We start from the raw sequence: 72,089 nt of genomic DNA, 5'->3' as shown, positions 1-72,089 counted from the left end.
CATTTACAACCCTTCAACAACTATAAATAAGTGATCCATTTCAGAATTGGAGAGGTTGGAAAAGTTAGAAAAATTCGAGAATAAAGTTATTATGTTGAGTTTCTGATTCAGAAAAGAATCAGAAAGTTAGATTTCATTTCTGTAAACAAACTTGCTATACACAAGTTGTTATTAGATTAGTTATAAACACAGTATCAGTTTAGTTTCCAAGGTTGATCAGAGACAAGTTTTCATTCTGGTAGTGGACCTAGCAGTCTCTATTCCGAAGATCCAGCGAGAAGAATTGACGGCTGAAGCGCATGAGGTTTGACGCACCTACGGAGTTTGAGGGAAAGATTGTCAACCCGGATCTCAAAGTTTTCGTTACAATGCTATCCAAGTTTCTACTTCTCTGTTAACTTGTGAAAATTCACATTTCATTAATGATATACTTATTTATTCAATACATTCTTACTGTTGTTATTATGATATTGTTCTGACAAAATGATTTTCAAAATGATAAATTGGTGTTTTTATTAAAACGTTCTATTCCATCTTATTCATATAAGAACTTTGTTGAACACTTGACAGATTTAGTTTTTATGGATGACATGATCGCTGATCGCGGCTTATCAGACATAAAATACTAGTTTGATTAAGGTAGGAATCACCTCAACATCAGGGGGATTTCTACGGTTCAAAGCCATTTAATTGAATAAATCCTTATATTATTACATGTCTATAATCTTTACAAAGTTAAAGTTTTAGCAAAATAATAAAAGAAACGCTTCACAGAAAGCGAAACTGCGAAGTTTGTGAAGAGAAATATATACAACCTGAAAAAGGACGAGTTTGCTTCACAGCAAGCGAAACTGCAAATTCTGCAAAGAGAAATACAAGCTGAAAAGGGATGATTTTGCTTCACAGGCTTTGCATAATGTGAAGCAAAATCACTACACGAAGTTCTTTTTCTAGAGAAAATACTACTTCAAATGATGATTTTGCTTTGTAGGCTTCGCAAAATGTGAAGCAAACTTGTCATGAGAAGCCATTTTCTCGAAAGAGAGGAAGATGAAACAAGAGAAATACAAGGGATTATCTTTTGCCATTGAAATCGACAATAAACATATGATAAATGCGGAAGAACATCGAATAACGATGCCTTCGATTCACACAAGAAGAAAGAAACAAAGAGACGAAGAAGAAATATGAAGATGAAGAACCATGCCTTCGATTTGCAAAAGAACAGAGAGGCAAAGAGAGGAAGAAGAGACAGGATGATGAAAAAATGGATTTCATTTGCACAATATAAAGGAAGGGGAAGATGAAACGATGGAAAGGAACTGGAAAGATGAAAGCTTTGGGGTATTTTGGGAAAGTTACAAATAAAAAGTCTAGATATATAATGGCTTGGGTAATTGGTCTGAATATGTAAATGAGCCTCCCATTTGGCCCAATTTTATAATTTTTCCTTATATGTTTCTTAAAAAGGAAATTACATAACTAGCTCAAATTGGAGGTCCATTTACATATTTAGACCTATTACCCAATATATTACATATCTAGACTACTTATTCCTAACTTCCCCAAAATACCCTTCACATATATATAACAACTTAGAAATTTCTTACTCTTTCTTCTTTCTCTCTTCGTTTCTTTCTTTGTTTGCGAACTTGCCACTCTGTTTTTAATTATCGACCCATATATACATTAAATCTTCCATCTTGCAAACTTGGCACTCCATTTTTTAGTATTTTGTATGTTTTTCCCAGGATAATACTTTCCATATATTATTTTACTTCGCATTTTCTCAAACTTCGAACTGCAAAGAGAAATACTACTTCATAATGAGTTTTGCTTCTCAGTTTTCACAAACTGCAAAACAAATTCATGTACTGAAGTAGTATTTACCTTCACAGTTTTTGCTTAGGCTTCGCAGTTCGGGTAAAATACAAAGTAGTATATTTTGTTATTTGCCTAAAATATACAGAAGTAAACAACATGTATAGAAAAATGGCATAAAAAATAACATTATTAAAATTTACAACAAGATTGCTACAATAATTCAAACCCTAAACTCTAAACCCTAAACCCCAGCAATGGCATGAGCACCAGTGTACCACAATAAACTCTAATTGGAGTGCTTCGAGGCTTTATAGAAGCAAACAAAAATCAGTAGCGTCATACAGAATTAATGTCCTTTGGGAGGAAGTTCAGAAGCAAAAGGAACTAGAACATTTGGTCTTCATTTTCTTCATCACATCCCAATCACCCATCGTTGTGATTGATGCCTTTGTACTCAACCTAAACGGGCACTTAAAATTTGATGCCTTTGTATTCAACATTCACAAAAATCAAGTCATTTTAGGGAAATAATGAAAGAAACGCTTCACAAAAAGCAAAACTGCGACCAGAAAGACAACCTGTAAATGATGATTTTGCTTGGGATATTGCGAAGTCTGTGAAGTCATTTTCTGGAGAAAATAATACTTCAGATGATGATTTTGCGATGCAGGTTTCGCAAAATGTGAAGCAAACTCATTCTATGAAGTCATTTTCGCAAAAGAGAGCAAGATGAACGCAGAAATGCAGTAAATATTTACCTTCTTTTCGCCTTTTACCATTGAAATCGACAATAAACATATGATAAACATAGAATAACAAAGAAGAACAATGCCTTCGATTCAGACAAGAAGAAAAAAACAAAGAGAGGAAGAAGAAACATGAAGATAAAGAACCATGACTTCGATTTGCATAAAAACAGAGAACAAAGAGAGGAAGAAGAGACATGATGATAAAAAAATGGCTTCTGTTAGCACAATAAAAAGATAGGAAGATGAAAGGTTTGCGGTATTTTAGAAAAGTCACAAATAAATAGTATAGATATATAATGTGTTGGGTAATTGGTCTAAATATGTAAACGAGCCTCCAATTTGACTCAATTTTTTTTTAATTTTTCCTCTTAAAATGTCAACCACATTTTTCATCCTCTATTTTATAGCTTTGTAATGATTAAATTATGACTAATTATATCATAGAACCAATTGAATTAAAAAGTCAAACTAATGGTTAAGACGCAATTGTAAATGTTATATTAATCTCTAACCTTCTTTTGATGAAATTAAGAAATAAACCAACAATTTTTCAGATGCTAATGATGTTGGATCTCGGTTTATGGAAAGGTTACTATTTTCTCACATTCTTATGTTGGAATCTGTAGTTTTTCTAAAAATGATTGCATAATAAACTTTACATTACAAGTTTATAGAGGAACACTTTTTTTAAAATTAAAAGTGAGGAGGCGGTAGCGTAGAAGTAGGATATCCCAACGAGATTTTGATGAAGTGGAGCGGGCCTTAAACTATTTGGAGAAAACGGACCCGAAACTGAAATTTTGAAGATAAAACGGATTGTTGGAATTTAGCGATTTCGGACCCTAATTTTGTTGTGGTGGATCGTTTTTCTAAAATGGTACACTTTATTCCTTGTAAAAAAACAACTGATGCTGTTCAAGTAGCTCAATTATTCTTCCGAGAGGTTTACAAGCTGCACGGCTTGCCAGCATCCATTGTGTCTGACCGGGACACTCGATTTGTTAGTCACTTTTGGCGGAGTTTGTGGAAAATGGTCAATACGCAATTGAATTTTAGTAGTGCCTACCATCCTCAAACTGATGGGCAGACTGAAGTTGTGAATCGGTCCTTAGGCAATCTGTTGCGTTGTTTGATTGGTGACAAGGCTAAAACATGGGATGTAGTGTTGAGCAAAGCTGAGTTTGCACACAACCATGCTGTTAATCGCAGTACGGGTTTCAGCCCTTTTGCTGTGGTTTATTCTGTTGTTCCTCGAAGCCCACTGGATTTGGTGTCATTGCCAGATAAGACACGCGTGCATGGGAAGGCAGAAACTTTTGTGAACAGCTTGGTGGAAGTACATAAGCAAGTTCATAATAATCTTGTGACGGCAGCAAGCAATTACAAGAAACATGCGGATACGAAGTGCCGCCACGTAGAATTTGAAGTTGGAGATTTTGTTTGGGATGTTTTGACTAAGGAAAGATACTCCGTGGGAGATTATAACAAGCTGTCTGCTAAGAAGATAGGGCCTTTGGAGATTGTGGAGAAAATCAACCCAAATGCTTACCGGTTGAAATTGCCTAGTCATATTCGCACCGCAGATGTTTTTAATGTGAAGCACCTAATTCCGTTTTCGTGCGCGAGCAAGTGTTTAGAACGAAAGTCTGTTTATTTCTGCTGCATCAGATTTGCACCCCTACAAACCACAAACCTCGACCCAAATATTTCCCTTATTTAGTCTTTTTCGTATTTGTTTTGTGTTTGAAGCATGTAATGAGTTGAATTTGTGTTTGGGGGAATGTTTGCAATTTGCCACAGATTGTTTTTTAAAGAATGTTGACAAAGCCTAATTTGTGAAAGGCTGCAAATACGATAAAAACTAAGATTTTATTTAGATGAGGGTTGTGAAGGGTTTATTAGAGAGATATTAAGATTTAGATCAAAATTAATATTGGGCAAATTACACCATGGTCTTTGAACTTTACTCAATAACCACTAAATTTCAAAATGTGACATAAAAGTATTCAACTTTATAATTTCTAATATTATGACTACTAAACTTTAACTAATATCTCAAAATGATTGTTAACGATCTCAAAATGAAAATTTTGAAGAATTAAAGTTGTTTAGAATCACATTTACAATGAATCCACATTTTTATTTTGCCAAACTCATCATTTTTGGGGATTTTTCTCTCTAAAATTCATTTTCTCTTTTAACCAAACAACACTTACGTGGCTTTCAGATGAAAATTTTGAAGAATTAAAGTTGCTTAGAATATTATCAATTATTGGAATTTTCTATTTTGAGGTTGTGAATACTCATTTTGAGATGTTGATTGAAGTTTAGTGGTTATTTTATGACGTTAATTGAAGTTTAATGATAAAACATCTTAAGACCCTTCTTCAATCGAGTCTGCTAATTTATTTTGACCACATTAAGATCATACTTGTATTTATGAACATCTAATTTAAAAAACATTACCTATTTCATATAGGTCTAAAATTGTACTTTTTACAGTTCAATTGTTGCAGTTCGGATTAAGTTTTTAAAATGTCATAAGACCCTTCATCGTTCTAATTTTTTTGTGGGATTAAAAACCTAATCTTTTATTTCCACACATCAAACTCTATAATTTATTTTGACCATATTAAACTCATACTTAACATAATTAGTTATTAGTTAGGAACATCTAATTCAGTTAGAAAAAGTGCTACCCATTTCATTTGGATCAAAGATCGTGTATGTGCATTAATTTTGGTGGTTATTTAGGTCCAAACACTTTGTAAGGACTAAGAACTAAAATAATGAAACCAAAAAATACTGACGTTGATATACCTTCATTCGTATAAAATGATATTAATTTATGAAAAATTACTAGAAAGTTTAACTAAAACATTAGCACCATAAATTAACTTTATTCTTATATATGGATGATTACTGATGCGCGTTTTTGATGGGTTCATATTTGACCCTAATAACCATACTGTAATTCAATACAAAATGGGCTAATTAGGCTAATTAGATGTATAAATTGTGGGCTAAAAGCCTTATTTTGCAGATATTTAAAAGTCAAGAAGAAACAGTTGTCATGCAGCCTGTTTTGCAGGAGAAAATGTGAGGGAGACCCTTCGGACTGATGGGTAAAAAGCGGAAAGCGGAGGACAACAGAAAAGGGAGGCGGTAGAAGGGATGGTCAACAACATGATGAAAAGTTCCGGACCTTGAGTGTTCAAGTGTCCAAAGCCAACATTAATTTAAGAAGAATAGTGTACTTGTGTTAAGAACAATCTACTTTTGTAATAATTTTATTCTAGTTTATTCCTTCTCTCCTTATTATTAGCGGACAAGTAGAGAGAGAGGGGTGTACATTTTTGGATAATTTTCGGTTCCTAAACTTCATCTCTCTCGGGAGAAAGCTGATGGGATTTTTGACCTAACTCCATTGATGAGGAGTTACTGCTACGGGCTGGAGTTTTAAGGTTTTCTTATCTTATTTATGAATGAATGTGGTTTATTCTATGGTGTGTTTAATGATGCTATTCATGTATGTTTCATTAACTCCTATCTTAGCGTTTATGAATGATGGGAGACTGCTTTCATATTCACTTATCTATCATTGAACATGTAAAATCTGAAGTAGAAATATAATGGTTTTATATCAAGGGTTTTCTATGCATGAAATGCTGCTTATTGTCTAATGTAAGAGAGAAACACATTTGGGGACGCTTGAATGTGAAGTAAATCTTAGAATCTCAAAAACACACGAGAGTTGACTTGAGTGAGCTTAAAGCAGATACCTTGACCCACATCATATTACATTCATGAATAAAAAGGTAAAAGTCAACTGTAAGCTCCTTGTTCATGCTAGGCTTAGCTTGTTCTCCCTCTTTTATCGTGATCAATCATTATTTTCTGAACGCACTTTCTAAAAGATCAGCCACTTTTAGGTTATTCTAATCAAATCATATGAAACTCATTTCCAACTAAAAGAAAGAAGTTACTGTTACTTTGAACACCCTGTTCTATAAGGTTTTTCTGTTAGAATTTCTCATCAATCCTTGAGGAGAATGATATTATACTTATCAAGATATTACTTGTACCTAGTGCACTTACTAGAGTATATTCTGAGGACAACAGTTTTACATATACATGCATGTGAAGGCAAGTGTACCTTAGTCGTGTATCAAGTAATAAAGTGAAAGTAGAGTATCGTTCCCACGAGGATGGTGATTATAAATACTAATCTCTTTGCTTACTATCTATTATTTAAACAATCGAAAGGTAGAGTTTGTTGGACAACCAAGTTAAGACTTAAGCAAGAAATGAAATGAAAATTATACAAATTAGGTGCGAGATTACTTATATTAAAAGAAACTAAGGCTTCTAGCTTTACTTAACATCTTTGGTTGGTAATAACACTTAACCCCTTTTAAGTTGTTTTATCCTTTTTAAGATGGCGATTTTTCTTATCAACTAATAAATTCTCGAGATTGGCTCTAAACTCTCGATTAATTACTTTCCCTTGGTCCGACTCAAGTAATTAATCTAGAGAAGGATTAAGTTTTATTAATCTAAACCTTTTTAACCTACTTTACCTTGCTCTGACTAAAGTGATTACTTAAGATTCAAGAAAAACCGCTCGATTAATTAATTCTAAACTTTCGATTAATTACTTTCCCTTGGTCCGACTCAAGTAATTGATCCGAAGAAGCACTAAGTTTTCTTAGTTCCCATCCTTCGATTTATTACTTTCCCTTGGTCCGGCTCAAGTAATAAATCTAAGATTTGTAATAAGATTCATGAAAAACCTTGGAAAACCAATAAGCCACACTAAATGGTCATTAGGTCCAACTTATGAATTTAGATAGATAATGGAGTTCATAGTAATAAAAGAGATTGAAGTTTAGAAGAAACTGTAATAACGATTGCCGAACGAACTTCTTCGATAACTTAAAAATTACTTTTATTGGATTAACTTTTGCACAAACAACACTTTGAGAATCATAACAACAATTACAACAACAAAAACAACTGATTCTTAAAAAGAAGAATCGGCAAAATAACATTATAGAAGGAGGAATTTAGCCTAAGCTTGGTGTGTCTTCAAATGGCTCCCAAGGTCTCCTTTTATAGTAAAATGGCACAAATGCTTCCAAAGACCAACTCTCCTTATGTCCCATAACTCATTAATCTTCCATACTCAACTTTAAATAGGGTGGTGGAAGATGTTGGCAATTTAGGAGTTGAAATGAGTAAATGTGGGAAAGGAATCATAGGCTTCAACATGTTCATCAACTTGGACTTTCTAGACCTGTTACACTTAGAATTTGGAGATGATTATTATTAGTCATTTGTACATCTTTCTCTTAGCTTTCCAATGCATTTTGAATCGCCTCAATCTGAGTCCGTATGAGGGAGATACGATGAAATGCAAAAATGTGTCAAATCTGCCCTCAAAGTGAACAATGAGACTTTACAACTCACAGCTCCAAGATGCTGCCCATCGCGATAAGATGCATATGAGAAATCACTAAAAACTCATTTTTTACTCCATTTTACCCCCGAATTCTTGCCTTAAATCCCAACTTTGGTTATTTATGCTGAAAACCTTGTGAAAGTGCTGAAAAACATCCAAAGTGACTTAAATACATAAAATGAAGAAAATATACAAAAACCATTATTAAAATTTATTAAAATGGTACTAAATAACTAGTAATTAAATACTAAAAATGCTATAAATTAAGATGATAACAATTACATACTTATTAAGTCAATCGAACATCATTGAGAAGTTTAACTTTGATTTTGTTGAGAGCACTTAGAACATCTTTGCTACTAATCCTCTCCTCAGGTACATCTTCACAACACTTCAAGGCTAAGTTCATAATAGAAGATGTGCTATCTATCTTAGCCAAATTGTGTCGCTCATCGACCATAAGCAAATTGGGATCTACAAGTTCAGCGACTCCAGAAGGAAATGACTCTTTAACCCATTGCTTCATACTCATATCTTCGTTAAACATCTCATCTGTAGGCCTTCTTCTCGTGAAAGTTTCAATCAACATAATACCAAAACTGTATATATCGCCTTTTATGGAAACAAGTCCTCCAGATCCATACTCTATATTAGAATTTGATTACTCAGCCTCGTAAAAAACAATTACTATTTTAAGTATAATATATATGCAGAAAATCAAACATCACCTGGTGCCATGTATCCAACAGTTGCAAGAGTTATAGTTTGTATGAAAGATTGTTCTTCTCCGATGAGCTTTGCTATGCCAAAATCAGTTACATGAGCAATCATATCCTCATCTATAAGGATATTACTGGGTTTCAAATCACAATGAGCAATGGGATTCATAGAACCATGATGAATATATTCAACTGCTGATGCAACATCGATCATTATGTTCAATCTCTGAAAAATGTCTAAAAAGTAGTTGTGACAATACAACCATTTTTCCAAGCTCCAATTAGGCATGAACTCCATGACTAAAGCCTTAAATTCAGTTGTGCAACAACTCGTGATTATTTTCACAAGGTTTTTATGTCGAATCCCACGTAGTACTTCACACTCCACATCAAAACTCTTGAATGCTCCTTCTGACTCCAAATTGAAAACTTTAACTGCAACAGACAAGCCATTTGAAAGAGTCCCTCTATATACTGAACCAAAACTCCCACTGCCAAGCAAGTTGACCTCATCAAATTTATTTGTTGCCCGTTGAAGCTCGTGAATAGAAATTCTTTGCCATATTGGTAAAGATGGAAAATTCACTTGGTGAGTCAATAATTTTGTTTTCCTTTTCCAATACCAAATTAGGATGACAAAAACAATTCCAAGTGCTAAAGCTATTAATACAATTGCAACCAATTTTATCTTGGTTTTCTTTGAATGGTTCTGATTGCTAGTTCTGCACAGTTTGACTTGGAATTTAGGTGCGCCACAAAGTGCTTTATTTCCTAGAAATGATTGGGTTGATAAGTTCATAAATGGCCCTCCATTAGGAATTTCTCCTTCTAATTCATTGAATGACACATTAAAATCCTTGAGATATTTTAATTTCTCTAAGGATTTGGGCATTTCTCCTGAGAGATTATTGATTGACAAATCCATGAATTCCAAGCTTATAGCATCACCAAATGATTTAGGAATGGAACCCTCCAATCTATTATCAGAAAGAGAGATGACTTAGAGATTGGAGGTCTCCAAAGGTGGGTGGTATACTACCTGATAATTGATTTCTTGAAAAATCAAGTAACGTAACAACTTTTAAATTGCCAATATCTATTGGAAGATCACCTTTTAAGGAATTTGATGCTAGGTTGAGTTTAAGGACATCTTTAAGCCTCCACAAAGTTGACGGAATAGTAGAATTAAGTTTGTTGGATACCAAATAGAGATATCCTAGAGAAGTAAGATTACCCAAGCAAAAAGGAATATTTCCAGAGAGCTCATTTCTCCCAAAATCTATGGCAATCAATCTCTGTAAACCACATAATTCAGAAGGTATGGACCCTTGGATCATATTTGTCAGAAGAAGTAATCCTTGAAGTTTCCTCATTTTTCTAATTGTCTTAGGAATGAATCCTTTTAAATTGTTTTGTCCTAGATCCAATGAAATTAAGCTAGTTAAGTTACCAATTTCCTTAGGAATTGTTCCTGTTAGTCCAGAACCATACATTCTGAAATATTCAAGGGAAGAAGATAGGTTTCCTATGGAAATTGGTAGAGTAGCATTCAATGGATTTTCACCCAAGTCTAAACGTATCAAATTTTTGCAATTGACCAATGAGGAAAATAAAGTCAATAAAGACAGACTAGTGAGATGATTTAGCGGTAAATTGAGAGTTTGAAGGTTTCTTAAATTGCCAACAGAAAAAGGAATAGAGCCAGAGAACATGTTTAAACCGAAGTCTATGTCAACAAGTTTAGAGGCATTAGAGAGAGATGTGGGAATATGACCATGGAACTTATTGTTTGCAATATAAATTCCTTTAAGATTAGGAAGATGGAGGCCAAAGTTTGGAGGAAGACTGTCTGAGAGATTATTAAAAAGCAAGGACAACCCTATTAATGTTGAAATATTATAAATGCTGGAAGGAAGCATTCCATCAAGGTTGTTATATCCGAGATGTAGTTCCTTCAGGTAAATAATGTTACCAATTTCAAAAGGAATGCTACCTGCATTGACAATTCATTGAGAAATTATAAATTAAAATTGTGTTTATAAAAAAAATTCAACTAAAATTTTAAGGATAATATTTAAACCAAATAACAAAAGTGAAGATATTTTATGAATATTTCATATCATACTAATGATCTATAGGTGAACACAAATTTAACACCTCAGAGTCTTACAAATCTATACTTGTAATTTGTCAGAATGTTTTCTCCAAAGCCAAGAATCCTTAATCGAGTTAGATTAATAAAGGAACTTTATCATATATGGAGTTCCTTTTCACATATAACTCCCATTTTATAAGATTGCATATATGTTATTAGACCTGACAATTATCGTGTTCGAGTCGTGTTCGTGTCGTATCATTTCGAGTTCGTGTTAAAAAGGGTAAACCCAAACCCGGCCCAATAATTTTCGTATCACAGTCGGATTAACCTGTTCGGGTTAGTGTCATGTTTTCGGGTTACATGTAATTTTGTTGTGCATATATATTAATGATGATTTTTAAAAATATAAGAGGATACGGTACTATTTTTAACTATTTTATGTCATTTTTATATTAATATGTCAACACTAATCATTTAAAAGTCTGGTAATATCATGTTAGATGGTCATATAATGTGTTTATAATAATTTAGGAGGTTTGAATCATATTTGCAAGTAATAATTATAATTTTATTATCTTTATTAATAAATTAACATATCAAAACATGAGAGAATATAACAATAATTTTAAATATTCATGCAATAAATTAACATATCAATAATTTTAACATATCAACCCTAATCCAACCCAAAAATTCGCGTGTCAGTTTTGTATCAATCCAAAAAAGACACATTACCTACTAAGCTAAACACAAACACTAAAATTGCGTGTCGATTTCGTGTCGTATGTACTTTTACCACCTCTATATGTTATGATCAATTTATGTCTTCATTAATACAAATGCGATAAAGCAAAAAGCATTTGTCACTAAATATATAATTACTCAATTATTCATTCTTAGCCTCTATAATAGATTTTTTTTTGACTGATACAGTAGGATTTTTTTCTGCCAAAAAAGCCTCTATATCCGTTAAAAAATTCTAGGGTCGATAAAAATATTTATAATTTAATTAAATTAATAATTTTATTAGTATTATATAAGATATATCATTTTTTATTTTAAAACTGTCAAATATTTTTGAATTTCTATCATCTTTTAACATTCTCTAACCATTTCTAACCAATCATTTATTGATAACTTCCTAATTGACAAAATGCAAAATATGATTTGCTATAACTGTAAATTATTTTTTATAAAGGCTTTTCTGTGTAATTTCTCCAAAATTCTATTATATTCCCTTAGTCCACTTATTGAGCAAACTTGACCACTAAAATTTCTTTAGGCAAATAATTAAACATGAGAGAGAGATTGTATCTTATATTTTGAAGTTTAGATTGGAGTTTTATTGTAGGTTTAGAAAACATTAATTAGCATATAATAGTATTTTCTTATTTTTAATTGGGTATACGTCTAACATTTTGGATTAGGAACAATTTTACCCCTAAAGTTTAAAATGGTGCAATTTTACTCTAATGTTTGTAGCCAAAAGTCATTTTACCCCTAACGTTGATAATTTGGGTCAATTTCAGACACTATTATAAAACACAGATATTTTTGTTCCTTATTTTGCATCAATTGCTTACCAAATTGTTCTAAAAAAAATGATTTCATGTTTGTTATAATTTAATAATAGAATTGGAGATTAATATTTATAAATTCGGTGAATATTTTGAATTTTTTTGTCTAATTTGTACAAAAGACAGTATATTTTTTTTTCACATCCCAACATATGTTTGTGATTTATTGCTGATAAAATGACGTACGTGTGAAGGGTAGATACAAGATTCATGACCAATGAATTATTTCTCAAATTGACCCAATTTATCAAAGTTATGGGTAAAATTGCTCTTGGCTTCTAACGTTAGAAGTAAAATTGCACCAGATTAGACGTTAGGGATAAAATTACTCCTGATGCAAAATGTTAAAAGGTATTTTTGGACCTTAACCCTTTTTTGATTATGTATAACTGCTATCATATAACTGCTATTAAAAATTTAGTATATTTAAATCCAATACCAAAAGTGAACAAATTTTACGAACATGATATCATATAACTGGTATTAAAAATTTATCGTATTGGGATCTTACGAATATACCAATATGATAGAGTGTAATACCTGTCAACATGTTTTCTCCCAAGACAAGTTCCCTTAACTGAGTTAGATTTCCAATAGAGGTAGGAATCCTGCCACTTATAGAATTTCTTCTCACATCTAATGCCTCCAAAAATATAAGATTTCCGATGGAATTTGGAATTTCCCCTATCAAATAAATAATTGGTTAGTTCCGGTGACTATAAGTATGTAAATGCAAGTAGATGTCACCATTTAATATTTTGATACAAATTAAAATAGAAACCTAATAACCAACTAATATTTTTTAAATTTAGTTCTTAATATTTGCGCCTCAAATTATATTGTTTACAGTTTGAAATCAGATTTTTACAGTTTCTTTATAGCCGCATCACACATATAAAAAATTGCTTTTGAACTATTAAAAATTAAAATTTGAACATAATTGAATTGAATAACGTCATGTTAACCGAGTTTTATGTAAAGCTAACTCTTTTTTATAATTATCAAATGCTTAACATGACCGAAAATAAAAGATTGAGAACTTAACACACATCAATATGTAGATTAATTTAAACTAAAAATAAAAAATACTTTTGATTGTAATCAAAATCTAACAATGTAATTTCAAACATTTTGTATTTTTAAGAAAACATACCACATAGTTTTATTTGCAAACTTTTAGAGCATATGCCTTCATTTATAAATTGGGCAAACCATAGGTTTTTTTTTTAAAATTTACCCTTTATTGTTTAAAAGTTAAATTGTATCTTGTTTTCTGATGTTTGGATTAGATTTTTATTGTGTTTTCGGAAAAAAAAAATTATTTAGCATGTTGCAATTTGGTAGGATATTTGAATTTCCTTAATCTTGTTATAATAGTTGACTTCTGAAGTTTCTACCATGTCAATTGGTTATTGCTAACAAATTTAGCCCCGATGTATCAAAAAAATATAATTTCAAGTCTCATCAACGAAGATTGTTTTTTTTTTCATTAATAAAATATATGCAATTTCAAACCTTATAGAATGGCGAGGACCCTGGATGTTGTAGGATGGCCATAACATAAATTTATGCATTAAAGAAACTCACCTTCCATTAATGATCCTTGAAATTGAATCATCTCGTAAACATTAGGTTTACGATTTCACTCTATTACAAGGAGGCCAAATCTCTAAAGTTAGATTTAAGGTTGAAATGTTTTTAAAACATGAAAAAAATGTAGAGATAAGGGAAAAAAGAAATTTACCTCCAAAGTGATTAGAGTAGAGATCAAGATATTGAAGTTGGGATACAGATCCAATCCATGAGGGAATAATCCCATTGAAAAAATTGTATCCTAAGCTAAACAACTTCAATCGGTGTAAATTGACAAGTTGAACAGGCAAAGAGCCATAGAAAGAGTTATTGAATAAAGAGAATGTGACTAGGAATGAAAGGTTCCCAATTTGTGGAGGAATGGTCCCTGTTAATCCCATGTCATCAAGTATGATCTCTGTAACCCTGTGATGACCAGTTCCACAAGTAATACCAATCCAATTACAGATTGATGTATCCTTAGACCAGTTGAATGCTAACAGATTTCGAGGATCATTTGTGATATGAGCTTTCAAGATAAGCAATGCATCTTCATCGGTACTGATATTACTTGTGGCTCGGCTTTCTTGTAAACATTTCAACAAACATATGAAACATAATATAATTATCACGGACAAAGATTTCATTTTCTCTATGGATGACTCAATACTGAGAAAAGTTTTGAGGAATTGCGAATCAAATAAAACATTTGCAGTGAAATATATAGCCCTGTATTAGTTGAAAAGTCTATGAAAAAACAATTAAAAATATTTAATTTAATGTAATAATTATTATTAATGAATTGCAATCCAATTAATTAATGATGTGTTTATGGAATGTGAGATTAAGATATTATTTGATGTAATATAATTAATTAATTTGATGGACTTATTATTATTATTATTATTATTATTATTATTATTATTATGCAGGCATGGAATATTTCAAAAACTAAGTGCATGGGCAGATAATTCCACAAAATAGTAATTAAACAAAAAGGTACCCTTTGGTGGCATTCCTATGCATTTCCCAAACCCGACAAAATAAGTTCCTATTTTATTAGATATATTTTAATTAGATGGATAAAGTGTAAAAATACATTTAATGTTTATAGTCAGGAGTAGTTTTTATCCTTAACGTCTTAAAAAATGTAATTTTAACTTAATGTTGGCAGTAAAAAGTAATTTTACACATAATTTTATAAGTTTGGTTAATTTGAGAAATAATTTGATTTCTCGGTTATAATCTTGTGATCTTTACTTCACATGTGCGTCATTTTATCACTATTTAGCAACAGATCACAAACATATAATTAGACATGGAAAAAATACAATGTATACTATATTTTGTATGAGTTGATAAAAAAAATTAAAATATTTAGTAGAATTTATAAATATTAATTTTCAATTTTATTACTAAATTACAAAAAATAAAATATTTCTTAGAACCAACTGATATACGATTGGTGCAGAATAAGTAACAAAATATTTGTATTTATAATAATATAAGGGTAAAATTGCTCTTCACTGCCAATCGTATTGATAAAATTGTACTATTTTATAAGTTATAGGTAAAAAATTTCTTGACTATAAACGTTAGAGGTATTTTTCACCTTATCCCTTAATTAAAACATTACATTATCAATATTCATTATATATGTTTCATTAAAAAAAGATAAATAAATTTTATTTGAAAGCTACAAATACCATATAATAGAATAGATTTTTCTATCCACTTAATTGGATTGATTTTTTTGTTCCTATGAAAAAGATATTTGAGTACTAGAAAATTAATTTCTTTCTATGATAGAATAATAGCATAAACTGATAGAAATAAGGGAAGTGGTAGGGGTGTTCAAAATTCTAACCAATCCATGGATCCAATCCAATCCAACCCAATCCAATACCCAAATATCTAGTTTATTGGTTTATTTATTATATTGGATTGGTTGTAACCAAACCAATAGAAAAATTTCACATGAATAAAATAATTTAACTGGTTAATTAACCAATCCAAATTAAAAAAGCCCAACATTTTTAAAATGAAACCAAAACTTTTTTTCCTAACAATTACAGATCAAGGTAAGCCCAAACTAAAAGGACCAAAACAATACTACGTAAAGTCATGAAATTCAAAATAATTTTTTATTTTGTATTTATTTAGTTACTTGATGTTTAATGGGTAAATTACACCTACGGCCACTTTAGGAGTGTGTATTGGTATAAAACCGAACCGAACTGAACCGAAAATACCGAATACCGAAATAATCAAAATAATTCACACCGGCACCGAACCGAATAATAGGTAAAACAGAATTAAAATCGAACCGAAATATACAATTCGGTTCTGTTTAAACCGAACAAACCGGATTAAGTTAAAAATAAAAAATAAAAATCACTATATTTTCTCATTAAATTTACCTCAACAACAACAAAAGTTGAAATACTTTCAAAATATATATGTACTGGGTTCTTATCTCAACAAAAAAAAAATTAAACTTGTAAAATCAAATATATGCGTGTATATATATAAAAGAATGTAAAATATGTGTAATTCGGTGCGGTTCGGTTTTTTTTACACTTTTTGTCAAACCAAATCGAAACGAACCGAACCAAACCGAATACCAAAATAGATTTAAAATTAAAACCGATACCGAACCGAATTGTTAAAAAACCGAACCGAAAAACTGAATTCAATCGGTTCGGCTCGGTATGCGGTTTAAACCGCACCGATGCACACCCCTAGGCCACTTAACTTTGCTCATTTTCACAATGTGGCTCCTAAACTTTAAAACATAACATAAAAGTCACTCAACTTTATATTTTTTTTACATTATGACCATTAAACTTCAATCAATACCTCAAAATAAAAAATTCGAAGGATTGATAATAATCTAATAAAATATTTGATGTTTTTCGTATTTAATTAACAGGATATTTAATTTTATGGTAATTAATAGATTAATTAAATATCTTTTTTTTAACAGAAACATCTGATTAATTAAATATCTAATTTGATATTTAAACACAATTATTGATATTTAATTTATAAGAAAAAAAGTAAACATTCGAGGAGCAAAATTTACAACATTTGGAAGAAAAAAATACGAAAAATTAAATATAATAAAACGAAAATTGAAGACATTAAAAAATCAGATTTGATATTGATTGAAAAAAAATAAATTAAATTACTTAACCTAATTGAAATAATAGGTAATAGGTTTGGTGAAATTAATTTATGGATTGGTGGTTAATAACCAATCCAAACCAAAACCAATCCAATCCAATTTTATAGAGTTTTTATGGATTGGATTGGTTATTTACCACCAATCCATGAATTCATTCCTTAATTGGATTGGTTAGGTTTTTTTATCCAATAACTATTGGATTGATCCATGAACACCCCTAGGGAGTGGTTTTACACCATTTTATTCTACCTGTCATGTTGTAAAAAAAAAATTATTAAAAATGAATAAAATTAAAACATTATTATTTATTTCTCTATTTTTTTTATTAAAATAAAAATAAAAATTCTATTCTATTTCTAGTAAATTCTAAGGTAAATTTTAAAAACAACCCCTGTGGTTTCATGTTGTTCAAAAAAAACTCCTATGGTTTGTTTTTACAAAAAAAAGGACCGTGGTTTACGCCGTTACCCGAAAAACGGAAAACGGCTTAACAGTGTTAAAATAGAGGGGTAAAATTGGAAATTCCAGATTTTTTTATTATTTTTATTTTTCTTTACTTTTCTTCTTCTTCTCCTCCTCCTCCTCATCCTCCTCCTTCTTCTTCTTCTTCTTCTCCTCTCTTTTCCTTCTTCTTTTTTCTTCTTCTTACTCTCTCTCTCTTCTTCTTTTTTTCTTCATCTTTTTTTTCTTATTTTTTTTTAATTTCCAGAATTCTGAAAATTTTCCAGAATTTCTGAAAAATTCCAGAATTCTGGACGTCTGAAATCCAGACGTTCTTAAGAACGTCTGAATTTCAGACGTTCAATGTCTGAAACCCAGACGTTAACGTCTGGATTTCAGACGTTGAACGTCTGGATTTCAGACGTTCAACACGTCTGAAATCTAGATGTTGAACGTCTAAATTTCAGACGTAACGTCTAGATTTCAGAATTTTTTAAAAAAATAGAAGAAGAAGAGAGAGAGAGGAGAAGAAGAAGAAGAGAGAGAAGAAGAAGAAGAAGAAGAAGAAGAAGAAGAATGAGGAGGAGGAGGAGGAGGAGAAGAAGAAGAAAAAAGAAAAAAGAAAAAGAAAAAAATAATAATAAAAAAATTTCCAACTTTACCCCTTGCCACGTCAACAATTTTAACACCGTTAAGCCGTTTTCCGTTTTTCGGGTAACGACGTAAACCATGGTCCTTTTTTTGTAAAAAAAAACCACAAGAGTTTTTTTTGAACAACATGAAACCACATGGGTTGTTTTTGAAATTTACCCTAAATTCTATTAATATGTTAATATATTTCCATTAAAAAAATATTCAATTCGATTAACCTTTTTTTTCTTTTTTTATTCTTTTTAATTATGAATAACGAAAAAGAATAAAAAAAACTTTCATTTAAAGTTTTCTATTTTAATATTGTATTGAAATTGTATTGAATTTAATAATATTGAATTTCTTTTAGTTGTTGTTCTTTGTAGTTTCCGCAAGTATGTTTGAAAAATCTCCATTCTTATGAACAAGCGAGTTAAGGTCTTCGACCAGTCTTTTCCCAGAGAAAGGAAGCCTAATTCCCTTGATGAAAATCAGACAACTTGCGAATTGTGTCCGTGCGTTGCGCGGGTGGATTAGTTTTTTGTACTGAAATTTAACATTTTAATATTTTTTAAATTTTATTTATTTACATATAGTGATATTAAAATTTTATTTTAAAATAATTTAAATTTATAAATTGTAAATAAATTAACAAACATATATTTTTAATTGCTTGATAATATTTGGAAATTATTGAAGTCATATTTATTGTCCATGTTGACATGTTTGCAATAGTCATTCCTTTCTGTTATTGTATAATATTTTTTTATATAATCTTGCAATTTAAAATATTTGAAGTGTTATGTTTTTTCAAAGTCTGAATTCTTCCAATTCTTGAAAAAAATGTTATTAATACAGTTTATCAATGGAAATCGCTCCTAAATAAATCTGAATCACTTACTGAAATAAGAACAAAATTATAAGACTATATTATTATAAGATTAAAAACAAAACTAATACATAATCAAAATTAAAGGTCAATGAGGTCTTTGATTTTCTATTGCCAATGAATATAATGATGAAATACTATATATCATGCTTTATATATAGGTTTATTCGTGACTTTTGAATTTTCTTTGCTTTGTGGTTTTTCATCTTCCCGTAACTCTTACTTTATTTTATTACTTTAATTAATGGGCTATTAATTGATAATAAATAATGTGAGATAATTAAAACTCATTAACTGATTTATTCTTTTTGCTCCTGCGATGCCAACTAAGCAAAAAAGCCTCTAAAACAATTCTTGTAAATTCTCTCTGCTTCCGCTATTATATATAGTATAAATATAAGACTAGGGTTATGCTCTGCTTACTTTGTTTTTGACAAAGTAAGCATTACTTTGTTTTTTCCACCATTGGATGGTGATGAACTTTAACAAAGTAAACTCATCAAATGGTAGAAAAAATAAAGTAAAACTTACTTTGTAAAAATCAAAGTAAGCATAGAAGGCACCGACTAGACTATATTATTATAAGATTAAAAACAAAACTAATATATAATCAAAATTAAAGGTCAAGGAGGTCTTTGATTTTCGATGGCCAATGAATATAATGATGAAATACTATATATCATGCTTTATATATAGGTTTATTCATGACTTTTGAATTTTCTTTGATTTGTGGTTTTCCATCTTCCTGCAACTCTTACTTTATTTTATTACTTTAATTAATAGGCTATTAATTGACAATAAATAATGTGAGATAATTAAAACTCATTAACTGATTTATTCTTTTTGCTCCTGTGATGCCAACTAAGCAAAAAAGCCTCTAAAACAGTTCTTGTAAATTCTTTCTGCTTCCATCTATACTATATATAATTTTGGAAGCAGAGAGAAAATGAGAGAAGTGTTTTAAATGCTTATTTCATTAGTTGTCAAGCATTTAAAAATCTAGATTAAAAATGATTTTAATTAAGATTAAAAAGGATTTTAATTAATTAAAATAAAAAGGATTTTAATTAATTAAAATTTTATATTTAATAAAATAATATAATTAATTAGATATAGGAAATATGAAATTCGAGTTAGTGGATAAGTTATATAGTTAAGAATTTGTATAGTTATATGTTTATATTTAATAAAATAATATAATTAATTAGATATAGTATGGAATTCGAGTTAGTGCAGAATTTGTATAGTCATTACCAATTACAATAAAAATAATGATGCTCATTTAATTAATTAAGTAATAATTGAAAATTTAATCATATAACAATTCAGGATAGATGAAGAGATATTGTATTAATTAATTATATTTAATAAGTATTATTATTGCATCAATTATTACAATTTATTGTACTATATAATGTAAGGAGTTTGTGATTTTTTTATTCACAAATTTACATCCCCACAAACTTAAATCTTCAAGTACGGCTATGATGAATTTTGTTAGATTTATATGATTTATATTTTAATTGGTCAGGAGAAGACTTTCACAGTGGCTGCTACAATAAAAAGCATCAACGATAAATTCGGATGATACTATTTGGCATGTGAAATTTACCGAAAGAAAGTAAAGCCGAAAGATGATACATTTTGGTGCGAAGAATGTGAACGAAAACCAAGGACTACAATTCCAAGGTGAAATTTATTAGTAAAATTACAATAATCTTTCTTTGCATATTGAAAAAAATTATAAACATATATTATTTTTTCACAATTGTAGATACATAAGCTCGAGATAGAAGTTGAAGACTTAAGTGATTATATGACATTTTAAGTCGGCAATAAGCAAACTTAGCTTTTCAATGAAATTATTTTTGTGAGAAGCTTTAAGTTTCGTCTCAAATTAAGAGGATTTCAATTTCAATTTTTGTGTTTTTACAATTTAAGTTATTTGGTTTGGTTTCAGTTATCATTTACAATTACAATAATATAATTCATGTTTGGGAATTCGTAATTTAATTTTCAAACACAGTAAGAAATGACAAAATTATAATTTTATTTTCAATTTTTATTATCAGCAATTTTAGTGATACTTACAAAAATATTCCTCAATTTTAATGATACTTTTATAAAATATTCCTAATTAAAATAACGTACTTATATTTAAAATAGATAATTGTGACATTAAAGAGTTATTAAAAGAATGTAGATTGAATATTCTTCGTATAGATCAATAATAATGAAAAATAAGTCTATAACTCACATAACAAAATTTCAAGACAATTGAAAAATTGTGGGTCATTTAAAACCAACATTATATTAAGAGTTTATAAATATGTCAAATGTTTCCGGTTGTTTCCAAATAATAATTTTAAAATTCTTGAGGGTCCGTTTGACTACTTGCTGTTTGTTGTTCCTGTCTGATGGTTACTGTTCCTATTTGCTGTTTGCATTTGGAAAAAACTGTTTTTCCAAAAAGCATAGATTATCAGCTTTTGTAAAAAAATATTTTTCAGCTGTAAAAAGCAAACATGATGTGTCTAACCAAACACCTAAAATTCTTGTCTTTTAAAATGAAAAAGCAAACAGAAGGTGAAAAATGGATAAACAAACACCCCTTCAAGTTGAAGAGTTTCATTATGGTTGAATCATAATTAAAATATAATGTTAACTTTAAACTATAAACATTGAATATCAACATTGAAGTTATTTTTACACATTTTCGTATTTCAACAAATAAATATATAACTTCTTAAGTTTCATTCATTTACTTTTAATAAATACATTTGAAACCAATATAACTTAAATAAAATTATTACACATTTAGTTTTTATTATTACAATTTTAAGTTTTTTTTCTCATTTTTTAAGTATAGATTCTATATTATTATTATTATTATATATAATAGTGCAACAAAAGAGACATTGATGAGGTGAGATTTGGACGCTTTTTTCACAAGTTGTAAAAATAGTAGCAAAAAAAAAATTCTTACAAAACATCCTAACATGTATATTTTAAAAATAATATCAATATCATTATATATAAATGATATAAAATTAAAAAAATTAAACAATCTTAAATAATTGTACAAAAAATTTAGATACCCGCGCAACGCGCGGGCACAATACTAGTTATTATATATAGTATAGACATGTCAGGGCCGGTCCTGACATTTTAGCGGCCCTAGGAGAAATACGAGATAATGGGCTCTTAATAAAAAAATTATACTAAAAAATCTAAAAATAGAAATTTGGACCCATTTTAGACCTAAATTATCATATTATTTGGTCAATTTTTAGACCTAATGGATATTATAACTAAATTTATAACAAAAAAAAAAGTATATATTCAAAAAAAATTAAATTTTTTGGGCCCCTTTTAGCCTTGGGCCCTGGGCGGCCGTAGGCCTTTGGGCCGGCCCTGGACATGTTTAGGTAACTCAATATTTTTGCATTCCTTAATTTTTAGCCATTATTTTATAGTCATTTATTCTATTAAAAGTATAAAAATAAACAATGTCATTAAACCGATTTTCAAACATAGCCCCTTATTTTAAAAGTTGAAGTGTCAAATTTGACCCTAACATTTCTGGTGAAGTATAGATTTGGTTCTAAAGTACAAAATGGTCTAAATTTAACTCTAACATTTCCAAACAAGATCAATTTTAGCACTATGTTTTTAACGTTGTCAAGCAAGATTAATTTTAGCACTACGTTAGTGAAAATTTAAAAATGATATTTTGACTGTTATTTAACTGTCACATCGGAACTTCAAAATATAATTTATATCTAAGATATATAATATGTTACTAACAGCATTACAAAAAAATATATTAAAAAAATATATTAAAACGCTAATAACTAATAGTTGCTGCCAACAAACCGTAATAATATGCGGGGATTTGGGAAGTCGCTTGGGAATACCAAGTTTATTCAGAATTCCACATATAACCGATTTGACAATGAGAAGCATCTTTGATTGACTGCCAAATAAGGACACAATTTAATTCAGTCGTAAATTCCAGTCATTAACTCTTTATTTTCCTTGTAGTACTAGAGCCGTCTCCTTGTGAGAAATTAATATAAAAGTTATTCTTGACAATAGATCATTTTAGCAAAATATATATATGAAACATTCTCAAAGGCTCACTATGCCAAAACCCTCTTCAGACGACGGTTAAAAACCGTCATCCCACGAGATATAAATCTGTCACGGAGCTCACTGTCGTCTGTTGCACTTTCAGATAACGGTTAGGTTCTGTCATTTGAAGATACTATACATGACATCAGCCTAGTTGCGTACTGTCATATGAATCTTGTTATGATGCATATTTTTTATTATTAATGTCACCTTTAATGTCATCACATGACATACTAATAATTAAAAATGTCAAGTAGATATATGGGAAATTGGCATATTGGTATTCGCGGTGACAGTTTTTATAATAATTTATGTCGTTATAACTTGTATCAGATGGCATAGGTCTTAATCAATCATGTCGATATATTTATTTTAATGTCTTTTTATTGTTGTTTAGATGATATTTTTATAAACATAAATGTCACTCTTTGCCTTCTTCTTCGAATCTGGTAATGAACAATATGTTGAAACACCTTTCCACATGATTTTGATTTGACAAAATTATTTAAGTAATTGATAAAAAATATTCTAACACATTAAATTTAAATGCTTTGATTTATTTATATACTAATGTGTTTGTTCAATGTTGAGTTTATTTATCTATAAGACATTAAGATATAAAGTCTAAAAGCCCATTAGTGGAAGTCAAGCCCAAGTCAACATAATCAAGACCTCACGACCCAAGAAGACGAAACAAAGTCGTATCAAGCAAAACGACGACTCAGCATGAAGAAGGATCGAGAACCCTTCCAGCAAAAGCTTCAAGAGAAAGCTGCTGAGTTAAGAGACAAGCAGTCAGGACAGCGGCAGACAAGAACCAACTTCTAGACAAAGTATTTCTACTTTGGGTAAAGTTCAGAAGGCGCAGGAAGCTGTTTAGAAGACTTTGCCAAAAATGTCGAAACATTTTGTTTGCCAAACGAAAAACTACCGAGCACTGCCGTGGATAGAAGATGCAAGAATCTCATTGGCCAACGACACTGAGCGCGTACTGAGTGACAACAACAGAAAGCCATTTCCCTCCAACGGTTATTTCGAAATTCGAAATGACCGATGCCTCAAGTGTCACTATATAAAGGCCTCTCATTTGCTTTAATCGATGCAGATCTTCAATTAGCCGAAACGCTGTCCAAATTCATACTTGAAGTTCTGTGAGAAAAGCAAAGCAAAAACCTTACACCAATTTCCAAATTATTGTGTAAAAGTCTAGAGTGATTTTCAATCATCTAAAGTGTCTTAGCAATTGTTGTTTAGGACAAACACTTTATCATTTCTAGAAGAATAGAAAGGAGAGGCTGAGTACTCGGTTATAGTACTCAGCGGTAGATATAGGAGTGAGTAGAGGTATAGAGGAAGGTACTCTTGTATACTCAGCTTCTATTGTAAAAGGTTTCGTGCTCTACCTTTAAAGAGCTCAGTAGAGAATTAAAAAAGCTCGGACGAGTTCTGGGGACTGGACGTAGGCGGAGAGGTCGAACCAGGATATGTCTGCTGAGTAACATATTTCTAACCCTTAAACTCCTTTACATATTGCTTACTATAAAACTGACTAAGTAACAAACTCACACTGAGTTGAGTGCACTAAGAAGCTGAGTTCAGGAATAGACTCTAAGTGCTATCTCCTGACTCAACGAAAGAAACAGACTTAGTCACAAGTTGACTAAGCTTGTGTCTTAGAATTACTTAGCGCCGCTTGTAAACCTTTTCTTAAGAAAAGAAGTCAGCCTAAACGGACAAAATTTTCCTACCCCCCCCCCCCTTGGAATTAAACTTGTCACGTTATAAGGGACCAACAAGTGGTATCAGAGCCTAACAGCTCACTGAGCAAGATATAACTATCTTGAGCTGATCCCCACTATGGCTGAGAACAACACTCGTTTCCTCCCAGGAAATCCGACAAATCAGATTTTACCCGAGGGACTGTCCATTACTCGGCCTCCTATGTTCTTCGGGTCTAACTATACCTTTTGGAAGACCAGAATGAAAAATTTCATTCAGGCAACAAATATGAGTGCATGGCTTTCTATAGTCCAAGGCCCATTTGTTCTTGTTGAAACTATTGACGGCCAAACGGTTGTTAAAGCTGAGACTAAATGGACAGAGGATGATCTCAAGAAGCTACAAAATCATGCTTCGGCTATAAACATGCTTCATTGTGTGTTAGATGCTGCAGAGTACAACAAAATTTCAGGTTGTGAGTCAGCGCAGGAGATCTGGAAGAAGCTAGAGGTCACCTACGAAGGAACCAACAAAGTGAAGGAGTCCAAGGTGAACCAGCACATGAGGTTGTACGAGCTCTTTGAAATGAATGATGATGAAGGAATCTCTGAGATGAACGCAAGGTTCACAAATATTATCAACGAGCTCAAAAGACTTGGCAAGATCTTTACTGAGGAAGAGCAAGTCAAGAAGATACTGAGGAGTCTTCCTAAAAGCTGGCAAGCCAAGAAAACTGATGTTGAGGAAGCTCAAGACTTAACCACCTACAAGTATGATGAACTCATTGGCTCGTTGCTGACCCATGAGATCTCAATGAAGAATTTCGAGGTGAAGGAAAAGTCTGAAGACAAGAAGCAAAAGTCTCTTGTCATGAAAGCTGACTCCACTGATGGGAGCTCAACAGATGATGAAGAAATGGCAATGTTCACTAGAAAGATGAAAAGGCTGTTCAGAAAGAATGATAAATATTCCAAGAAGCCTTACAAGAAGTTTGATAAGTACAAAGTTGAGTCAAGCGACAACAAGTACAAGAAGGACAACTCAAAGCCCATTACATGCTTTGAATGTCATCAAACTGGCCATATCAAATCAAGCTATCCTACCTTGAAGAAGGAAAGGAAGAACGGTAAGAAGGCGATGGTGGCAACCTGGAGTGATAGTGATGAGTCATCATCATCAGGAGACGATGCCACTGAGTCAGCAAAGATCTGCTTCATGGCAGATGAGCTTGCTGAGCCTTGTGTTTCTGAGCATGCTGACCCCTCCATTGCATCTGACGATGAGGAACACTCAACTGAGGTAATATCACTACCCTTGCTCAGAAATGAAATGGTTAATGCCCCGAGTGACCTCTACACACTTGTCAAAAAGTGTAACAAAAAGGTTAGAGCACTCAACATGCGATGTGACGAGATTGAGGAGGTCAAGTTGAGTGACCTTCAATATCTTCTCCAAGACAACTCAACTTTGCATAGTAACATAGAAATTATGCAAAAGTTTGTCTCCGAGGTCCAATCAGATTCTAAGAAACTGAAAAAGGATGTCACATCTATTCAGAACCAACTCAAGGTTCCGAATAAAAGAAATATTCCTCTGAATAATCAGTACGGAAGTACTAGTCAGCAGAGATGGAATCCTTAGCGGAATGTCCAGTGTGACTTCTGTGGGACGAAAGGACACACCACAAAAGTGTGCTGGCACGCTCATCACTGGGGTGCTGACTAGTCAGTGAGATATCCTAAACGGAAGGTCAGTTGTGACTTCTGTGGGAAAAATGGACACACTGTCCAAGTGTGTCGTCATAAAATGAAATATGATGCTTTACCTGTTGAACCTAACAAACAAGCACCCAAAAAGAATTGGGTACCTAAAAGCAACTAGCTATATTGCAGGTAAGCCTGAGGTGTGATGAGAAGTCAAAGATGTGGTACATTGACAGCGCATGCTCGAGGCATATGACTGGTGATGAAACTCAGTTCATCACATTTGTGCGTAAACGAGGTGGAAGTGTATGTTTTGGAGACAACAAAAAGGGTAAGATAGTAGGGTCAGGAACCGTTGGTGGTAATCCTACTATTGAGTCAGTCTCCCTAGTCAGCGGACTCAAATATAACTTACTCAGCGTAGCTCAGCTATGTGACAATGGGAGAAAAATTATATTTGATGACACTGGATGTAAAATATACGAGGGTAAAACAAATGAGTTGATTTTAACTGCCCCTTGTATTGATAATGTCTTTACGCTGGTGCGCCTTGCCCCGCCTCGTCTCATCGAGACAAGGAGTGTCTCGACGAGACGAGGGCCTGTCTCGACGAGACAGGTATTGTCTCACCGAGATAGGTCCAAAAATGGGCGATTTTGCTCCGACTTTTATATGTTTAGGTCCCTAGGCTTCCGAAAAGTGCTCTAATGGTCCCTGATGAATCCCAAAAGTGCTCTAACGGTCCCTGAATAATCCGGAAATGCTCCAATAGGCTTGGGTCTGGTTCGGAAATGCATGAAAGGTCCCTAAAAATCCATAAAAACACCAAAAACACCATAAATAAAGGAAATTACTAATTTTAACTAAAAAGTAATAAAACGATACTGAAATTAAATAGAAACAAAGGGAAAACAAACTAAATTAATCCTAAAAACCCTATATAAATGGGAGCTATCAACATCCCCACACTTGAATCCTGCTTGTCCCCAAGCAAGACAGAATTCAAAACAGAGAAAAATCAACAAATAGCTCCCTTACAAAAACAAGAATCTACTACACTTTATTATTCATAACAGTTCAGACTACTCATTTTGCAATTAAAAATATAATGAACCTCAGGCGAGTCTCCAAAAACTGATTAATTGGTTTTATCAATCAACACTTCATGAAAACGAAAGAAAAGGACTAAAATTGATAGCTCACAAGTGGCCACTCTAACGCTCAAGTGTTTGGGTAAAATTTTTATTTGTAAACTCTCTACATTTAATTGTACAAAGTGGTCACGTTGGGATTGCATCATCCATTCGGTCAAAATTAATGCATTAAAATTAAACAAAATCATAGGTCTTTAAAGGGTTGTAACGTGGGCTAAAGGTTAGGGTAGGAAAAATGGAATTTTAGGCAAAAAGTTAAATGACTCAAATAGTTAAAAATTTTGCAAAAAGGACAAATTTTTCGCATTAGGGAGCTATAAACCACCTCCCCACACTTAAAATCTTACTTGTCCTTAAGCAAGTCAGAATCCAAAAGGGACACATGATCCGCTATGTATAAGAAGGTTTAAGCTCAAGGTTGTGTTTGTGAGTCAATGAAGTATTCGGGAAGCAACTAAAAATATAATCACGTCTTTTATCCTTTCCTCTATAATTGTTTTTTGTTTTTTTTTATTTGGTTTTTAACCATTTTTTTTACTGGAGGGGAAAAAGAGTGAAATTCAAATGGGTAAAGGTTGCTTCTTCTATTAAAATTACAACCTTTTAATGATTGCTAGCGGGAATTTGAAGGATAGGTGTGTCTAAGGATTTATCAAAACTAAATTGAGTCAATTAATTTGGGCGAGAAAGGATATTTAAGAAGGTTAAGGTTTGTAACAGGGTTGATCAAAGAAAGGGATAAAAGGCTCAAAGGGGCTTATCTAGGGGAAGTGTTAAGGGATTTTGGCTAAACAAAGAATAGGCTAAATTCAAAAAGGGCTATACCTAGGTTGCCTAATCATTTCAAGTTTAATAAAACACAAAATTCAACCAGTATTGGATGCAATTACTATGAGCACAAAGACAATAAATGTAATCCCACACCTAAGAGATCAATTGTTCCTAATCATGAGTCTAAAATATTGATCTTTATGGCTCTAACTCACAATTGAAGGGTTATTTGTATCAACCTTAGCCTCAACTAACGTTCCGTTCCATGTCAATTTTAGGCAAACAATGCTCTTTGGAGACTCAAACGTTGTTCAAGATTTTTCTCATGCATCAATTTCGTTTAGAATGTGCAAATATTTAAGCGCATTGTCAACTGTATTGCGGGATAGCTAAATGTATCAAATTCAACTGCCTAGGATTCTCTGTATTCCTAGAATTAAAAAGCAAAAACATAAAGAACGAAATCCTAAAATTAAAACAAAAACATGCAACCTAATATAGAAAAACAAAAAGAAATTAAAAACATGCAAATGACAGAATCAAAAATCATCATATCCTAGTATCTCCTCCCCACACTTACAACATGCATTTACTTCCATCATTACATAAAAGCAAAACATAAAGTGTAAAAAAGAAATAGGATAGAAAAACTCTCTCAGGGGTGGCTGTCAATCCAACCCCGATTTTCCGATGCTAAATTTTCAATCCAAGTTGCAGTCCTGAAAATCAATCCGACGTCGGTGAGTATTCTGATTAGAGGGTTCTGCCAATAGAAAAAAAAGAAAACAAATATAAGAATAGAGAAAGCAAAAGAAAAGAAAAAGAAACATCGTTAAATATTTTTTTCTTAAAAAACAAAAAAACAAAAAAAAAATTTCGGCCCGTCTCGTCGAGATGAACAGTGTCTCGACGAGACGACACGAGAATTTTTTTTTTTCAAAAAAATTAAATTAAAAATTTTGTTTTTCGGGTGTGTCTCGTCGAGATGAACAATATCTCGACGAGACAACACGAGAAAATCTTTTTTTTTTTATTTTTTTTACGTCTCGTCGAGACAGCCAGGTGTCTCGACGAGACGACACGAAAAACCCAAAAAAATAATTTTTTTAATATATACAAATCTAAACAATTATTTCAACCTATTCAATTTACATAGATATAATCGAAATAAACTTGATGGTGTTGTTGTTGGGTATTTCGAAATATAATCTAATTATAAATAAAATAGTTCCAAGCAAATTTCATCTAATTATAATCAAAATAGTCCCCGGCAACGGCGCCAAAAACTTGATGCTCGTAAAGTATATAGCATTTAATAGGACAAGTGTATTCTATCGCAACAAGTAATATTGTGCTAAGCACGAGATCGAACCACAAAGACTATTTGTTATAACTAGTAAATCTACCTAGAATGATCTAATTGTTTAGAGGGTTGGATAAAGATTTGGGTTTTGAATAACTAATTAACTAAATTGAAAGCAATAACAAGATAAAGTGAACAATTGACAGGGTAGAAGGTTTACAATCTAGGCTGAGGAATCCTTTGATTAAATCCTATGTATGGGTTTAGGGAGTTCAGAGTTATATTTTACCAGTGATTTGAAGGTAATTTTCCTAAGTGAAAGACAAATGGGATCAGTATTCGTCTATCCTATTCACATGCATTCGGGTGACGACTTGATTAGGCATATACCCTAGGTCATGCAAAGCATTAGGTTTATTGACAACTAAGGCTAAAGCCGTAGCCCAGCCACAAAGCCTCATTCCTAGTGGTCTTTAGCGAAGTCAGACTAATACAAATTCGGTATAGACGATTCCGTGGTCAGGTTCTCATCTATCTATAATCCTATTTAATGTCAGGGTCACAGGCATTAAGCACATTATATACATAAACAGGCTAGTTGATCATTATCAATGTTCATTCTAGCATAAATCCTGTTCCTAACAATATCTAGGCATTAACCATGCATAAACTGATCAATCAAAGGTCCTAAATCCCTAATCATACATATTCATACAATCAATTTCATCCCCATCCCAAATTGGATGGGGATTAATTCATAGACAAATTAATCATAGCAATAAGGATAATGGAAAAGAGCTTCAATTAAATATAAAGGTAAAAGACAAAAGGGAAAGAGAGAAGAAATCTAGAACCCGTTTGTCGTTTCCAATTACAAAATAGAAGATCAAGCGCTTCCCCCATCAATCGTTCTTGAAGGAAATAAAAACTAAAAATAAACCTAATCTAGAAAGCAGGAAAAGCTAAACTAAAAATAAAAATCTACATTGTGGAGGAGAGAAAACCCTAGCGGCTCTCTAATTTATTAAAATGGCTAATCCCCCCTGAAAGATTAGGATTAGCTCCCTATTTATAGAGTTAGGGAGGAAACCCTAATGCCTCAAGAGTAAAAAGGAAAATTACAAAGTGTTTAATGGGCTTTTAGGGCCCGATCCACGCATTCCAGCAAGGGGGAAGGCGCTGGTGCGCCTTGCCCCGCCTCGTCTCATCGAGACAAGGAGTGTCTCGACGAGACGAGGGCCTGTCTCGACGAGACAGGTATTGTCTCGCCGAGATAGGTCCAAAAAGGGGCGATTTTGCTCCGGCTTTTATCTGTTTAGGTCCCTAGGCTTCCGAAAAATGCTCTAATGGTCCCTGATGAATCCCAAAAGTGCTCTGATGGTCCCTGATTAATTCGAAAATGCTTCAATAGGCTTGGGTCTGGTTCGGAAATGCATGAAAGGTCCCTGAAAATCCATGAAAACCATAAATAAAGGAAATTACTAATTTTAACTAAAAAGTAATAAAACGATACTGAAATTAAATAGAAACAAATGGAAAACAAACTAAATTAATCCTAAAAACCCTATATAAATGGGAGCTATCAAGTAGCAAGGATGAAACCTTTGAGACGTTTTCAACTTTACTAAGAAAACTTGAAAATAATAAAGACCTTAAGTTAGCTCACATCCGAAGTGATAATGATAGAGAATTCAAGAACCAACAGTTTGTTGAATTCTGTGAAGCCAACGGCATTGACCATAATTTTTCTGCTCCTAGAACGCCTCAACAGAATGGGATTGTTGAAAGGAAAAACAGAACCTTGGTTGAAATAGCTAGGAAAATGCTGAGTGAGCATAGGCTTCCAAAGTACTTTTGGGGAGAAGCTGTTAACACAGCGTGCTACATACTTAATAGGGCTCTAGTTAGACCTATATTAAAGAAGACCCCCTACGAACTTTGGAAAGGACGAAAGCCCAACATTGGATACTTTCGTGCCTTCGGTTGTAAATGTTTTATCTTAAATACCAAAGACAGCCTAGCTAAGTTTGACTCAAAAGCTGATGAAGCTATCTTTTTAGGCTACTCAACAAATAACAAAGCATACAGAGTTTTCAATAAACGAACTCAGGTCTTATAAGAGTCAGTACACGTTGAGTTCGATGAAACTAACCCTGCAGGAAGAGACATGCAGCTGACTGAGGATGATCCCCACTCAGCTCCCGCTGACCAAGAAACAGCCGCTGAGTCATTGCCTCAAGGGCTGACCAAAGGTAAAAGCGAAACTCAAATTGTTTTCACTGACTAATCTACACCTGCAGAGATTGTTGAAACACAACCAACACAAGACATCAATCTACCAAAGGAAATCAGAATACCAAGAGGACACTCAGAGAGTGACATTCTTGATGCCGCTGAGAACACCCTGATGACAAGAAATCAACTCAGCAACGTAGCATTCGTCTCAATTTAGGAACCAAAGAACTTCGCTGAGGCTGAGTATGATGAGTTCTGGATGAATGCAATGCAAGAAGAACTTGATCAGTTTAGAAGAAATGAAGTATAGGACTTAGTGCCAAAACCAAAAAGCCAGAAGACCATAGGAACAAGATGGGTCTTTCGCAATAAGATGGATGAACAAGGAAACGTGGTCAGGAACAAAGCAAGACTTGTAGCTCAGGGCTACAGTCAGTAAGAAGGTATTGACTATAGTGAGACCTTCGCCCCAGTGGCAAGGCTAGAGTCTATAAGAATTTTATGTGCTTATGCAAGTTATATGAACTTTAAATTGTTTCAAATGGATGTTAAGAGTGAATTCCTTAATGGAGTTATAAACGAGGAAGTCTATGTTAATCAGCCTCCAGGGTTTGAGGATCCCAAGTTCCTAAACCGCGTTTATAAACTCAAAAAGGCTCTATATGGTCTCAAGAAAGCACCACGTGCTTGGTATGAGAGGCTGACTAGTTTCTTACTGACTAGAAATCATGTCAGAGGTAAATCTGATACAACCTTATTCATTAAGAGAAAGGGTAAAGATACCCTATTGGCTCAGATATATGTTGATGACATTATCTTTGGTGCCACTAATGAGTCAATGTGCAAGGAATTTAGTAAGCAGATGCAGACTGAGTTTGAAATGTCAATGATGGGAGAACTCACCTTCTTCCTTGGACTTCAAATCAAACAAGGGAAAAATGGCATCTTCATCAGTCGAACTAAGTATGCTAAGGAGATATTGAAGAAGTATGAACTTGAAAATTGCAAGCCAATATCTACCCCTATGGGCACTGACACTGTCCTCTGCGCTGACGAAAGTGGTAAGTCAGTAGACAGTAGATTGTACCGAGGTATGATTCGTTCTCTACTTTACTTAACTGCTAGTAGGCCGGACATTCAATTCTCAGTATGTTATTGTGTTAGATATCAATCTAACCCTAAGGAATCTCATTACATAGTTGTAAAAAGAATCCTTAGATATTTGCAAGGCTCAGTGAATGCAGTTTTGTGGTATCCCAATACTTATGATTTCACACTCATTGGATACACTGACGCTGACTACGGACGAGACAAGCTTGAACGAAAAAGCACATCGGGAGGATGCCACTTCCTTGGAAGCTATCTTGTGTCCTGGTTCAGCAAGAAGCAGGCATCAGTAGCCCTGTCAACCACTGAAGCTAAGTACATTGCTGCTGGAAGCTGTGTTGCTCAAGTCCTATGGATTAAGCAACAACTTGAAGATTATGGCGTTCAGACTAAAACAATTGAAGTCAAATGTGACAACAAGAGTGACATTGACTTATCAAAGAACTCAATCCAGCACAGTAGGATGAAGCATGTTAGCATAAGACATCACTTCATCAGAGATCATGTACTCAAGAAAGAGATCAAGCTGACCTATGTCCCAATGGATGAGCAGCTTGCTGATATCTTCACAAAGCCACTGGCTCGTGAGCAATTCAACATACTTAGAGAAGCCATTGGTATGTTTAATCCTCTTCAATAAATTCCAAGTATAATATGTGATATATACATGCTGAGTTGATTACCACGCTGAGTGAATCATGACAAATTAGTAACTATCACATGCTGGGTAAATATACGTGCTGAGTGTTTATCATAAACCGAGTGATTAAACACACGAATTATCCCTTGCGCAACACTGACTACTCAAAACCTTAAACGTTTGAAATTCTTAACACTGAGTAAACATCCGTTGAAAAACTTAATGCAAAACACGCGAATTAAATAACCACTTAGGATGACGTAAGCGCAATAATTAGAAAATACACGCGCCGAATGTGTCATAAATGCCAGAATATTTTTCGATTGAGTATCTCGAGGTCAAACGGTCACCTCAACGCGTAGGATCAATTCGACACCTCTATAAATAGTGGATGAATTCCCACTTTTATCTCTTTACGCTTAGAAATCTCTGGTATTCCTATCTTCTCTCTAAAAATTCCAAATCTTCCCAAACTTCTCTGAGAATCATGACAAAAGTTTCTCTAAATATCTCCGGTGCCGGTAACGTTGATAACCGCTCCGATGAAAATCCTTCATCTCCTGCCCAGCGTGACCACTCTAAGGTCACTACACCGAGCAAGCAAACCAAAGCTGACCAAGCTGTCTCTTCGAAGGGAAAACAGCAAAAGGACAAGGGCAAGAAGACCGTGGAACGAACCTACTCTACGATCTACGAGAGTGTGAGGGGGTATAAGGTTGACCACTCTAGATGGTTTTCAAAGGGTTTTGTGGAAGCTGAGCAACCCTTCTGTGAGTGGATCAAAAACAACGGCTGGACCGAGCTGTTCTCAATTCGCGAACATACCTATCCAGAGTTAGTGAAGGAATTCTACGCTAACCTAAAAGTTGCGGATGATAATCGGGACTATATGGTCACCCAGGTTCGAGGGAAGGATATCTTCATCAACCACGCTTATCTTGCCTCACTACTCAAACTGAAAAATGAAGGAGCAATACTTCGTAAATCTGGTGACCAAGATAAAACCAACTACTCCGCTGAGTTTTGTAAACCTCCTGGTCATGTAGGAGAAATTTCGAGTACCTCCATGGGTCGGAATCAGAAGATGGCCCACTACATACTGACCAATTTTCTCTACCCCAAAATCAACTGCACCAACTCAGCGACAAATTTTGAGCAGTGCTTCATCTGGCACATGCTGACCTACACACCGATAAACATGCATGTCTTCATAATCGGTGGGTTTCAAAGAAGCACTGGAACCCTTAGGTTAGGCTCCATGATCACCAGAATCCTTAAAGATCACAAGGTGAGCTTAGTTGAGGAAATCCACACAATAGGCACTGAGATAACTGCAGCTGCACTGTTTGGTCTATTCTACGATCAACCTATTGTGCCCAAAAAAGGGAAAGGGCCGCTGTCCAGGAAACTGAGGGGATGGTGACTCGAAAGGGAAGAACAGAAAGAAAGAGGAAAGTTGTGCAAAGCACCTCTAAAGAAGCTGTCTCTGCACCAAAGAAGCTTAAATTTGTATCCAGAGGAACTAAGCCTCAACCTCAACAAGGTCAGGATGGACCTAGGTCAGCTGAGAAAAGACCAAGGCAAGCTGAGCCTGAGGTAGAAGAAAGAGAGGATATTGATGAGCAACCGTTAAGAAAGAAGAAGAAGATCTCTTCTGAATTAAGTCCTATCGATGCCCTTCCAACCGACGTTGTCATTCCTGTTGAAACACCTTTCCACATAATTTTGATTTGACAAAATTGTTTAAGTATAATTAAAAACATATTCTAAACACACTAAGTTTAAATGCTTTGATTTATTCTACTAATGTGTTTGTTCAATGTTGAGTTAAATTGCTTATAAGACATAAGGATTAAAAGGCCCAAGCCCAATACAAGAGTCAAAGCCCAAGTCAAACGGTTCAAGACAACTCGGCCCACGTATGTCAAAACATTGTCGTTATGGACAAAACGCAACTCAGCGGAAGAAGGAGCTAGAAGACCTTCAGGGAACAACTTCGGAACGAAGCTGCTAAGTTGATACGACAAAGCGTACAAGACAGCAGCTGGCTAAGGAAAACTTCCAGACAAAGTGTTTCCACTTTGGGTAAAGTTCAGACGACACAGTATGCTGTCCAGTTGACTTTACCATAAAAGGAGAGACATTCTGCCGAGCTGACCAATAGCTGACCGAGGACAGAAGATACTCAAATCTGATTGGCCGAGAGCTCTGAGCAAGTCAGGATGACAACGACAGGAAGCCGTTTCCCTCCAACGGTTATTTTGAAATTCGAAATGACCGATGCCTCAAGACGTCTCTATAAATAATGCCATCAGAAGCTTCATTCAACACAGAACTTGATCAAGCCATTACGCTGACCAAATTTCTACGCAAGTTCTGCAAGAAAAAAAGCAAAGCAATCTTACACTAAATTTCATATCTTTTGTGTAAAAGTCCAGAGTGATTATTCAATCATCTAAGGTGTCTTAGCATTCATTGTTTAGGACAAACACTTATCATTTCTAGAGATTAGAAAGGAGAGGCTGAGTACTCGGTTATAGTACTCACGAGAGATTAGGATTGAGTAGAGGTATAGAGGAAGGTACTCTTGTTATACTCAGTTGCTAAGATTGTAAAAGGTTTGAGGCTCTACCTTTAAAGAGCTCAGTAGAGGATTCGAAAGCTCGGAACGTGTTCCAGGGACAGGACGTAGGCTTAGAAGCCGAACTTGGATAAATCTGCTGAGTAACGTATTTCTTACCTTAAACTCCTTATATATATTGCTTGCTTAAATAACCAAAAACTGACCAAGTAAAGAGGTCAAGCTGAGTTGTGCGCATCGAACATCTGAGCTCAGGAATAGACTCTAAGTGCTATCTCCTGACTCAAGTTAAGAAACTGACCTAGTCACCAGTTGACTAAGCCAGTGTCTTGCTGTTTACTCAGCGCCGCTGTTAAAACCTTTTCTCCTAAGAAAAGAAGTCTGCCCTAAATTAAGAAAAAGTGTAAATAGTTCCTAACCCCCCCTTGGAACTATACTTGTAACGTTATAAGGGACCAACAAGTGGTATCAGAGCCTAAAAGCTCACTGTAAAAGGTTTAACAACCTTGAGCTGATCCCCACTATGGGCGAAAACAGTACTCGGTTTCTCCCAGGAAACCAAACAACTCAGATATTGCCTGAGGGGCTGTCCATCACTCGGCCTCCCCTATTCTTTGGGTCTAACTATACCTTCTGGAAGAATAGGATGAAAAATTTCATTCAGGCTACAAATATGAGTGCCTGGCTATCTATAGTGCAAGGCCCATTTGTACCTGTCGAAGTTGTGGCTGGCCAAACAATTGTAAAAGCTGAGGCCAAATGGACAGAGGATGATCTCAAGAAGCTTCAAAATCACGCTTCGGCTATTACTATGCTTCAATGTGCACTCGATGCTGCAGAATATAATAAAATTTCAGGTTGTGAGTCGGCGCAAGAGATCTGGAAGAAGCTTGAGGTCACCTACGAAGTAACCAATAAAGTAAAAGAGTCCAAGGTGAACCAGCAGATGAGACTGTACGAGCTGTTCGAGATGAACAATGATGAGGGCATATCTGACATGAATGCAAGGTTTACCAACATCATAAATGAGCTCAAGAGACTTGGGAAGATCTTCACTGAGGAAGAACAAGTCAAAAAGATACTCAGGAGTCTTCCTAAAGACTGGCAAGCAAAGAAGACCGCTGTTGAGGAAGCTCAGGACTTAACCACCTACAAATATGACGAACTCATCGGCTCGTTGCTGACCCATGAGATATCAATGAAAAACTTTGAGGTGAAGGAAAAGTCTGAAGATAAGAAGCAGAAATCTCTTGTCATGAAAGCTGACTCCACTGATGGGAGCTCAACAGATGATGAAGAGATGGCTATGTTCACAAGGAAGATGAAAAGGCTGTTCAGGAAAAATGACAAATATTCTAAGAAGCCTTACAGAAAGTTTGATAAGTATAAAGCAGAGTCCAGCGACAGCAAATACAAGAAAGACAACTCAAAGCCCATTACATGCTTTGAATGTCATCAAACTGGCCATATAAAGTCAAGCTGCCCCACGCTGAGGAAAGATAAGAAGAACGGCAAAAAGGCAATGGTGGCTACATGGAGCGACAGTGATAAGTCTTCAACAATAGAAGCTGAGGCCACCGAGTCAGCGAAGATATGCTTCATGGCTGACGAACTTGCTGAGCCATGCGTCTCTGAGCATATTGACCCCTCCGTTGCATCTGACGATGAGGAGCAATCAAATGAGGTAATACCACTTTCCCAGCTCAGAAACGAAATGAGTAATGCCCTGAGTGATCTCTATACACTTGTCAAAAAGTGTAATAAGAAAATTAGAGCACTCAGCAGGCGCTATAACGAGGTTGAAGAGGTCAAGCTGAGTGACCTCAGATACCTTCTTCAGGACAACTCAACTTTGCATGATAACATGAAGATCATACATGAGTCTGTCTCTGAAGTCCAATCAGTTTCAAAGAAACTGAGAAAGGACGTCACAACTATCCAGAACCAATTAAAGGTTCCAAATAAAAGAAACATTCCTCTGAGAACTCAGTACCAAGGTACTCAGCAGAGATGGAATCCCCAGCGGAATGTCCGAGTGTGACTTCTGTGGGAAGAAAGGTCACACCACAAAGGTGTGCTGGCATGCTCAGCACTGGGGTGCTGACCAGTCAGTGAGACAACCTAAACAGAAGGTCAGCTGTGACTTCTGTGGAAAGAATGGCCATACTGTCCAAGTATGTCGCCATAAAATAAAATATGATGTTTTACCTATTGCACCTAACAAGCAAGGACCCAAAAAGAATTGGGTACCTAAAAGTAACTAGTTACAATGCAGGTCAGCCTGAGATGTGCTGAGAAGTCAAAGATGTGGTATAGTGACAGCGCATGCTCAAGGCATATGACTGGTGATGAAACTCAGTTCATCACGTTTGAGCGTAAAAGAGGAGGAAGTGTAAGTTTTGGAGACAACAAAAAGGGTAAGATAGTAGGGTCAGGAACCATCGGAGATAATCCTACTATTGAGTCAGTCTCCCTAGTCAGCGGACTCAAATATAACTTACTCAGCGTAGCTCAGCTATGTGACAATGGGAGAAAAGTTATATTTGATGCTACTGGATGTAAAATATACGAGGGTAAATCAAATGAGTTAATTTTAACTGCCCCTCGCATAGATAATGTCTTTATGCTAGACTTAGAGAAAAAGTTTTCAAAAACTGTATGCTTAGTATCAAAGGAAGAAAATTCCTGGCTATGGCACAGGAGACTTGGTCATGTAAGCATGGACCTCCTGGCCAAATTAGCAAGAAAGCAATTGGTTGAGGGACTTCCTGAACTTAAATTTGAAAAAGATCAATCATGCCACGCTTGCCAAGCTAGAAAACAAACCAAACAATCTTTTCACAGTAAAAACATTGTCTCAACTAAGCGTCCGTTAGAGTTACTACACTTGGATCTCTTCGGTCCAGTCCAGCCGCTGAGTCTGGGTGGAAGAAGATTTTCCTTGGTCATTGTAGATGACTTCTCTCGGTACACTTGGGTCATCTTGCTGAGTAGCAAGGATGAGACCTTTGAGACATTTTCAAATTTGGTAAGAAAAATTGAAAATGATAAAGACCTAAAATTGGCTCACATCCGAAGTGATAATGGTGGAGAATTCAATAACCAAAAGTTTGTTGAATTCTGTGAAGCCAGCGGCATTGACCACAATTTTTCTGCTCTTAGAACACCTCAACAAAATGGGGTTGTTGAAAGGAAGAACAGAACTCTGGTTGAAATAGCCAGGACAATGTTGGATGAGCATAGGCTTCTAAAGTATTTTTGGGGAGAGGCTGTTAACACAGCGTGCTATATTCTTAATAGGGCTCTAGTTAGACCTGTATTAAAGAAAACACCCTATGAACTTTGGAAAGGACGAAAGCCCAACATTGGATACTTTCGTGCCTTTGGCTGTAAATGTTTTATTTTGAATACCAAAGATAGCTTAGCAAAGTTTGACTCAAAAGCTGATGAGGCTATCTTTTTAGGCTACTCAACAAACAGCAAAGCATACAGAGTTTTCAATAAACGAACTCAAGTTTTAGAAGAGTCAGTACATGTTGAGTTCGACGGGACTAACCCTGCAGGTAGATACCAGCCACTGACCGAGGATGATCCACACTCAGTAACCGCTGACCAAGAACCAGCTGCTGAGTCATTTACTAAAAGGCTGACCAAGAGTAAGAGTGAACCTAAGATTGTTTTCACTGACCAGTCTACTTCTGCAGAGATTGTTGAAACACAGACATCACAAGACATAAATCTACCTAAAGAGATAAGGATTCTAAGAGGGCACACAAAGAGTGCAATCCTTGATTCTGCTGGGAATACCCTGATGACGAGGAATCAACTCAGGAGGTACCTCAGCAATGTAGCCTTCGTCTCAGTTCAGGAACCTAAGAACTTCGCTGATGCTGAGGAAGATGAATTCTGGATGAGCGCAATGCAAGAGGAACTCGACCAATTCAGAAGAAACGATGTATGGGAGCTAGTGCCACATCCAAGGAGTCAGGAGACCATTGCAACAAGATGGGTCTTTCGCAACAAACTGGATGAGCAAGGAAATATAGTCAGGAACAAAGCAAGGCTTGTAGCTTAGGGCTACAGTCAGTAAGAAGGTATTGACTACGGTGAGACCTTTGCCCCAGTGGCAAGGCTAGAAGCTATTAGGATCTTATGTGCATATGCATCTTACATGAACTTTAAATTATTCCAAATGGATGTTAAGAGTGCATTTCTTAATGGAGTTATAAACGAGGAAGTTTATGTTAATCAACCTCTAGGGTTTGAGGATCCAAAATTCCCAAACCAAGTTTATAAACTCAAAAAAGGCTCTGTACGGCCTCAAGCAAGCATCACGTGCTTGGTATGAGAGGCTGACCAGTTTCCTGCTGACTAGAAATTATGTCAGGGGCAAAGCTGATACAACCTTATTCATTAAGAGAAAGAGTAAAGATACCATGCTGGCTCAAATTTATGTTGATGATATAATATTTGGTGCAACTAACGAATCAATGTGCAAGGAATTTAGCAAACAAATGCAGACTGAGTTTGAAATGTCGATGATGGGAGAACTCAACTTCTTCCTCGGACTTCAAATAAAACAAGGAAAGAATGGCATCTTCATCAGTCAAGCTAAATATGCCAAGGAGATATTAAAGAAATATGACTTGGAAAATTGCAAGCCAATATCCACTCCTATGGGCACTGACACTGTCCTCTACGCTGACGAGAATGGTAAGTCAGTAGACAGCAAATTGTATCGAGGTATGATAGGCTCTCTACTTTACTTAACAGCCAGTAGACCGGACATTCAGTTCTCAGTAAGCTACTGTGCTAGATATAAATCTAACCCTAAGGAATCTCATTACATAGCTGTAAAAAGAATCTTTAGATACTTGCAAAGCTCAGTGAACGCAGGTTTATGGTATCCCAACACTCATGGCTTTTACACTCGTTGGATACACTGACGCTGACTATGGTCGAGACAAGCTAGAACGAAAAAGCACCTCTGGAGGATGTCATTTTTTAAGAAGCTGTCTTGTATCTTGGTTCAGCAAGAAGCAGGCATCAGTAGCCTTGTCTACCACTGAAGCTGAGTACATTGCTGCTGGTCATTGTGTTGCTCAAGTCCTATGGATTAAGCAACAACTTGAAGACTATGGTGTTCAAACAAAGACAATTGAGGTCAAATGCGACAACAAAAGTGCAATTGATCTATCAAAGAACCCAATTCAACACAGCAGAATGAAGCATGTCAGCATAAGGCATCACTTCATTAGAGACCATGTACTCAAAGGTGAGATAAAGCTGACCTACGTCCCAACGGATGAGCAGCTTGCGGATATCTTCACAAAGCCACTGGCTCGTGAACAGTTCAGCATACTGAGAGAAGCCATTGGTATGTTTAATCCTCTTCAGTAAATTCTTGTTCTAAAATGTAAATTTATGCTGAGTAAATTCCTATGCTGAATGATTTATGCAAATGCATGCTGAGTGATTGTTATGCTGAGTACTTAACACAAAATACACATCAATACTGAGTCAATATGCACACCGAGTAGTAATCTTAAACTGAGAAATCATCCTTTCATATACTACTGACCACTCAGAATCCAAAACGCTTAGTATTCTAAACGCTGAGTGTTAGATCCGTTGCATTTAATGCTTAAGCACGCGAACAGCCACCTAGGATGACGTACGTGCCGAATGTGTCATAAATGCCAGGATCTTTGTCGGTTGACAATCCCAAGGCAAAACTGACACATGGATTTGATAAGATCCACTCTTCACCGCTATAAATAATGGGTAAATCCCCATTCTTTATTTTCTTTACACCTACCGAATTCTAAGGCAAAGCTTTCTCTCTAAAAACTCTCAAAGCTTCCCAAACTTGTTCTGAAACTATGACTAAAGTTTCCGTCAACATCTCCGGTGCCGGTCACCCTAAGACCAGCTCCGATGAACCCTCCAGGCAAACTTCTGTGCCTAAAACTACCAAGGTCACTACGCCGAGTAAAGGAAAAACTGGGCAAGCTACCTCCTCCAAAGAAAAACTGACCAAAACCAGAACCTATACCAAGGTCTTTGGTAACATTAGCGAATGGAAAGTGGACTTCTCACGATGGGTCTCTGAGTCCTTCGTGACTTTCGAGCAACCCTTCTGCGAATGGATATCGCAAAATGGATGGACCAAGCTGTTCTCTATTAGGGATCACACTTATCCTGACCTAGTAAGGGAGTTCTACCACAATCTCCGTGTTGCTGATGACAACCAGGACTATCTGGCAACTGTGGTAAGAGAAAATACCATTTTCATAAACCCTAACTATCTGGCAAACTTGCTGAAGTTGAAAAATGAAGGAGCAAAGTTGAGAAGATCTGGAGATCATGAAGGTACTGGGTATGAAGTTACCTTCTGTAAACCTGAAGGCCACTCAGGAGAAGCCTCCAGTTCCTCTATGGGACAGCACCAAAAGATGGCTCACTATCTGCTGACCTACTTCATTTATCCTAAGATCAACTGCACCACCTAAGCAACGAACTTTGAGCAATGCTTCATATGACATATGCTGACATACAAACCGATCAACATGCTAGTATTCCTGATTGCTGGGTTCCTACGAAGCACTGGAAATCTAAGGTTGGGCTCGCTCATCACCAGGATCCTCATTGATCATCAAATAGACCTAACTAATGAAGTTAAAGCTAGAGGATCTGAAATCACAGCAGCTTCGCTGAGGGCTTTGAAGTTCAATCAGCCTCTGAAGAAAGGAAAAACTGCTGCTACTGGTGAACAACAAGCTGAGGAAACAGTTGTCCCGAAGAAAGGGAGAAGAACTAAGGCTCTAGCTGCCCGCAAGAGGAAAGCTGTTGAGACCCCTTCAAAGAAGGCTGAGCCTAAGGCAAAGAAGCCTAAGTCAATTGCTGAACCAGGTCAGGAGAGACCTAAGTCAGCTGAGAAAAGGAGCAGGCAAGATGGGCCTGAAATTGAGGAAAGACAAGATGCTGATGAGCAACCTCAAAAGAAGCAGAAGTCTTCTTCACTGACTCCAATTGATGCTATCCCTACTGACGTCATTGTTCCTGGTGACTCTCACTACACACAGTGTCTAGGAACTGTAGCTGAGCATCAAGAAGATGAGGTGCATTTGGACAATCAGTTCATTGCACAAGTTGAGGAAGAGCTAGATGGTGACAGTTCAGAAGATGACGAAGAAGAAGAGGCCAGCGGTCAGGATGACGCTGAGGACAATGAGGAGACAACCAGTGAGGTTGATGCTGAGCAAGCCAATACTAAGTTGGCTGCTGGAGAAGAACAAGAACATGACCAACATAATGTTGATCAAGTACAAGAACAAGCTGACCAGCTCAATACTGATCAAGAAGCTGATCAAGAAGAAACTTCTCCATCTCACTCAGGAGAGTCTATTCAAGCTGACCCTCCTCCTCGCAGAAGAAGATTGGTTAAGGCAAGTCAGAACACAGTCAGTGACATTCCTGTTCAACAACCAACCCTTCCTGACTTTGTTATTCAGAAGCCAACCAAGGACCCCTCTGCACTTAAGCTGAAATTTTTCAGAAAGCAACCATCCTCTACTCCACCGGCTTCTCTAGAAAAGCAAGCCTCTGTTTCTTCACTAAAAGAACATGCCGACTTGAATGCTTCCGCAAATTCTACGAGTCAAGTGGAATCAATTCCCGTCGATGCTGTCAATCCAAGTCTTGTGCTGACTCAGAACATTCCTGCCTCAGTTAGCACCGATAGCATCCGGATTACTTCTTCTCTAATCAACACCTCTGCCGATCAATCAGTTCTACCTGAAACACAAGTGCAGATTGGAAACTCACTTCCAGTCACTGACCACATCATTCCCTTGACTCCTCTTCCAATCGGTCATACTGATGTCACTGGACAACTTAATGAAGGCTCTCAAAGTTACATTAATGCCACTGAGTCTAGCAAAATAATAATCGACTCAGTTCAAGCATTGATCAAAGACCTTCAACAAACTACTCCTGCTGATGCTGGGCCTTCCACTATTGAGACAACTCAGCTTTCCCAAGTCACTCAGCTTCTCAACGAAGTTAAGGGATTCAAGGATTTGCTGAATGTCATCATTACTTTTCAAGCACAGCAAGCTAAGCAGGATTCCATTGCAAAGCTGGCTGAGATCCAGCTGACAACAGCTCAACATCTCAACGCTCTTCAAGAACAAGTTCAGACCTTGTCAGCTGCGAACACACGCTATGCTACTTCTGATGAAGTTAAAATGCTCTTTGCTCAGCTTCACACCGAGCAAATCAAAACCAACGAGCAAATGGTCTCCTATTCTCAGTGCTCAGTGGAGCAAATTGGTGAGGTCGTTCGATTGCTGAATCTGAACAAGTAAGAGATGGATACTGATGCTATGAAACAAAATGAAATGCTGTCTATCACCAGACAAACCTTCAACCACATACGTCACAACAATGTTCAGCATCAATACTATGACACCTACTTACTCAAAACATTCCATCAAGTCATTACTGGACTGACCGATGCACTTACATGGATAGGCAAATCTCAAGCCTTCACAGTCAGCATGATCAGCGCTGTTGAGCTTAATATACCCGCCGAGGTCTTAGATAATGGAGTGGCTATTTTTGATGGTGTCAATGAAAGCGCCGATAGACTTAAAGCGCTGTCCACATAACTGACCAGGGCCGTCTTAACCGATGCCTTTAGGATTCCTCCTCCCGATGCTGACAAAACGGGGGAGAAAGAACAAGTGAGAACACAGCATGAGTCTAGTCAGTCCAAACAGAAGAGAAAGAAATAGATATAGGCTAGCTCAGTATAGGCTAAGTATGTAGTCTCTATGCCTGTCTTGAACTTTTGTTTGTAAACGCTGACTACCTATATTAAATATCTATACTTGCATCTTTTGTTCAAACTCTGAGTTATATTATTTTTATACGATGCTGTGTATTATGTCATTATGTATCTTCAATTAAATCAGCTATGTTTAAAGGCTTATAAAATTTATTGATTGAACCCAATGCTGATAACATGTTTGACATTGACTTATATGTAGTCTTATAAAACTCATTGAACAACAAATTACTCAGTGCCCTCTGAATGTTAAAACCTTCCACTTGACACTGAGTAAAATAGAATATGTTCCATGAGCTGACCTATATCTGAAAACTGACCTTAGACTTACTCGATTAAAATCTTTAAATGTTTAGAGTAAAACTAAGTCAGTAGCTCAACCCTTACGGGGAAGTTTGCTAAGTTATATTAGCTCAACTATCATGGGGGAGCTCAACACTGAGTACCTCGCTGAATAGTTTTACCAACATCAAAATGGGGGAGTTTGTTGAAACACCTTTCCACATAATTTTGATTTGACAAAATTGTTTAAGTATAATTAAAAACATATTCTAAACACACTAAGTTTAAATTCTTTGATTTATTCTACTAATGTGTTTGTTCAATGTTGAGTTAAATTGCTTATAAGACATAAGGATTAAAAGGCCCAAGCCCAATACAAGAGTCAAAGCCCAAGTCAAACGGTTCAAGACAACTCGGCCCACGTATGTCAAAACGTTGTCGTTATGGACAAAACGCAACTCAGCGAAAGAAGGATCTAGAAGACCTTCAGGGAACAACTTCGGAACGAAGCTGCTGAGTTGATTCGACAAAGCGTACAAGACAACAGCTGGCTAAGGAAAACTTCCAGACAAAGTGTTTCCACTTTGGATAAAGTTCAGACGACACAATATGCTGTCCAGTTGACTTTACCATAAAAGGAGAGACATTCTGCCGAGCTGACCAAAAGCTGAACGAGGACAGAAGATACTCAAATCTGATTGGCCGAGAGCTCTGAGCAAGTCAGGATGACAACGACAGGAAGCTGTTTCCCTCCAACGGTTATTTCGAAATTCGAAATGACCGATGCCTCAAGACGTCTCTATAAACAGTGCCATCAGAAGCTTCTTTCAACACAGAACTTGATCAAGCCATTACGCTGACCAAATTTTTACGCAAGTTCTGCAAGCAAAAAAGCAAAGCAATCTTACACTAAATTTCATATCTTTTGTGTAAAAGTCTAGAGTGATTATTCAATCATCTAAGGTGTCTTAGCAATCATTGTTTAGGACAAACACTTATCATTTCTAGAGATTAGAAAGGAGAGGCTGAGTACTCGGTTATAGTACTCAGTGAGAGATTAGGATTGAGTAGAGGTATAGAGGAAGGTACTCTTGTTATACTCAGTTGCTAAGATTGTAAAAGGTTTGAGGCTTTACCTTTAAAGAGCTCAGTAGAGGATTCGAAAGCTCGGAACGTGTTCCGGGGACAGGACGTAGGCTTAGAAGCCGAACCTGGATAAATCCACTAAGTAACATATTTCTTACCTTAAACTCCTTATATATATTGCTTGCTTAAATAACCAAAAACTGACCAAGTAAAGAGGTCAAGCTGAGTTGTGCGCATCGAACATCTGAGCTCAGGAATAGACTCTAAGTGCTATCTCCTGACTCAAGTTATGAAACTGACCTAGTCACCAGTTGACTAAGCCAGTGTCTTGCTGTTTACTCAGCGCCACTGTTAAAACCTTTTCTCCTAAGAAAAGAAGTCTGCCCTAAATTAAGAAAAAGTTTAAATAGTTCCTAACCCCCCTTTGGAACTATACTTGTAACGTTATGAGGGACCAACAATTCCTCCTAACTCACATTATGTACAGAGTCAAGACATTGACACTGAACAACAATCAGAAGAAGAGGAAGAACAAGACCAATTGGGTGGTCAGTTTGAAGAAGAAGAAGAACTGGGTGGTCATGTTGACACTGAGGAGACAGCTGATGATGAGCAATATGAACCAACCAACACTGTGCTGGTTGACAAAGAAGACGATGAGCCAACGACAAATCATCCTGCTGTTCAAAGGGAAACTTCACCAACTGACTCTATTGAGTCCATTCCTGCTGACCCTACTCCTCCAAGGCTAAAAAGACTTAAGAAGAAGGCATATCAAGCCCCCGTCATTGACCTCATGGGTGACTCACCTCTGAGGGATGAGATCACTGACCTAACAAAAGTAGACCTTAAGTTCTTCTCTAATCCTCCTGAGTCTCAACCAGAGCAATAGGAAAAGCAAGCCTCTATTTCTCAGCCGAAGGAACATGCCGACTTAACTGCTTCCCCCAGCCAAAATGATGCCGATCAAGTGCTCGAAGATCCTGCTCCTCAACATGTTGAGCAAGCTAAGGAATTACCTGCTCAGGTGAACACTGAACTTCCTCAACTTCCAACATCTAGTCAACTTCAGCCTGACCCTGAGCAAGTAACACATTCTGCCGATCCTCCTCTTCCACAAATCCAAGTGCAGAATCTAATCCAGTCAGCTTCTACTAGAAATCTTAATTCAAGACCAGTCGCTGATCATGCTGGCACTTCTAATGCTGAGCAGAACCAAACACCTCCTCTATTCGGTTCTACTCCTCCTCCGGCATCTGTGCCAACAAATGATGGATCCTTCAGTTATCTTACTGCCTCTGAGTCTGGTCGAAGAATCATTGACTCAGCTCAAGCCCTTCTCCAGGACCTTCATCAAACAAACGCCGATGTCGCTGGGTCTATTAATGTTGAGCCAACTCAGCTTTCGTCTGTCACTCAGCTTCTTACTGAGATCAAAGGTCTGAAGGATCTTCTGAGTGTCATGACTTCATTACAATCTCAACAGCCCAGGCAGGACTCTATAACGAAGCTGGCCGAACTCCAGCTGACCATGGTTGATCACATGAACTCTCTACAGGGTCAATTTCATCAATTGTCAGCTGCGAACACAACGTATGCAACTTCTGCCGAAGTTCATCAACTATTCAACCAGCTTCATACTGAGCAGGAGAAAACCAATCACCAAATCTCTTCCTCCTCCCAATGCTCCATTGAGCAAATTAGTGAGGCTGTGCGTCTGCTAAACTTAAGCAAGGAAGAGATGGAAACTGACCAGCTCAAAACAAACGAAATCCTGAAGTATTCTCGAGTTACTTTCAACCACGTGCGACACACCAATGCTCAGCGTCAGTATTTTGATTCGTCTTTGCTGAAGATGTTTCATCAAGCTTTTGCAATGCTCACTAACAGCATACACTGGGTTGGAAAGTCTCAAGCATATATTCTGAGTATGCTGAGTGATGCAGCTATCAGTATTCCACGTCCTATTCTGGATGATGGTGTTCCAATTTTTGACGGCATAAATGAAAGCACACGAAAGCTTAAGGCATTCTCTAAACGTCTAACTCAAGCTGCCATTGAAGACACTTTCATTCCTCCTCCTGATGATGGTGGCAAAATGGGGGAGAAAGTACAAGCTCAAAGAACCCAACATTTAGAAGAAGCTTCAGGTAGTCAGCAAAAACAAAAGGGAAAGGGTAAAGCTAAAGAGCATGAAGCCCAACTCAACTACAAGAAGAAATAGCTTGACTATGATTGACTAGATTTCATTTTGTTAAAACTTGTAGTCTTTCCCTTATGTATTTTTGTTGTGCTGACCACCTGAATACAAAACTATGCATGCATCTATCCTTTAAAATTAACCAATCTTACGTGATGCTAACTTATGTTTTGTATTGAATAGTTAAACGCATCTTCTCTAAATCAACTATGTTATTTGTCTACATTGCTTTATGACTGTATGCTGTGTTGATCAAGATGTTGACCTCTTTTATATGTCTTCTTAAACACATTGAACAAAGAAAAACTCAGCGCTCTCTGATATCTAAATCTTCCGCATAAACTGAGTTAAAAAGAATATGTTCCATGAGCTGACCTAATTCTGAAAACTGACCTTAGACTTACTTGATTAAACCTTGAAATGTTTAGAGTAAATCTAAGTCAGCCGCTCAACCCTTACAGGGGAGCATACTGAGTAATATAAGGTCAACTATCATAGGGGAGCTCAACACTGAGTTCTTGACTGAATATTTTTGCCAACATCCAAATGGGGGAGTTTGTTGAAACACCTTTCCACATGATTTTGATTTGACAAAATTATTTAAGTAATTGATAAAAAATATTCTAACACATTAAATTTAAATGCTTTGATTTATTTATACTAATGTGTTTGTTCAATGTTGAGTTTTTTTATCTATAAGACATTAAGATATAAAGTCTAAAAGCCCATGAGTGGAAGTCAAGCCCAAGTCAACATAATCAAGACCTCACGGCCCAAGAAGACGAAACGAAGTCGTATCAAGCAAAACGACGACTCAGCATGAAGAAGGAACGAGAAGCCTTCCAGCAAAAGCTTCAAGAGAAAGCTGCTGAGTTAAGCGACAAGCAGTCAGGACAGCGGCAGACAAGAACCAACTTCTAGACAAAGTATTTCTACTTTGGGTAAAGTTCAGAAGGCGCAGGAAGCTGTCTGGAAGACTTTGCCAAAAATGTCGAAAAATTATGTTTGCCAAACGAAAAGCTGCCGAGCACTGCCGTGGACAGAAGATGCAAGAATCTCATTGGCCAACGACACTGAGCGCGTACTAAGTGACAACAACAGAAAGCCGTTTCCCTCCAACGGTTATTTCGAAATTCGAAATGACCGGTGCCTCAAGTGTCACTATATAAAGGCCTCTCATTTGCTTCAATCGATGCAGATCTTCAATTAGCCGAAACGCTGTCCAAATTCATACTTGAAGTTCTGTGAGAAAAGCAAAGCAAAAACCTTACACCAATTTCCAAATTATTGTGTAAAAGTCTAGAGTGATTTTCAATCATCTAAAGTGTCTTAGCAATTGTTGTTTACGACAAACACTTTATCATCTCTAGAAGAATAGAAAGGAGAGGCTGAGTACTCAGTTATAGTACTCAACGGTAGATATAGGAGTGAGTAGAGGTATAGAGGAAGGTACTCTTGTATACTCAGCTTCTATTGTAAAAGGTTTCGTGCTCTACCTTTAAAGAGCTCAGTAGAGAATTAAAAAAGCTCGGACGAGTTTCGGGGACTGGACGTAGGCGGAGAGGCCGAACCAGGATATGTCTGCTGAGTAACATATTTCTAACCCTTAAACTCCTTTACATATTGCTTGCTATAAAACTGACTAAGTAACAAACTCACACTGATTTAAGTGCACTAAGAAGCTGAGTTCAGGAATAGACTCTAAGTGCTATCTCCTGACTCAACGAAAGAAAAAGACTTAGTCACAAGTTGACTAAGCTTGTGTCTTAGAATTACTTAGTGCCGCTTTGTAAACCTTTTCTTAAGAAAAGAAGTCAGCCTAAACGGATAAAATTTTAAATAGTTCCTATCCCTCTCTTGGAACTAAACTTGTCACGTTATAAGGGACCAACACAATAATCAAATGAACTATGATTTTAAATATATTAGAGACTAATGCTTATAATCTTTTTACATTTGAACTAGACAAATTTCTGAATGTAATCATCTAAAAACAATAAGCAATGTACATCTCCAAATTTGTCAATCTGTCAATCTTTCAAGAGGCGTGGTGGTGTTGATTGGAAGCCAAATCCAACTTGATCTACATGCATATCTAAGTCATTATTTCCTAGAATCCCCAAGTCTTGATATCTGCAAAACCAAATGATGCTCATTAATTACGTACCGTATATAGATAGTGGAAAAAACATCATTTGCATCGTCCATTTAGGGCCATTTGCATCGGCCTTTAGGTGATGCAAAAGCCCTCGATGCAAATTTAATGAGTTTTCATCAGCCGGTGGCTGATGCAAATGATTGAAGCAATTACATCGGCCATTTCAAAGGGCCGATGCAAATGAGACCGCATTTGCATCGGTACTTTAAAAGGGCCGACACAAATGCAGTCTCATTTGCATCGGCCCTTTTAAACGGCCGATGCAAATGCAGTCTCATTTGCATCGGTCTTTTTAAAGGGCCGACGCAAATGCTTTAACCATTTGCGTCGCACATTTTAAAGGGCCGATGCAAATGACCCTTTTTCCGAATAATTTTTTTTATTTATTGAATGGAGCTCTGAAATTCATAATATTACATTACATCTTATCTAACAATATTTTAGAATTAATCATCAACATTCAACAATATTTTAGAATTAATCATCAACATTGAAATAACGATTATTGCATATTGAAAATGTAAACCAATCACTCAGATGATGGTGCCATGATATAGAGTAAACTAGATAAATAAGGACCATCAGAAACTTCAACCTAGAAAAACTTGACACGTTAAACTTTGGGACCCAAAATTAAACTACACAAACAAGTTCAGGACTTGCAGAGAGACAAGATTAATAATAAAAGAACTAGAGAGGCACAGGCCAATTTATACTAGCATTCATGTAATTGATAGTTTGTTCCAAAACAGAATGTTAGTTTTGGAATTGAGAATACAGTGCATAAGGGAAACGTAAGCAGAGACAAATTAATACAAAAATTGTAATTTGGAAATTTTAGTGAGGATAATTTTAGTTAAAACGTACCAGTTGTGTTCAAAAGAATATTAATAAGAAATCAATATACAATTCTGAAAATTACAGTGAAAAACATCAGAGGCATAAAGAAGTGTTTTATTAGCCTTTTCTAGAACCATATAAAGCTTCTTTCCTCTCGTATTTCCATATATTTCTCTTGATTTACATTATCCCATTTTGCTCTGCTCTTTTCTGCATCTACCTTAATAAAACATCAATAAACAAATTAATCAGTACTTATTTTTTGATAGAATTAATCAGTACTTATACCTCTGAGAGGACCCCTCCCCGGACCCTCGCTTAGCGGGGACGCGTAATGCACCGGGCCGCCCTTTATACCTCTGACACATAGAGAGCTACAATCGGAGGGCCAATACCATTCCTGTTCCAACGAACAATCTTCCTAAATGCATGCCTCATAGATCCTTTGTCATGGCACTGCACCATTATGTTTGTATAGCTCCATAAAAGACAGAATAAATATGATACATACAGAAAACTGGATAGTGATGAATATGCAGGAGCTGTTGAAGCAATAAGATTTGTTTGTCATTCATATAAGACTGTTAAACCAAGATGAACAGCAGCAAACAGGCAAAAGTTATAAAAACAAACCAATCCAAATGCTATAAAATATTCTTCCTTATAAGTTGGAGCCAACTACTTGTCATTCCAACATGAAGTGTACTAAGATAAGAAATATCATCTAATTTCATGCTTGGTTTTGACTATAGAACTTACAGAGAAGATTCAAACAACCATACAAATATGAATCTGTATAGTAGGAAGACCCAAATCCTTTTAACAAGAAGACATTCAATATTGAGTGAAAATCAATTATATATATACCAAACATCATTTTATGAAAACTCAAGTTGTATCAAATTTGAGCAGATAAGAAGTATGAGCCCATGAGAACATACCTCATTATAGCCCATATTATCATCGGCAAAGCACACGGCTAAAATGTCCTGCGCCGCCCAACTGCATCTGCAATCAAACCACTGAAATAGATCCCACGAAAGCCTGAGTGACAAACCAAACTTTGAAGAGAATGATAGACATATATTTACACAAGTCATCCTCATATTATTCACAATCTCACATTTCACATGTTCTCCAAATTATTTACTTCATTACAAAAGAGGGAGTTCTCAAAATATGGAGACAGCAAATGTTCTGCATACGCTAAAATGACAAGTACTTAAATATTATGCAAAATGTGCTTTACCTTTGTAAGGGTTGTAACCTTTACTGCTGGTGGAGCCCTGGAAATGTTTTAATCTTCATGAACTAATAAATAGTGGTATCCCTTCACATGATAAGCATTCTCACCACCCCATCCTTTTGATAGTTTATCTTCCACTTTCAACATCTTAAGTGATGCCTACCACATTAGCATAACTAAATTAAATAATCAATGGTTGTTAAGCAATTATTTTCATTACATTCTTTGCTAGGTAAAATTGTACTTTGGAAACTTAGGTGTTTTTGTTTAATTATTCTCCACTATTGCTTTTAGTTTATTTCAGCTATGTTCCATCAAAATGCTCCTCAAAATTCTCAAATTGCTACAAAGTTCATATGAACAGAATGTAATGTTTGTTAAGCATAAACTGAAAGCTTAATGTTTGGGATAATCAGCTTGTTTATTCCACTTGAAACAATGGCTATTTAAAAGCCTTACAAAACAGAAAGTAGAGAAAAAATAGCAGCACATACATGAAGATTCCCAAGCAAAACAGAATTAAAAAAAACTATCTGCACTAGCCTTTAAAATAGGACTCCCTACTGACTAGGCAACTTATTAACAATAAAGTAAAACAACTCCTACAAAATAGGACTTTAACGTTAACAATGACATGCATACATATGTACCTATATGAAATTTTTATTCACATAAGTATACAAGTATTGAAATACAACAATAAACAATTCCTACAACCCTAGATTCAGCAAAAGAAAAACAATTTTGATAAATGATTCCCCTTTACTAATTTAAATTAAGCATCTAACACACACCTTTGATGCGAGCTGCTTCCTCGGAGCCTTTCCACCAGTGGATTTACAAGCAATTTGCTTAGTACGAGCCATCTCACTTTCAAAATAAGAAAAGAAAGAACAGAGACTGCATTTCAACAAAATGTAGATTTAATCATAAAATGCTTCTAGGTCCAACATTTCAATACAAATCAAAACCGAAATAAATCAAACTCACTTGCACATTTTCACTTGTGCAATTCGACTTCGAACTCAAAACCCATCTACCTTTGACTCGCAGTCATTTTTCGCTCTGATCTCCTATAAAATTCGAGAGTCTCTGAGAAATTTCTCGTTGGGATGTCTAGACTCTAGAATTTTAACCACGACATAAACACAAATTAAAAGAAAATTAATTTGCAAATTAATTGAAAACATGAAAGAATTGGTGAGAAATAAGTACCGATTGTGAACTGGAACTGAGTGAAAGGTGAAACCAAAAAACAAAATAACCAAATAATGAATAATATGGATAACCACCTAGTGATATAGTTATAGAAGAAGGAAAGGGAAGGATCGTTGAGCAGGAATAAGGATCATATTTACAGCAATGGATAAAATCCTTGAGCTCGGTGAGTTTAGCAGCATCCATTTGAAGAATAGGGAAGATGAGAAGAAGAACGAAGAAGAGAAATGAGCCAGTCGGAGGTGGAGAAGGCAGCCATGGAAGGGAGATGAGTTTCCGTCTTTGAGAAGGAGAAGAGGGAGATGGGAGGCGGTTACAAATAAGTACATTAACCCTAAGATCCAAATTTTATATTAACACTATTTGCATCGCCTTTTAAAGGGCGATGCAAATAATGCAGTTATTTGCATCGGCACTCATTAAAGGGCTGATGCAAATAATTCAATTGATATTTGCATCGGCCCTTTTAAAACGGCCGATGCAAATAATACGTTTATTTGCATCGGTCACTGTTAAGGGTCGATGCAAATACTAATTGTCATAGCATTTGCACCGGTCCTAAATAAAGGGCCGATGCAAATGGGCCTTTTGCATCGTATTTTGTAACGGCCGATGCAAATGCGTCGATCCAAATGGTCATTTTTCCACTAGTGCTTCTGAGACCCTTCACTTACCCATCCACATTATAAATATGAAGTTTTTAACAATTCTCAAGAGTCCATAACCCAACACTATACTTACTCTAGTTATATCGAGCATTGATAGACATATAAAGAACCTTTATCGTTGTGTTGAGTTGCAGATTTCCCTACTCCGGTCTGAGGCACCCAGGTGCCTTATCAATATATATGCAGGTCCTGACCGTTGGCAATGGACTGCCATGATGAAGGGCCCTCCAAACACCCCTTATGAAGGAGGTGTATTCATAGTCCATATGGACTTCTCTGTCGATTTCCCCTCCACACCTCCAGTTGTAAGAACATTCATGAAGTTATTAACACACAGAAATTAGTTCATATATATGCAAATACACTCATGACATTACTATTGTTCGCATGTCATATTCAGGACCAAAATTTATCATCCTAATATCGGTCCATTGGGGCATGTATCTATGCCCCGACTACTTGATCGCCCTTCTTATCTTATTGCCACGGTAAGATGATGCTATAAATCTATGCATTTGCCTATGTTTGGGATCTAATTTATCTATTCATGTTTGGGGTCTAATTTAATTTATCTATGCATTTTATAGCTGCTGTGGAATATTTATGGACTGCTGATAGAGCCCTTCATTGAGGGGCCATTTCCTAGCCGAGAGCGAATTGTTGAACGATACATCAACAATAGGGCAGGTTATGTAGCAACTTCCAAGAGATGGACTGAAGAGCATGCAGGGGAATGATGATGTGCAAATAGCAAACAAGGGGGCATGATGATGTGACGTGTGAATAGCGTATAGGGGGGCGTGATGTGCGAATAGCAAGGAGATTTGGATGCTAAACACACATTGAGTTGGATGGTGTGGACTACTGGATGGGCATAGAGCCAATCTTGACGAACAGAATGATTACTGATTACAAATCTACTTGGTAATCAATCTGATCTTCAATGTTGGCTTCATGCCTCGCCAGTATTCGACACCATCTAACTCTAATGGTTGTTCAGCATCCAGATATCCTTGGTTACCATCTGCACGTCATAAGCATGCAAGGGGGGCATGATATGCAAATAGAAAGGAGATTTGGATGCCAAAGAAACACTGAGCTGGATGGTGTGGACTACTGGATGGGCATAGAGCCATTCTTGAAGAACAAAATGATTACTGATTACAAATCTACTTGGTAATCAATCTGATCTTCAATGTTGGCTCTACGCCTGTCGAGTACTCGACACCATCCAGCTCCACTGTTTCTTTAGTATCCAAATCTCCTTTGTTGCTATTCGCGCATCACGCCCCCCTTGTACGCTATTCGCATGTCACATCATAATGCCCCCCTTACACGCTATCATTTTTTGATAGGCAATCCAAAGTAGACAACTTATTCAAGTAGACATATGTATATTCAAGTGACACATAACATGCTATAACAAGTAGTCAACTTATTCATTTATGTCTATTCCTAAATTGATATAAAACATATGTGTATTCAAGTGACACATAACATGTTACATGCCCAATAAACATTCATACACAAACTGAATCAGTTCTACTTTCTAAACAGAATATAAAACAAGCCAACATGCTTCATACATAGACACATACACATACAACATAGCTCGTAGGTATAAGAGTATTCCCATATCACAATGGACATTCATATCTACATGCCAAAATGAACATTCATAGCAATGCAAATAAATAATCCTTTACAAGATACTTGCCACTTGGATTGTACTTGCTGAAAAGTGAGCACGATGATGAAGTCTACGATGCTCTAGCCACAGGTTCATAACTTATGTTGATAGCATCGAACCCCCATCACCATTCTGAATGGTTTCAATCAGATAACAAGCCAAGTGGAAGGTATATTGTAAACCTATCTCATCAGCATAACTCATGTTAAAATAAAAAGGAATCAGGCGAGTTCATAACATTTTCAGCTTTAAGAGTATGCCTAATCAGCTACATGCCTAATGAACATTCATACACATACTCAATCCATCTAGCTTCCTAAACAGAATATCAAGTAGACAACTTATTCGTGCATGTTTATTCCTTACTTATTCATAACATTTTCAACTTTAAGAGTATGCCTAACATGCTATAACAAATAGACAACTTATTCGTGCATGTCTAAAACTTGTGCTCATAGCATCATAAAGGCACCACTATGTACCTACCACTTGGATTATACAGTTCGTGATGAAGTTAGCATGGTGATGAAGTGTATGATACTGTCACCACAAGCTTAGTCATAAACTTGTGTTGTTAGAATCATAAAACTTCATCACTATGTTAAATACTTTTCCATAAGCATAACAAGCCAAGTGACATGATACATAGTAATGGAAATTTAGGTTGACCATATGACTATGCTTCACAAACCATATGTTGTAGGCATGAACATTATTTCACTCAATGAACATTCATAGCATAAGAGTATGGCCAATCACAACAACATCATACATGTAACTAATCAGCTACATTCCCAAATGAACATTCGTACACATACTCAATCAGTCTAGCTTCCTAAACAGAACATCAAACATAAACATGTTTCATAGACATACACATATCAATCACTTCTAGCAGTATAACTCATAGGTGTTAGAGTATTGCCAATCACAATGAACATTCAAAGCTTTAGAGTATGCCTAATCAGCCACATGCTTAATGATCATTCATACATAAACTCTATGAGTCCTAACTTCGTAAATAGTTATATCTAACCAATCAGTTCATACCAATCATTTTAGATGTCTTCATCTAAGTCCCCATGAAGAAATGCCGTTTTTACATCCATTTGCTGCAGCTCCAAATCTTCTGCAGCTACCATACTCAACAGTAAACGAATAGTAGCCAGCTTCACCACTAGAGCAAAAACGTCAGTATAATCTATGCCGTACCTCTGCTGAAAGCCTTTCACGACCAGCCTTGCCTTGTAGTGTTTGCTACCATCAGCCTCTTCTTTGATTCTGAAAATCCACCTGTTTAGTAGAGCCTTCTTACCCTTTGGAAGCTCAACAAGTTCCCAGGTTCCATTGGTCATCAAGGAATCCATCTCATCATCTATTGCAAGCCTCCACTTGCTCGCATCCTCTCCACGAGATGCCTCCAAGTAGCTTTTTGGTTCACCACTATCTGTCAGCAACATGTAGTTGCTTGTAGGCATGTACCTGTCAGGTGCTCTACGCTCTCTGGTGGATCTGCGTAGTGTAACCGATGGAGTTTGGGGTTCTCCTACCTCCTCCACAACTACCTCCTCCACAGTTGCCTCCTCCATAACTACCTCTTTGCTCCCACCAGAATTCGTGATGTCTAGGTCCACGACCTCAGGTTCTGAATCAGCAGTATCAGATGCTCCCAGACTATCCTTGTACATCATCTGCTCATTAAAAACAACATCCCGACTGCGAATAATCTTCTTGTTCTGACTATCCCAGAACCGATATCCGAAATCATCACCACCGTATCCAATGAACGTACATTTAACAGACTTCGCATCTAACTTACTTTTCTCAAGGGGAGCAATATGAACATATGAATCACATCCATAGAAAATCAATATGAATAATTGAAATTACGATAAACGAAAATAAGCAAACACACACGAATTGTTTACCCAGTTCGCAACTCAATATGAATGACTACGTCTGGGGGCACTACCAAGCTAGGATATTTACTATAATGAATGAGATATGAATTACAGAGAAAGAGGTTACATTTATACTCCTGAAACCCTAACCGTCTGAAACCCTAATCGTCCAGAGAAAGAGGTTACATTGTTTACCCAGTTGGATCGCTGCAGTTGGGCCTATATATTTTAGTCTCCATAAGCCCAACAGGAAAATGTTAGGTGTCAGTGACCTATTGGGTGAGATTTAAAATTTTAAGATTATAATAAATTATAAAATATAGAATAAATGAAAGGACAAAAATACCCTTCTAAACTTTTGACTTTGATTGCCAACTCAGCTATTTTAACACCGTTAGATAAAAATGCCTATGTTTGCTAACAGAATGAAACAATGGTACCAATTTGCAAATTTTTAAACCACGTAGGTGCTGTCGAAAATGAGTGTAACCACAAGGTTTATTTTTGTACTTTTCCCAATAAATAATTGTAGTTTTAAAATTTTATTTATGTATAAAGAGCCTACAATTTATATCTTGCCTAGGGCCTCAAACGATCATGAGCCGGCCCTAGTGCCTATTGAGCAAGATCTGGCTGTTGAGCCATCCATAGAAAATCAAGCCTATGTTCCTAACTCAGGGGAACATGCCAACACCAACAACTGGAACCCCAACTTGGGCAACAATACCGAGCCAACAGCCTATGCTCAACAAAACCTCCTCAATATCTGAGCAAGCTTCAAAGGACACAACTGTTGATCATCCTCCTTCTGGTCTAGATACCACTCTTACCTTCCATCCCACTTCACCTCAATCTCCTCACACCTCAACATCCAAAAAACTAGAATAGGCTAAAGGTCAAACCTCTGAGACTTCTACTGAGAACATTAAGAGTGTTCAAAATTGGTTGGGTTATTCTAACCCACCAAATTTCAACCTATCCAACCTATGAAAGATGGTGTTAAGTGGGTTACAATGAGTTAGATGGATTGAATGGGTTATAAATTTTATATTTGATGGTTTATCATAAACCATCTTAATAACTCGTCTAACCCACTCAACCCGTATAATTCTCTCTTTGTTTTTTATTTATCTCATTTAAAATTTTTATAAAATGAGGTTATTATAATTTGATATTTTTTAAACTGAAAAAATGAAAATTGTAAAACTGGAGAATTGAAAAAACAATAATAATAATAAATCTAAAACGGAAAAAAAATCATACCTCAAGCGGACATGACACTCGAATCGGTGGTGAATCCGGCAAGTCCGCCGATTCTGCCAATTCATGTACTCCATTAAAAAATGTGTTTAGAATTTGAAATGGATAAAAAAACAACGTTGGTTTAATTAAAGAGAGTTTTGCAAAAAATTAAGAGACCCTTTCTATTACGTTGCAACTAAAAACTATATATTTATTACTTCCAATTCATGACTTTTATTTATTTATTTCTTTCTCTACTTGAGACCTTTAATCGGTTAAGTCAACTTTAATTTGGTTATATGTAAAAAACTTAGTTATTAAAACTTTAATAAGTTTTTTGTAGTTATGTTTGTAACGCACTATATATCATAAGACATAATTAAAGTTTAACCATGATATTATAAAATATTTCTCTCATCTTTTCATCTAATGATAACAATGATGATAAATATTTCTCTCATCTTTTCATCTGCATTATGCTCTCTCCCTCTTCACTTTATACCTTTTCTCTATTGCCTTTTTGTGATATTATAAAATTTATGATTGAATCATAACTATCAGTTTGAGCTTTTAGTCCAACAAATTGCATTACACATCTCTAGCGATCTAAAGGCTTCACCTCCCTCTCCAACTTCCAATCCTAACGAAGACTCATAGTTCTGTTCCTTTTTCCCAAACCTTATATTATACCTGAACACTAGTCTCCTATCACGAGACCAAATCGCTGATGCAACAGAAATCCTATTACTAATTGGCGAGGTAAATGCAATTTTTTCCCCATTTATATAGTTGTATCTCTCTTTTGATTCCCTTTGATTTCCAATTTAAGAATCCCTTTTCTCAGTTTTTGGTGTTTATCAAATTGATGGGTAGCAATATTACTATGATAAAGTGATAGAAATGTGAATACTCATCTGGTAGTCTTTCTTCTCTTCTACATATCTTTCCAATAATTTGTATATCTTTTACGCCGGACATGCAGAAATCCCACTGCATTCACGAACACCTTTTTACCAAGTCCATGGACTGTCACAAAGTCTTTTCTAGTGAAAATTGCACCGGCTCTTACCATTGACCTCTGCAAGGATGTCGCCTCTCTAGGCCAAAGCCCAAAAACAAACTGTAAAGGAGCAAATAACCATTCATATGTTGATATCAAGGCTCACCTGGTTTGTGATGTCTACCATAACCTGTTCAATTATTGCATATTTCTCATCAGGGTTGTGAAAGCTTGTCACAATTATTCAAATTACGCCTATTTAGAGCGAATTGCTATATTTCCTATTCTTATTTAAGGAAGGTTATATTTCCTATTCTTATTTAAGGTCGTAGGTTAGAATTAATAGGGTGATTTAAGGTAAGTTAGAATTGTTAGGGCCATGAATTTTGGAAGACTAGTACACTCTTCTTTTCCCATTTTCTTATTTAAGAGAATTGTACTGTACCAATTTATTATGCAATTGATTAATGAAATCTTTATTTCTTCCTTCTAAATTCTCTATATATTCTCTCTTTTCTCTGTTTATCTCGATCTCTCTCCAACCTTCTCTCTTCTTTCTCTATTCTTCTCTTCTTCTAAGAACTTTTCTGCCCTAATCTTACTGTCAGAAATCCTAATCCTGATTGGATGTCTATTTGATTTGTTGCATAGATCATCTACTGGTTCTGGATGGTACTATTTCAAGTTGTTGACGTAGAAAATCTGATGGATTAACATCCACTGTGGTAATTCAAGTTTATAAGCTACGGGTCCCACTTTGGCTAGAATTTGGAGTGGTCCCTCATACTTTCTCACAAGTCTTCTATCTCTGTTACATAGGCAACAAAGTTGTTTAGATATGAGCTTCACCAGGACTAGGTCTCCCATTTGGAAGTCTTAGGGACGACGACTTGTATCTGCCCATTTCTTCATCATTGTTGATGCTTTCGCCGAATGCGCCTTAGCAATCTCCTCATTCTGTTTCCACTCCTTAGTAAATAAATATGCTTTTGGGTTCTTGCCATATATAGCATGTCAACTGAATAAGGCACCAACGGCTGTTGACCTGTAACAATTTCAAAAGGTGATTTATTAGTAGTAGAACTTTTTAGCTATTAAAGCAGAATTGCACCACATCCAATAGAGAAGACCAATTCCGTTGACTCGCATTGACAAAGTGGCGGAGGTACTCTTCCAGCATTTCATTAAATCACGTTGTTTGTCCATCAGTCTGAGGATGATAACTAGTAGACATATCGAGGCTTGTCCCCAGGAACCGAAATCATTCAAACCATAAGCTTCCTACAAACGGCCATCCTTGTCACTAACAACACTCTTTGGGATCCCCCAATATTTCACTACATTCTTGAAGAAAGCTTGTGTTGTTACATTCTTCACCACGAACTCGGATCCCAATAAATAGTGGCGCCAATGCACAACTCCAAGTAGTTCTTTCTCATGAGTAGAGTATCTTCGTTTTGTGTCACTGAGCTTCCTACTTTCAAACGCTGTTGATCGATCCTCTTGCATTATGACTCCCCGTAAAGCAAAATATGACACATCGGTGTGAATACGAATGGCTTGGCCATATCTGGAATGGCTAATATTGGGTCTACAATGGCTGCTTATTTGAAACTCTCGAGGGCCTTTTGACATTGTTCATCCAATTCCATTGTGTTCAAAGGGGTTTTCCAGCCGACTATAGTTCCATACAAGAAATTTTTGATACATTTGTTTATTTTTTTTTCGGTACCATGCTTTTACATGTTTCTAGAAGCACATTTATTTATTTATTTCAGTATCATGCTTTTAGATGTTTCTAAAAATGAAAGGATACGGGATATAAACTATTACCTTATAAGAATAGATTTATTACTTTGAATTAAAATTATAATTCCTAATCAATAATATAACTTACATTTTCCAAATTATACTAGATACATACATATATAGCTCATGGTTCATGAAAAGAAGACAACTTACTGACACCATGGGGACTGTGAAGCTTTGTTTCAGAAAATCCAACCAATACTACATCGAAGTCATCCATCAGTGCCACTGTGAACCCTATCGTGCATATCCAACGTCCCAACTTGCAAGGTACATGTTGGGACATTTGAATAATAGATTGAGTTGGGGAGTTGATGGCCTTAATCTTTCCTGTCTCTCTCAATACATGGAGGCCTAATCGGGAGGATTCAGTATCTGCTATAAAATTATTAGTGGCTGCTATATCAATCAAAGCTCTCGTGTTCTTGCCATTGATTATAATTTCTACATACGTGGGTCCCTTTTTTGTACTATCTCATATCTCCGTCAATTATTCCACATATTGTCTAAAGACGTCAGAGTTTAGACACAAAATGAAATAGGTAAGGTTGTAGTAGGTAGGATTCGGGATATACAATTATTCATTTTTTTAACTATGCATTTATGGTGTTTCCAAAAATGAAATAGATAAATAATGTACTAATAGGATTCATGATATAAAATTACCTAATAGAAATGGATTATTATTGGGATTTATTACTTCAATTAAACTTACAAATGCTAATAAATAAATAAAAAATACAGATATTACATTTTCCAAATTATTCTAGATACATAGAGGTGTAGCTCCAGCGATGAAGAGTTGATCGAATTCTACCTATAGAAGAAATCAAAGGGAGAATTCGTACCTGCCATTGAAGAGTGTGATCTATACTCAAGCCAGAATCATTCAAACCAGAAGCTTCCTACAAACGGCCATCCTTGTCACTGACAATACTCTTTGGGATCCCCCAATATTTCACTACATTCTTGAAGAAATCTTGTGTTGTTACTTCTGCGGTCGAGCACTTCAACATCAGAATGAAAGTCCCATATTTGGAAAACCTATCAACCACCAAGATGGAGTCAAAGTCTCCCACCCGAGGGAGGCTCGAGTTAAAGTCGAGGGAGACACTTTGCAATGGTCATCTTGGCACTGGTAAAGGTTGCAATAATCCTGTAGGTTTCATTATTTTTGCCTTATCTTGTTGGCAAATCAGGCAGGTTTTTGTCCTATTCTCTCACGTCATCTTCCATCCTTGGCCAATAATAATTGCATTAGAGAAGAGCTAGCATATGATGCCATCCTGGATGACCTGCCCATACTGTGCCATGACATTCCTTCATCAATATCTTCCTCAAATTGGCACATAAACTCTTTCTTTAGTTGTTAACAACAAGTCGTTGCTGATTCAGAATTGTCATGTTCTCTCGGATTTGTTGCCACAATGAGGAGGATATAGTTGGCTACAGGATAAAGAAGCCATTTGTGTCAACCCTGCTAGTTCTGACTTCCGACTCAGTGCATTAGCAATGTGGTTTGTTTTCCCTGAGTGATATTCTAGTACAAAGTCGAATTCTGCTAACAAGTTTTACCATTGAGCCTGCTTTGAAATCAATAGATGTTGGGTCAGAAAATGGCTGACTGCTAAGTTGTCCATCTTCACCACGAACTTGGATCCTAATAAATAGTGGCGCCAATGCACAACTGCAAGTAGTTCTTTCTCATGAGTAGAGTATCTTCGTTTTGTGTCACTGAGCTTCCTACTTATTGGTCGACCCTCTTGCATTATGACTCCCTGTAAAGCAAAATCTGACACAACGGTGTGAACTTCGAATGGCTAATATTGGGTCTGCAATGGCTGCTTGTTTGAAATTCTCGAGGGCCTTTTGACATTGGTCTGTCCAATTCCATTGTGTTCAAAGGGGTTTTCCAGCCGACTATAGTTCCATACAAGAAATTTTTGGTACATTTGTTTATTTTTTTCGGTCCCATGCTTTTACATATTTCTAGAAGCACATTTGTTTATTTTTTTCAGTATCATGCTTCACTACAAAAAAGTTGCCCTTTTATGACACTTTTTTATGTTACGCACAAAATTTTGTCACTTATGATTGCCTAATTGTGACAAAAATTAGATTTTGTCACCAGTTTTATTTTTTTATAACAAATTTCATGTGCGTCTCCATTAACATATATTTTTGTCACTATATAAGACATTTGATGATGATAAAGTAAACATCGTCACTTAAAAAATTGGAGGCAAAAAATGCTACTAAAAAATTGGAGGGAAAACTATTTGTCAATGAAAAAAAATCAATTAATGACAATTATATCGTCATGATAAAAAAAGCCATTTTATGACATTTCTTATTCATCAAAATTTAATAAAAATGAAAGATGACAATGTTGATTTTGTCATATATTTAATTTTATAGTGACATTATTAATTATATTATCATATATTTGATGTCATACCCGACCCTAAATGACCTCAATCGGCATCGGGCGTGAAATAGAAAGATCATAATCAATACTTAGGAGTCTCTAATTTAATCCAAATATCATTATATATTGAACTACCAAAGTTCTAACCATAATTCTCACAATAAGCAGCCAACTTCCAAACCCCGCCTAAACGGTCGGTAACCTTCTCAATATCCTGTACTTTCTCACCTAAAAACATTAAAACATTTGAAAATGTGAGACAAAAATCTCAGTAAGAAACTATCAGTTATAAAAATCAACTTACTGAACATAGCTACATATATACCGTTAAAAAGGTATTTAAACAAAACCTTATAAAATACACTCAAACCAAAGTTCATAATATAGTCAAAGTAGTGAACCAAAAACCAAAAATATATAATCTTATATCGATTCTTGAGTTCAAAACCTTATAAAATATTATAATCAAATAAACGTTTTATCAAACCAAATCGTAATCAAACAAACGTAAAATCTTATATTAAAATCAATCATAACGGAAAACATAATCCAAATGAACTTAAAAAGGTTGTATCCATCCTCGAGTTTCTCCCCTTAAGTATCAATCCATAACCACATATATAATCGAGACGTCTCTTAACATTGCCTATCCCATATGGTCTTACCCAACACTTCTTTGCCATACCCAATAGGTCTTCAAACTGTGTACACATGCCATGTCCCTCACTGAACATGGTCTTCAAATATGGAACCACCGATCCGGATAGCTCTCGATGGATATAAAATCATAAAATCATAACGTACTCAAATTTCCTTTCACAATCAAATTCCAAACTATTTCATCACCATAAATCATTTGGCTTCAATTTGCGTTTTTGTATGATAAAAATCATATTTGGACTTCAATCCAAAATAATAACAATAATAACCGCAATAGATTTCTCAATCCAAAAACAATTCGTAAGAAATCATCAAATTCATTTTGTTCAATATATAGATATATTAAAACCAAAAACATATATGTAAATCAACCAAATTAAGTCTTAAATCAACATAATCAACTAAAATCTGAAATTTAGATAGAAACATAATCAATAGCTTCATTTGAACCGTAATTTCACAATAAAAGCAAGATCGTGAAAAATCTCAATTTTATAAAATTCCTGCAGAACCTTCAAATATCAATTTCTGAAACTTCTTTGATTATATATATATATCTATATACATAAACCTCAAAATATAGTTGATAGTTACTTACCTTGGCTACTAATTCAAGACCACAAACCCGTTCAATTCGCCTCTAAACTCTGTCTAAGCCATTTCCCTTCAAATACTGCCGAAATTCAAAAACTCTTCGACTAGGACTTAGAACTATACATAAGGATGCTATAGTTTTAATTTTGAGTGATTCGGACGGTCGAATCTTCGTAAATCAATGAAACGGTGGAGAAACGATCGATGAACGATGATGAACAGATAAAGATGAAAGAAATAAAAAGAAAAAGAAAGAAAATAATAGATCATGATCATCCGCTGGAACATTTGAGATAGATCTCTCAAATATGGTAAATATCAAGATTGATCCTCCATCTTTCTATAATCTTTAAAAATTATCCTAAACTTTTAATTTACATATAAAACCCTCAAATTAACTTCAAACTTTTTCTATAACACCAAATAAAAATCATATACCTAATAATTATAATATATATTACTATCAAGGTATAAATTCTAGAAATTTAGACCCGGACGTGACATTTGAAGTGTTTTTATGACGATATAATAACAATTTTCATAACTATGTCATTTGATGACAATTTTATATTGTTATTCTATATAATAATTTTTACGACGATTTCTATTTGTCATAATATATAATATAAAGAGCGTGACAATTTAGATTACATCATATATTTTATTTTATAGTGACGTAATTTAAAATTGTCACCATTATGTCAATTGATGATGATTTTAATTGTCGTATATAATAATAATTCTTGCGAATATTTCTATTTTTTTAAAAAATATAATAGAAAAAACGTGACAACTTAAATTGTGTTATATATTTTATTTTATAGTAACGCAATTTAGAAATTATCATATATTTTAATATGTTTTCAAGAACATATAATAATCGACACCATTATATTAGTGGATGACGATTTTATATCGTCAGTGGAATATTTATTTTATACCATGATTCTTTGTGCGTATTATTATTTAAGTTACTATGTAACTAAATTGAACATTAAGTTTTAAATTTTATATATACAATATTATTTATATTAAAAAATATTTTATTATTATATATAATGTGAAATCTATTATTTTGATTATTGTTTTTTCAGCTCAGTATTTAAGCTTGCTTCAAATTCTGACTTTTATTTTTTTTAGGTATATTAAATTACTATTACAAGTTACCATTATAAGAGAATATAATAAAGTGATAAATTGTTATCTTATTTAAATGTAAGGTAGAGTTAAACGTAAGGTAGAAAATGGGATAAGGTGCAAAAATACCTATAACGTTTACAGTCAGGAGCAATTTTATCTTTAATGTCTAAAATTGTGCAATTTTATCTTTAATGTCTAAAATTGTGCAATTTTACCACTAATGTTGACAAGTTTGGTCAATTTCAAACATTATTGTAAAACATATATTTTGTTCCTTATTCTGCACAAATTGTATATGAGTTCGTTTAAAAAAATCATATTTTTATGGTTTAATAATAGAATTGGAGGTTAATATTTATTAATTCGGCGAAATAATAGACAGTATAGTTTTTGTTTTGTTTTTTTACACGTCTAATCTAATGTTTATGATCTGTCACTAATTAGTGATAAAATGAGTCACACGTGAAATGTAAATGACAAGATTCATGATCGAGAACACAGTTTGATGAATTATTTCTAAAATTGACTCAACTTGAGAACATTAGGGGTAAAATTACTCTTTGCTGCCAAAGTTGGAGGTAAAATTGCATCATTTTAGACGTTAGGAATAAAATTGCTCCTACCTATAAACGTTAGGGGGTCTTTTTGCACCTTATCCCCGGTAGAAAATTATTAAAATTTTATTGGATAAAATAAATTTCTCCAATTTTTCTAAATTGATATATTCAATTATTTAAAATCTTAAAAATTAAAATACTTCATATTTATGTTGAAATATCCGAATAAGATTTATATTTTAATAAAAATAAATTTATCATATTAATGTAATTTAATAAAGTAAATTATGATATATGTATGATTAAATAAATTTTAGTTACAATTATTCTAATGGTGGTACAATTTAAATTGAATTGATTGAGGCACAAGAAAAAAAAAACCTAACTTTCTCAAAAAAAAAAAAAAAAAAAAAAAACCTAGACCCAAACCCAGTAACACATAACCGTATATGCCTACCTCTCCTCAACTCCCTCTCCTCACCTTGCATTCTTCCACGATCAGCCCTCTCCACTTCCCTTTTTCCTCATGAAACTACACCATTTGCATTTGAATTTCAGATCATCAGAGGCGTCGATAACCACTCAAGACCATGATTCCGTCTCTCACCATTTCTAATTTGCCATGGTAAGCATATATCTTTTCCCTCTCTTTCTCTTATTTTTCCCTTACATCTCTGTACCTTAGTTTTTTTTATTTCCTCTTTCTCTATGTCGATCTCTCATTCTTTCTCCTCGTGGATTTGAAGCTTTGTGGGATTGATTTGGATTCGTTTGAATTGAAGAAGAAATTTCGAAACTTATCAGATTTATCCATCTTTCATTTCATTCTTCCCAGTTTTCCTTTCTTTCTATTAATATATTTTTTGTTCTTCGTTTCTCACTATTTCTTCCATTTTAGCTTTCTCTAAATGAAATGACAATAAAAAATCCCATATGTTTGATGAATTCTGAAAATCGAAGACATTTGGACAAAAGGTTATTCAATTCAGGTGGTAACTCTACTACGATTGGTTTCTATACGAAATTGTAGATTGTATCGGACTTCTGTAAAAATAAATTGATGGTTGATTTTGACGTTTGGCGTTTTTGGTATAAGAGGTGTAACAGAATATGCTATTGAATCCGAAGGAAATTATGCAGAAGCTGTACAGAATTATTACGAAGCTATACGGCTAGAAATTGATCCTTATGATCGAAGTTATATAGACTTTATTCACACAAGTATATGGTTCTTGATGATCTAAAAATTTAAATTATAATAATAGGTTCTACAATTTTATGTTTTTGGATTTTTGTTGAAAGATGTATCCTTATTATATATTCATGTTTGATATTTGTACTCATGGTCATTTTCTTTTCACAGGAGGAAGTTGATATTTTTTAGTAAATTGGAATGGAAAACATACATGGTTTGGTGTCCCTTTTTTGTAAAGAAATATGGAAATATAAAGAGAAGATGTGGGCAGTAGAGAATAAAAAGAAGAAAGTGAAGAACACAATATAATTTCTCCTCTTTTTTGTTTCTTTTTTTTTTTTAATTACAAGCTGTTGTAACTAAAATTAGGCTTTTATGTTGGGCTCAACACTAAATTTTCAATTCTATTACTTTCTATAGTTATCATTTGGTTTGTTTTTATTTTTCTTCGCTCGATGCCTATTCTCTTCCGATTCCCGGCTTCTAGAAATTTAAAAGCCGATTTCTTCCATAAATTCTCCAATTCAAATGGCAGAGAAGTTTCTCTGAGCTCTTCTTGAATCGAGGAGTTAAAGCTAAGCTCAGCTAGGACAGTTTATTCCATTTAGCCCAAAAAATGTCATTATTAATAATATAAATAAATCTTAATAAACTTAAAAAAACAATATATATATTTATAATATTAAATAATTAATTTATTATTAGAAGAATTAACGGGATAAAATGTATATTTATCATGATTAGACACATATATATAATGACAATTATTATAGGTCACAAATTATAATTTTCAATAATGAATTAAATTTTAATATGACAAAACTTTTGATTTTGCATGACAAAAATAACATCACTAAACTTACGTGCTATATTGACATTTGTCACTATAACTTGTACCTTTTGGGACGAAATATGAATTCATCATTTAAAGGTCTGCATATAGTGACGAAATACAATCTTCAGTGACAAAAATATTTACTAATTATAACGAAATAAATGTCACAAAAACTTAAAAATATTATGACATGTTCATATTTTTGTCACATAAAAACAAATTATAAGTGACCAAATGAAGAGGATAGTTGGCTACAGGATAAAGAAGCCATTTGTGTCAACCCTGCTAGTTCTGACTTCCGACTCAGTGCATTAGCAATGTGGTTTGTTTTCCCTGAGTGATATTCTAGTACATAGTCGAATTCTGCTAAGAAGTTTTACCATTGACCCTGTTTTGAAATCAATAGATGTTGGGTCAGAAAATGGCTGACTGCTAAGTTGTCCATCTTCACCAGAACTTGGATCCTTATAAATAGTGGCGCCAATGCACAATTGCAAGTAGTTCTTTCTCATGAGTAGAGTATCTTCGTTTTGTGTCACTGAGCTTCCTACTTATTGGTCGACCCTCTTGCATTATGACTCCCTGTAAAGCAAAATCTGACACAACGGTGTGAACTTCGAATGGCTAATATTGGGTCTGCAATGGCTGCTTGTTTGAAACTCTCGAGGGCCTTTTGACATTGGTCCGTTCAATTCCATTGTGTTCAAAGGGGTTTTCCAGCCGACTATAGTTCCATACAAGAAATTTTTGGTACATTTGTTTATTTTTTTCGGTACCATGCTTTTACATATTTCTAGAAGCACATTTGTTTATTTTTTTCAGTATCATGCTTTTACATGTTTCTAGAAGCACATTTGTTTATTTTTTCGGTATAATGCTTTTACATGTTTCTAGAAGCACATTTGTTTATTTTTTTCGGTATCATGCTTTTACATATTTCTAGAAGCACATTTGTTTATTTTTTTCGGTATCATGCTTTTACATGTTTCTAGAAGCACATTTGTTTATTTTTTTCGGTATCATGCTTTTACATGTTTCTAGAAGCACATTGGTTTATTTTTTCGCTATCATACTTTTACATGTTTCTAGAAGCACATTTGTTTATTTTTTTCAGTATCGTGCTTTTACATGTTTCTAAAAACAAAAGGATATGGGATATAAACTATTACCTTATAAGAATAGATTTATTACTTTGAATTAAAATTATAATTCCTAATCAATAATAATAAAAAAATTTATTACTACATATGTGAGTTCCTTTTTTATACTATCTCTTGTCTCTTTCAATTCTTTCACATATTGTCTAACGACGTCAAAGCTTGGACAGTAAATGAAATAAGTAAGACTGTAGTAGATAGTATTCGGGATATATAATTATTCATTTTTTTATTATGCATTTATGTGTTTCCAAAAAGGAAATAGATATATAATATACTAATCCTATTAGGGATATAAAATTACCTAATAGGAATGAGATTTATTACTTCAATTAAACTTATAAATCAATCCTAATAAATAAATAAATAATACAGATATTGTATTTTCCAAATTATACCAAGGATGTATTTGATGGAGAAGGTCGGGTTATCGGAAAACGGCATATGCTCCGGTTTGAGTATAAGAGTTGAACTGGTAACAGAGGGGATTGGATTATGCACCAACTTTATCGTCTTCAATCCGATGATCTTGTGGTCTGTCGAATCAGAAACAAAGCTTGTGGCAAGAAGAGCACTAGTAATCCGGTTCTCCCTGAACCAGGAGTTCCTCAGCCGCATCAAGTTTCTGAACCAGGAGTTCCTTAGCCGCATCAAGTCCCTGAATCAGGAGTTCCTCAGCCGCATCAAAACATTGAAGAGTCGGATTTTTTTACACAGATAATGGACCAAAGCATTGCAATGGAGTGGGATTGGGATTTTATTAATGATGTATGTAGGGATTGAAGAGTGTAATCTTTTGTTTGTTTGAAAAACTTTGAACTAGATTGATTTTTTTCAA

The 72,089-nt window shown here is 35.0% G+C and overlaps 1 long non-coding RNA gene and 1 pseudogene across 4 annotated transcripts; both read right to left on the bottom strand.

Moving 5' to 3' along the window:
- Window positions 1-8,323: 8,323 nt before the first annotated feature.
- LOC136204046 (probable LRR receptor-like serine/threonine-protein kinase At3g47570) lies at window positions 8,324-14,647 on the bottom strand (annotated as a pseudogene).
- Window positions 14,648-50,925: 36,278 nt separating this feature from the next.
- On the bottom strand, window positions 50,926-54,673 carry LOC136203828 (uncharacterized). Of its 4 annotated transcripts, none has more exons than XR_010674990.1 (7): window positions 54,373-54,673; window positions 54,148-54,280; window positions 53,952-54,057; window positions 53,161-53,316; window positions 52,853-52,933; window positions 52,200-52,367; window positions 50,926-51,046 (listed from the first exon to the last, which is right to left on the bottom strand). It is a non-coding gene; the product is annotated as an uncharacterized lncRNA (long non-coding RNA). The 4 variants fall into 4 exon arrangements; XR_010674991.1 differs by lacking the exon at window positions 50,926-51,046 and adding an exon at window positions 51,944-52,131; XR_010674992.1 differs by lacking the exon at window positions 50,926-51,046 and having other exon boundaries at window positions 51,944-52,367; window positions 52,853-52,955.
- Window positions 54,674-72,089: the final 17,416 nt, after the last annotated feature.

This window comes from Euphorbia lathyris, chromosome 8 (genome assembly GCF_963576675.1).
Source record: "Euphorbia lathyris chromosome 8, ddEupLath1.1, whole genome shotgun sequence".
Taxonomy (NCBI): Eukaryota; Viridiplantae; Streptophyta; class Magnoliopsida; order Malpighiales; family Euphorbiaceae; genus Euphorbia; species Euphorbia lathyris.
This window is presented reverse-complemented; position numbering and strand designations above follow the sequence as displayed.